The sequence below is a fragment of the Somniosus microcephalus genome, chromosome 8, assembly GCF_052327205.1.
Source record: "Somniosus microcephalus isolate GS21.2 chromosome 8, FLI_Smic_1.0, whole genome shotgun sequence".
In the NCBI taxonomy this organism is placed as follows: Eukaryota; Metazoa; Chordata; class Chondrichthyes; order Squaliformes; family Somniosidae; genus Somniosus; species Somniosus microcephalus.
In genome coordinates, this window is record NC_140994.1 from 172170684 (window position 1) to 172242772 (window position 72089).

Consider the following 72089-nt stretch of genomic DNA (forward strand, 5'->3'; position numbering starts at 1 on the left):
CCTCAGAGGGCTGGCGCAGTGCAGGTGCTGTCAGTTAGCGATTGAACACAGACACACTGGCGCCGGTCAGTTCTTAAAGGGAAGGGTTGATCTTTCTCTGCAGCCACACCCTGCTCACTGGAGCCTTGAATCTCGGCCTGGGCAGACCTGTGGCTAAATCTAGCAGCCAGACACTATGGAAAGGGCCAGGAAGTGAGCACAGCGCTTCTGCGAGCGGGCTTTGGAGGCTCTGCTTCGCGGGGTGGAGCGCAGAAGATCCATTCTGTACCCAAAGAGTGGCAGGAGGCCTTTACCACGCGAGTACAGAAGAGTGTGGCGGGAGGTGGCTCAAAGTATTTCCTCAAGCAGCATGGTGCCTAGGACCCAGGTGCAATGTAGGAAAAAGTTCAACGACCTCACTCGGGCTGTCAGGGTGAGTGCCTTTTTTTCAAAACCTCTTCATCCCTCCATCGCAACCTCACTTTATGGCCAGAGGGTCTTGAAAGCCCCAATGCCCAACACTCATCCAACACCTATGGCCCTTTCATCAAACACACACGCGCATTCCACACTTTGCATATAGTAAGTGTTGTGTATGTGCCTTTAAGAGAAGAACTGATTCTATACTGCAGTACCGGCAGTGACCACCCCTGTATATAAAGCCATAGCAGGCTTCTGTATTTAAGTCTTGAATTACTCCCTGTTCAGTAAATACCTGTTTTATTGTTCTCCTGCAGTCTGAGTATTATTGATCCTTGGACACTACACTGGCGATGGGCAGGTTTGAACTGACCTGCAGTACTGCATCACCTCACGGGGATCTTTTCCCTGAAGAGAAGCTTCTTGGAGGTCGAAGTCAGAACGGCGGGCGTCGACCGCGGGCAACCGCCCAGGGATCCATCGGAGAGTTGCAGGGGAGGCTGTGGCGAGCTAGACCTGGCTCCCCAGTTGAGGTGTTCCAGTAAGTCGTGCTGGTAGCAGGTAGTGCGCTGACCCTTCCGGACTGCGGCGGGCTCGGGCTCGATCGAGCGGCTCTGCAAAGGGGCTGTGCAGCGTTGTCGGGAGGAAGAGAGAGAGAGAGGGTGGAGTGCACAGGGTGCTCAAGAACAGGGCAGCGTGGAGAGGATAGAACGCGGGGAAGGAAAAGTGAGATGCGCCGAAGCCGCGGGTCACCGCCATTACCCTGTAGAACGCTAGGAGCAGCGTGGCAGCAAGGGGAAGAAGGAAAAGCGCGGGAGGTGCCATTTTATTCCATTGGGGAAGAAGGAAAAGCGCGGAGGTGCCATTTTAATTCATTGGTGAAGAAGAAAAAGCGCGGGAGGCGCCATTTTAAATCACCCAACATGCCGAAAAGTGGCAGTATCACTGCTTTCGACAACGAAGTAGAAGACTGGACCACGTATGTGGAAAGAATTGAAGTGTACTGCGAGGCAAATGAGGTGGCCGATGGAAAGAAGGCGTCAGTATTATTAAATTAGATGAGCGCGAGAACGTACGGCCTATTGCGGAATTTAATTACCCCAGCTAAACCAATGGAGAAAAGTTTTGAGGAGATTGTTAATATCTTACAGGAACACCTAAACCCTACACCGCTGCTGATAGCAGAAATATTCAAGTTCCATAAAAGAAACCAGCACAAAGATGAGAACAATGCTGACTATCTTACGGAACTACGCAAGTTATCGAAGCACTGCCAGTTCGGAGCAGGACTGGCAGACACCTTGCGGGATAAGTTTGTCTGCGGGCTCCAGAGTGAAGGAACCCAGAAATGACTACTTTCGGAAAAGGACCTGATGCCAGAACAGGCTTTCAGCGTGGCAGTATCCTATGAAGCAGCAGCATGGGGAGCTGCGGAAATACAACAGAAACCACAGGAATACAGCGCTAACGAAATGGCGTATGGAGCAGAAAAGTGCTATCGCTGCGGCAGAACAACCCATGATCAGAAGGACTGCTGGGTTAAGGACAAAGTATGCAGGCAATGTGGGAAAATGGGACACATAGCAAGAGTCTGCAGGTTGGGAAAGAAAACCAACACTACAAGAACTACTAAGGAAAAGTACAAGAAAGTAAAGAAATTGACAGACAGTAGTTCGGAAGATCAGGAGAGTGATAAGGACTCCGGGAGCAGGAGACTAAGTTGTCTAAAGTTATACAACGTGATCGCAAAGGAGGATCACCGAACCATTTGGGTCACCCTCATGATAGCAGGGTCCCCAGTAAAGATGGAATTGGATACAGGATCAGCCCTAACTGTCATGAATCGACGAGACTATGAGCGGCTATTCTCACACATACCCTTGAAGGACATGTCCATTGTATTGAAGACATACACGGGGCAAAAAGTCTACCCCAGAGGAAAAATAAGGGTGCCAGTTGAATACAACGGCAAGGAAACACAGAAACTGTATCTAAATATATTACCAGATGGAGGACCACCATTATTGGGACATGAATGGATCCGAAAAATACAATTGGATTGGCATTCCATTCAGGCGCTAACTGTGACTGATAAAAAGGATGATGACATCACACCTGGACGACTGTCAAAAATTCTAACTGACGCGAAAGAGGTGTTCCAACAAGGACTTGGGACTCTAAAAGGAGTAACGGCAACAATAAAAATCAAAGATAACGCAAACCCAAAATTTTTTAAGGCCAGACCGGTACCGTACGCGATCCGCCCAGCCGTTGAAGCAGAGCTGGAGAGTCTGGAGCATTCGGGTGTGCTGTCCAAGGTGGACTGGAGCGAGTGGGCCACACCCATCGTTCCTGTAATGAAGAAATCATTGAGCAGCACGCCTGGGGAACCGAAGAAGGTTCACATCTGTGGGGACTTCAAGGTAACTGTGAACCCAGTCCTGCACACAGTGCAATATCCACTTCCACGGATGGAAGATATTTTCGCCTCACTATCTGGAGGGAAATGCTTTACAAAGATTGATCTGGCCCAAGCGTGGAAGAAGCGTCTAGGGAATACCTCACGATAAACACTCACAAAGGCCTTTACCAGTACAATCGACTGGTATTTGGGGTAGCATCAGCCCCGGCTATTTGGCAGAGGGCGATGGAAGAAGTCCTGCAAGGGATCCCGCGGACCCAGTGTTATTTGGACGACATCCTGGTTACGGGCGAAAATGACAGTGAACACCTTGCCAACCTGGAGCAGGTGCTCACAAGATTACAGGAATATGGGCTACGAGCCAACCGCCCCCAATGCGAGTTCTTCAGGAGACAAATCTCATATTGTGGCCACATGATTGATGAGGAAGGGTTGCATAAGTCGCCGGACAAGATTGAGGCCATAGTCAAGGCTCCAGCACCGGAAAATGTGTCGCAACTGAGGTCGTTCCTCGGGTTGGTGAACTACTACCATAAGTTCTTGCCGAATTTATCTACAATTCTGCACCCACTGAACGCCCTCCTGCAAACTGGAGTAACATGGAAATGGAGTGATGAGTGTGAGCGTGCCTTTCAGAAATGTAAATGCCTAATCACTTCAAAAGAAGTATTGGACCACTACAACACAAGGTGGATAATTTCTTGTTTGCTTACCAGAATGCGACACATGCAGTCACCAACCAAGCTCCAGCCATAATGTTCTTCAACCAAAGGCTAAGATGTCGCCTGGATATGCTCAAACCAAACATAATACGAGATGTTGAGGATAAGCAATTCCAGCACATAAATGAGAAGCCAACCGGGAGCTTCAAGATAGGGCAACCAGTCTTGGCCTGCGACTACCGAACAGAAAAATGGCAGCCAGGAACGATATGCACACAGCAGGGACCACTAATGTACACAGTGGATGTTGGAGAGAGCATCGTGAGACGCCATGCTGACCAGATTCTAGAGTCAGAGGAACAAGCCAAACCCATACCACGAGCAGGTGCACCTGGTAATCAACCCGAAGTACAGATTGCGTCTACCTCAGAAGCAGTGGTATTGGAAGCTGACGAACCAACCAATGACAATGAGCCAGAATCAACTCCGCTGCAAGAACAGGATACTCGAGAAAGGCGCTATCCAGTCAGGATCAGGAAGCCTCCTCAAAGATTGAACATATAAATGATTATTTCAGTTGATGTATATAGTACAGAGAAAATTGTAATTGTAATTAGTAAGTATTTAGTTGTTAAATGAATGTTATGTACTGTTTATCTAAAAGGGGAGGAATTGTTGTGTATGTGCCTTTAAGAGAAGAACTGATTCTATACTGCAGTACCGGCAGTGACCACCCCTGTATATAAAGCCATAGCAGGCTTCTGTATTTCAGTCTTGAATTACTCCCTGTTCAGTAAATACCTGTTTTATTGTTCTCCTGCAGTCTGAGTATTATTGATCCTCGGACACTACAGTAAGGGCTATTAAACTATGGGAGGCACATCAGGCAAGGCCATGGCTGCATACAGTAAGAGCTATTTAACGATGGGAGGCACATCAGGCAAGACCATGGCTGTATATTTACTCAGACGCCGTCCTTTTTCTTGCAGGCCAAGCTATCTCATAATAGGAGACAGCAGCAACGGACCGGTGGAGGGTGGCCTCAGCTTCAACCCCTCAGCGATCTTGAGGAGCGCGTCCACAGGATTTTGGCAAGCCGGGTGATTGGTCCCGTCGCCACTGGAGACGCCGACCCCATTCTGGACAGCAATGGTAAGGTCATCACCTTTTTGTCCTCTCTCCTTCCACTTGTTCCTCACAACAGCAGCCTTTGACACTTTCAATCCAAATCACTAAATCGCTGCACTCATGCCTCCCTTGCTGCCACCCTGTCCTCACGCTAAAGCCACTCTTGTACCTCCCTGCTTTCAGATGGTGATTTACCAGGTGAGGAGACGGGCCCTCAAGCTGCCAGTGAGAGTGAAGCTGAAGGCGAGGAGGACGAGGAAGCCGGACCATCAGCGCCACCTTCTACTGAGGCAGCCCATGCCCATACTGGGGACACGCCTTCCCTGGAGGGGAGCAGGGGGGAATTGTCTGATGAGGGTGAAGCTCCAGGACCCAGTGGGCTGCAGCAACGCGATGGGGGTAGGGAAGCTCGGGGGCCTTCTCCCCGGTGGGAGAGTATGGCCTCGAGTCCTGCTGCACTGGACGCAGAGGAGGAGCGGGTCCTCGCTGAAATGAGCGCCCAGGCAGAGCAAAGGCACACTGAGCTCATGGCTGCAGTGGCAAGGTTGCCCGAATCCATTGAATCACTGGCAAGGAGTGTGGAGCACTTCGCTGTAGCACAGGCGGCTGCCACGCAAATGCTAAGTGCTGCAATGCAGTCAGTGGCTGGTCTCATGCAGACGCAGATTGAGGCCATGCGAGTACTGACTGCTGCCACCCTCGCTGGATCGGGCACATTTCCCCGGGGCTCTCACCGCGCCGCAGCAGGCCAGCAATCTGTGCTCCATCAGATTGCTCCGGATGCTGAAGTGCTGCCCCGTGGGAGTGCCAGTGTGTTGGCCAAGCAGGGAGTTGTTGTCCTCTCTCAAGATGACAGCGTTCCTGCTGCCACCACTGGCGCTTCTCCACTGCAGTTGCCACCACCTGTAGGGCAGTCTGCTGCCGCCCATGCAGAGTTGGTGCAGTCAGCAGCCGGGCCCTCCAGGCCCAGAGCTGGTCCAGGCTGTCCCTCAAGGGCATCTGCAGTCTCAGTTTCTGACACTCAGCAGCCTTCCCCCAGCCTTGCTCCAGCCACTGGGATCCCATTACGGTGGAGCAGAAGGGTGGGAAGGGGGGAATTTTGCAAGGGAAGCAGATCACCCTCAAAGGGCAAAAAGTAGGAGGTGTGGCAAAATGTTTTTCATTGTTTTATTGAAGGCCGAGTTTTGTGGTCAAATTTTTGTTACTGTTTTGGACATTGTCTCCAGGTTGTGAGAGCCAGTTATGTGAATGACTGCTTTTTTTTGTGTTTCTTTCTATTACTTTGCCATGCGGAAATGAGACACACAGAATTTGTGAAATAAAGAAGTGTCTGTATTCAAAATGTACATGTTTGGTCTTTGCACTCATTGTTGCCTTGACCGGCTTAGGGGTTGCGGGATGGTTTCATTCAGGTTGTTTGAATGGCAGAAGCCATTCCCTCAGAGGGGGCCTAGAAGCAACTTGCTATGAGCCTTTGATGGACGGCCCTTCCACTTTGTGCCTCCCTCCCGTCTTGGTGCTGCTGAAGATCATCCTCCTCATCTTCCTCCTCCTCCTCCTCCTCTACTGGTGCTCCAATGCCTGGTGGCATTGGCTGGGTCCTGAGGATTGCAAGGTTATGCAGCATGCAGCACACAACGACGAAGTGGGAGACTCGCTCAGGCGAGTACTGCAGGGCTCCTCCAGAATGGTCCAGACAGCAGCACCGTTGCTCAACGATGTTCCTGGTAGCTTGATGGCTCTCGTTGTATTGTAGCTCAGCAGGTGTGCTGGGCGAACGGAGCGGTGTCATCAGCCAGGTGCACAGAGCATATCCCTTGTCCCCGAGAAGCCAACCTCCTGGGTGATGCGGTGCCTGGAAAAGGTCTGCCACAGAAGTCTGGCGCAGGATGAAGGCAGCGTGGCTGCTGCCTGGAAAGTGGGCATTGACAGCGAGTATCAGCTGTCTGTGGTCACAGACCAACTGGACGTTTAAGTAACGGAAGACCTTTCGGTTACGGAAATCCTCGGCATTCTCTTGCAGCACCCGCAAAGCCACATGCGTGCAGTCAATGGCGCCCTGCACCATGGGGAAGCCCGTTATCCTAGCAAAGCCCGCTGCGCGTTCTTGTTGCTTGTCCGGGATCATGGGGAAAGAGATGTTCTCCCGTCTCCTTTTAAAGAGGGCATTTGTTACCTGATGGATGCAGCAATGCACCGCGAACTGGGAGATATTGGTGATGTCCCCAGTAGCTGATTGAAATGAGAGGGTTGCATAAAAGTTGCCACTGATGGAGACGTCCTGCTCCTCAGTTGAGGCTGCAGATCTGGCTAAAGCAGGTGGCAGAGCTCAGTGACCACCTCCTTGCTGAATCGCAGCATTCGCAAACAGTGCTCCTCAGACATATTAATGTAGGAGAACTGTTGGCGAAAAACCCTGGGAGGGTAAGGTCTCCTGTACCGAGGCCTGTTGGCACTCCTCCGTCTGGCCATGATTGCCACTCTCTCTCTGCGTCTCTGTTCCCTCCGAATGTGATGGAGAAGGACGACGTTCCCATCCCTTGCAGCCCCCATAGTATCTGGGCAATCAAAGTTATGAAGGTCAAAAAGCAAAGTAGCTGCAAAGTTATGGTCAGAAGCCAAAACTACCTCAGACAGCGTTGACTCAATGCAGAAGTCTTTCTTTCTCTCTTTGTCTCTCTCCAAATCTCTCTCTCTCAGAGCGAGTGGTGCAAAAATGGCTACCACACAAAAGCCAGGAAGAGGCCCCCTTTAAATAGCGCCCCCCCAGCCCCAAAGCGACTGGGATGCGTTCCAGTCAACCTGTCGTTAGTAGCGCCAAGCGGAAAGGAGGGGGGAGCCACTCAATTTCCAGTCCGGGGCGCCCCAAGGGCGTTGCACTCTCGAATGATGTCAAGATCTGCGTGCGCAGGAGATCGGGCAGTATTGTTCAGCGCAGCTGCAAAATATCCGGTCAATTTCGCGAGAGGCGCAGATATCGCCGCGCCCGGACGCTAGTTGGTTTGTGCCCCACTTAGCGCCCTCTTAAGGTGCTACCGGGTGGCGCTACCAACTGAATTTTCCCCCCATTATCCTTGTGATTAAACTGATTTTTTTTACAGCTTTGTTGATTCTGTATAAGGGAATCCTCCACAATTTTCAAACATTTCTTGTGACTTTTGATACTAAATATTACAAGGTACATAATTATGCTTCAGTTCTCAATTTAGAAACTTCTCTGAATAAAGGACTTTTGCATTAAAAAAAGACAGCGTTGGTTATATTTTCATTTCGGATGCGGTTTTCATTTTTGCAGCATTAATTTAATATTAATGACTGTTGCAGATAATATCTTAACAAGTAATTAAATTCAGTTTTACGAAATGCCAAAAATAAGACTGCAAATGTACAGAAGCTTATTGTAGTTCTACTTTTGATGCAAATTCTGATTGTTTAAACAGTAACCACAAACATAAAGATGCTTAATGCCAATGTTTGTCCTCAAGGTAAGTTAGCTGCTATATAATTTGATTTGTAAAAGGAAAGTCATGTCTAACTAGCTTAGTTGAATTTTTTGAGGAGGTCACTAACATGGTGGATATGGAAGTGTCTATGGGAATTACTTATATGGACTTCCAGAAGGCATCCAATAAGGTTCCACACAAGAGACTGTTAGCAAAAATGAAAGCATATAGAATTAGGGGCAACCTTGTAACATGGGTTGGAAATGAGTTAGGAGGTAGGAGACAGAGAGTATGGATAATGGGTATGTATTCCAATTGGCAGGATGTAATCAAGCTGTGGGATTGTGCATTTTTAAGAGGTTTGTAAAGGGTTCATGAATGCAAGTAATAGTCAAATACTTGATTCACAGAACCCTTGAGATTTCCTGACAGCTTTGGAGAAGCCACTGACCTAGGGCACTTGCTGCTTCAGCTCCGACAGCAATGTAAGGTTGGTGACTCCTCCCCCAGTCGTAGTCCTCTCCCTCATGATGTGCACTGTCTTGCCCCGCAGAGAGGGAAACATAGAAACATAGAAGATAGAAACATAGAAACATAGAAGATAGGAGCAGGAGTAGGCCATTCGGCCCCTCGAGCCAACTCCGTCATTCAATGCGATCATGGCGGATCATCCAAATTCAGTACCCGGTCCCTGCTTTCTCCCCATACCCCTTGATCCCTTTAGCCTTGAGAAATATATCCAACTCCTTCTTGAATATATTTAATGAATTGGCCCCTACTGACTTCTGTGGTAGAGAATTCCACAGGTTCACCACTCTCTGGGTGAAGAAATTCCTCCTCATCTCTGTCGTAAATGGCTTACCCCTTATCCTTAGATTGTGACCTCTGGTTCTGGACTCCCCAACCATCGGGAACATCCTTCCAGCATCCAGTCTGTCTAGTCCTGTTAGAATTTTATATGTTTCGAAGAGATCCCCTCTCATTCTTCTAAACTCCAGCGAGTACAAGCCCAATCGATCCAATCTCTCCTCATACGTCATTCCTGCCATCCCAGGTATCAGCCTGGTGAATCTTCACTGAACTCCTTCCATGGCAAGAACATCCTTCCTCAGATAAGGCGAACAAAACTGCACACAATACTCAAGATGTGGTCTCACCAAGGCCCTGTACAACTGCAGCAAGACATCCTTGTTCCTGTACTCAAACCCTCTCGCTACGAAGGCCAACATACCATTTGCCTTCTTAACTGCCTGCTGCACCTGCATGCTTACCTTCAGCGACTGGTGCACAAGGACACCCAGGTCTCATTGCACTTCCCCTTCTCCCAATCTATTGCCATTCAGGTAATAATCTGCCTTCCTGTTTTTGTTACCAAAGTGGATAACCTCACATTTATCCACATTATATTGCGTCTGCCATGCTTCTGCCCAATCACCCAACCTGTCCAAATCATCCTGGAATTTCTCGGCATCCTCCTCAGAGCACACACGCCCACCCAGCTTTGTGTCATCTGCAAATTTGGAGATATTACATCTAGTTCCCTTGTCTAGATCATTAATATATATTGTGAATAGCTGGGGTCCTAGGACCGATCCTTGCGGTACCCCACTAGTCACTGCCTGCCACTCGGAAAAAGACCCATTTATTCCAACTCTTTGCTTTCTGTCTGCCAACCAGTTCTCTATCCAAGTCAATAGCTTGCCCCGAATCCCATGTGCCTTAACTTTACACGCTAATCTCTTATGCGGGACCTTATAGAAAGTCTTCTGAAAGTCCAAATACACCACATCCACTGGTTCTCCCTTATCTATTTTACCAGTTACATCCTCAAAAAATTCCAGTAGATTAGTCAAGCACGATTTACCCTGTGTAAATCCATGATGACTTTGTCCGATCCTGTCACTGTTTTCCAGGTGCTCTGCTATTACATCTTTTATAATGGACTCTAGCATTTTCCCCACTACCGATGTCAGGCTTACCTGTAATTCCCTGTTTTCTCTCTACCACCTTTTTTGAATAGTGGGGTAACATTAGCTACCCTCCAATCCATGGGTACTGTTCCAGATTCCATCAAATGTTGGAAGATGATCAGCAATGCATCTACTCTTTCTAGGGCCACTTCCTTAAGTGCCCTAGGATGTAGATTATCAGGCCCTGGGGATTTATCGGCCTTCAATCTCATCAATTTCCTTAACACCATTTCCCTACAAATACTGATTTCTTTCAGTTCCTCCCTTTCATCAGACCCTATGCTCCCGACATCTCTGGGAGGTTATTTGTGTCCTCCTTTGTGAAGACAGAACCAAAATATATATTTAATTGGTCTGCCATTTCTTTGTTCCCCATTATAAATTCCCCTGATTCTGACTGCAGGGGACCTACGCTTGACTTCACCAATCTTTTTCTCTTCACATATCTATAAAAGCTTTTACAATCAGTTTTTATGTTCCCTACAAGCTTACTCTCATATTCTATTTTCCCCTTCTTAATTAATCCCTTTGTCCTCCTTTTTTGAATCCTAAACTGCTCCCAATCCTCAGGTTTACTGCTTTTTCTGGCCAATTTATATGTCCTCTCCTTGGATCTTATGCTATCCCTAATTTCCCTTGTTAGCCACGGTTGAGTCACCTTTTTTGTTTTATTTTTATGCCAAACTGGGATGAACAAATTCTGTAGTTCATCCATGCGGTCTTTGAATGTTTGCCATTGCCTATTCACCGTCAACCCTTTGAGTGACATTCCCCAATCAACCCTTCACAACGCGTGCCTCAGACCATCATAGTTTCCTTTATTTAAATTCAGGACCCTAGTCTCTGAGTCAACAGCTTCATTCTCCATCTTAATGAAGAATTCTATCATATTATGATCGCTCCGACCCAAGGGGCCTCATACAACAAGATTGTTAATTAATCCTTTCTCGTTACATAATACCCAGTCTAAGATGGCCTGATCGCTGGTTGGTTCCTCGACATATTGTTCCAGGAAATCATCCCGTAAACACTCCAGGAATTCCTCCTCCACAATATTGTTACTAATTTGGTTAGCCCAATTTATATGTAGATTAAAGTCACCCATGATGACTACTGTGCCCTTATTGCACGCTTCTCTAATTTCCCTTTTAATGCCATCCCCAACCTCCGCATTACTGTTTGGAGGTCTATATATCACTCCCACTAACGTTTTCTGCCCCATGGTATTTCTCAGTTCTACCCATACAGATTTCACATCATCAGAGCTAATATCCTTCCTTACAATTGTGTTAATCCCTTCTTTAGCCAGCAATGCTACCCCACCTCCCTTTCCTTTTTGCCTGTCTTTCCTGAATATTGAATACCCCTGGATGTTGAGTTCCCAGCCTTGGCCACCCTGGAGCCATGTTTCCGTAATCCCAATCAAATCATAATCGTTTACCTCTATTTGTGTAGCTAAATCATCCAGCTTATTACGAATGCTCCTCGCATTAAGACACAAAGCCTTCAGGCTTGTTTTTTTAACACTCTTAGACCTATTAGAATTATTATTTACTGTGGCCATGTTTGATTTAAACTGTTGATTTCTCTGACTGCCACTTTTGTTTTTCTCCTTCCTATCTTTTTCTTTTATCCTTGTTTCCCTTTCCTCTGTCCCTCTGCTCAGGTTCCCAACCCCCTGCCATTTTAGTTTAAACCCTCCCCCAGAGCACTAGCAAACGCTCCCCCTAGGACATCAGTCCCGGCCCTGCCCAGGTGCAAACCGTTCAGTTTGAACTGGTCCCACCTCCCCCAGAACCGGTTCCAATGTCCCAGGAATTTGAATCCCTCCTCCTCACACCATTCCTCTAGCCACGTATTCATCTGAAATATCCTTCTATTTCTACTCTGACTAGCACGTGGCACTGGTAGCAATCCTGAGATTACTACCACTGAGGGCCTATTTTTAAATTTACCTCCTAACTCCCAATATTCAGCTTTTAGGACCTCATCCCAGTTTTTACTTATATCGTTGGTACCTATATGCACCACGGCAACTGGCTGTTCACCCTCCCCTTCCAAAATGTTCCGCAGCCGCTCTGAGATATCCTTGACCCTTGCACCAGGGAGGCAACACACCATCTTCGAGTCTCGTTTGCAGCTGCAGAAACGCCTATCTATTCCCCTTACAATAGAATCCCCTATTACTATAGCTCTACCCCTCTTTTTCCTCCCGTCCTGTGCAGCAGAACCACCCCTGGTGCCAGGAAGTTGGCTGCTGCTGCTTTCCTCTGATAAGCCATCCCCCCCAACAGTATTCAAAGTGGTGTATCTGTTTGAGAGGGGGATGTCCACAAGTGACCTCTGCACTACCTGCCTGTGCCTAGTACTCTGTCTGTTGGTCACCCATTCCCTTTCTGCCTGTCCAACCTTTGCCTGTGGTGTGACCAACTGATCAAACGTGTTATTCACGATGTCCTCAGCATTGCGAATGGTCCAGTATGAATCCAATTGCAGCTCCAGCGCCGCAATGCGATCTGCCAGTAGCTGCAGCTGGACACACTTCCTGCACACATGGTTGTCAGGGACACAGGAAGTGTCCTTGAGTTCCCACATATTGCAGGAGGAGCATACCATGGGGCCGGGCTGTCCTGCCATGACTTACCCTTTAGTTAATTGCAATTAAATTAAATCAAATCAATCCCACCAATTTCACTACAGTTAAATGATATATTTAAGCGTCCTGGTTTACAAACAGTCCCCGCTACACCACAGAGAGCTTAGAAACTATAAACCACAGAGTTAAAGTTTAAAAAGAGAGAAATACTCACCAACCAATCACTTACCTGCTTTCTGGTGATGTCACACTTCGATTACTTTTTACTTCTCTCCCTCTCTGTGAGATTGGAGATTAGTAAACCTACCTGGTCTCTTGGAGCCTTTTATAGCCCCACTGCCGCCGCTGAAATTCCTGCCGACGCTGTGAGGCCTACCTGGTCTCTTGGAGCCTTTTATAGCCCCGCTGCCGCCGCTGAAATTCCCGCTGACGCTGTGAGGACTACCTGGTCTCTTGGAGCCTTTTATAGCCCCGCTGCCGCCGCTGAAATTCCCGCCGAAGCTGTGAGCAGGAGTAGGCAATTCGGCCCCTCAAGCCTGTTCCGCCATTTAATGAGATCATGGCTGATCCTCCAAGTTCAGTACCTTGTCCCTGCTTTCTCCCCATATCCCTTGATCCCTTTAGCCTTAGGAAATATATCTAACTCCTTCTTGAATATATTTAATGAATTGGCCTCAACTGCCTTCTGTGGTACAGATTTCCACAGGTTCACCACTCTCTGGGTGAAGAAATTCCTCCTCATCTCAGTCTAAATGGCTTACCTCTTATCCTTAGAATGTGACCCCTGGTTCTGGACTCCCCCGCCATCAGGAACATCCTTCTTGCATCTAGTCTGTCTAGTCCTGTTAGAATTTTATAAGTTTCAATGAGATCCCCTCTCATTCTTCTAAACTCTAGCAAATATAAGCCTAATCGACCCAATCTCTCCTCATATGTCATTCCTGCCATCCCAGGTATCAGCCTGGTGAATCTTCGCTGCACTCTCTCCATGGCAAGGACATCCTTCCTCAGATAAGGCGACCAAAACTGCACACAATACTCAAGGTGTGGTCTCACCAAGGCCCTGTACAACTGCAGCAAGACATCCTTGCTCCTGTACTCGAATCCGCTTGCTATGAAGGCCAACATACCATTTGCATTCCTAACCGCCTGCTGCACCTGCATGCTTACCTTCAGCGACTGGTGCACAAGGACACCCAGGTCTCGTTGCACTTCCCTTTTTCCCAATCTATTGCCGTTCAGATAATAATCTGTCTTCCTGTTTTTGCCACTGATGTGGATAACCTTGCATTTATCTACATTACACTGCATTTGCCATGCATCTGCCCAATCAGCCAAACTGCCCAAATAATACTGGAGTTTCTCTGCATCCTCCTCACAGCACACACGCCCAGCCAGCTCTGTGTCTTCTGCAAACTTGGAGATATTACATCTAGTTCCCTCGTCTAGATCATTTATATATATTGTGAATAGCTGGGGTCCTAGCACCGATCCCTGCGATACCCCACTAGTCACTGCCTGCCACTCGGAAAGAGATCTGTTTATTCGAACTCTTTACTTCCTGTCTGCCAAACAGTTCTCTATCCAAGACGGTACCTTACCCCCAATCCCATGTGTTTTAACTTTGCATGCTAATCTCTTATGCGGGCCCTTATCGAAAGCCTCCTTAAAGTCCAAATGCACCAAATCCACTGGTTCTCCCTTATCTATTCTACCAGTTACTTCCTCAAAAAATTCCAGTAGATTAGTCAAGCATGATTTACGTTTTGTAAATCCATGTTGACTTTGTCCGATCCTGTCACTGTTTTCCAAGTGCTCTGTTATTATATCTTTTATAATGGACTCTAGCATTTTCCCCACTACCGATGTCAGGCTTACCGGTCTATAATTCCCTGTTTTCTCTCTACCACCTTTTTTAAATAGTGGGTTGTGGCGGTACCACTGGTTGTCCCTTACATTGAGATACATAATTCCCTTTAACTTACCTTACTGTATGTGTCTATTACTATACTCAGGCTTCTCTCCTGTACTCTGACGTCATGACATCAGAGCTCGGAACCTTCCAACAGTAGAGCTCGGAACTTGCTGGCAGTTAAGCACGGAACCTGCTGGCAGTTGAGCTCGGAAACTTTTAGTTAGTCCTCGTGGACTCCCCACTGGGACAAGACCTATACCACGGTGCTCCTACAGTCAGCCATCTTACCTGATGTAATTAGTCTGTTCCTGTAAATAAACAACTTGTTAATAGTTTGTCGAAGTCAAACTCTCTTATTTAGTGGCGATCCACACGAACCGCTACAGGGTTTACATTAGCTACCCTCCAATCCATGGGAACTGTGCCAGTGTCTATAGAATTTTGGAAGATGACCAGCAATGCATTTACTATTTCTAGGGCCACTTCCTTAAGTACCCTAGGATGTAGATTATTTGGCACTGGGATTTATCGGCCTTCAATCCCGTCAATTTCCCTAACACCATTTCCCTACAAATACTGATTTCATTCAGTTCCTCCCTCTCATTAGACCATATGTTCCCTGACATCTCTGGGAGGTTATTTGTGTCGTCCTTTGTAAAGACAGAACCAAAGTATGTATTTAATTGGTCAGCCATTTCTTTGTTCCCCATTATAAACTCCCCTGATTCTGACTGCAAGGGACCTACACTTGACTTCACCAATCTCTTTCTCTTCACATATCTATCGAAGCTTTTACAGTCAGTTTTTATGTTCCCTGCAAGCTTACTCTCATACTCTATTTTCCCCCTCTTATTTATCCCTTTGTCCTCCTTTGCTGAATCCTAAACTGCTACCAATCCTCAGGTTTGCTGCTTTTTCTGGCCAAGTTATATGTCCTCTCCTTGGATCTTATGCTATTCCTAATTTCCCTTGTTAGCCACGGTTGAGTCATCTTTTTTGTTTTATTTTTATGCCATACAGTGATGAACAAATTCTGTAGTTCATCCATGTGATCTTTAAATGTTTGCCATTGCCTATCCGCCATCAACTCTTTAAGTAACATTCCCCAATCCATCCTAGCCAACTCGTGCCTCATACCATCATAGTTTTCTTTATTTAAATTCAGGATCCTAGCCTCTGAGTCAACTACTTCACTCTCCATTTTAAATGATGAATTCTATCATATTATGATCGCTCCTCCCCAAGGGGCCTCACACAACAAGATTGCTAATTCATCCTTTCTCATTACATAATACCCAGTCTAAGATGGCCTGATCTCTAGTTGGTTCCTCAACATATTGGTCCAGGAAACCATCCCGTATACACTCTAGGAATTCCTCCTCCACAGTACTGTTACTATCCACGGTATTGTTACTAATTTGGTTAGCCCAATCTATATATAGTTTAAAGTCACCCATGATAACTGCTGTGCCCTTATTGACATGTCTCTAATTTCCCGTTTAATGCTATCCCCAACCTCAGCATTACTGTTTGCGGGTCTGTATACAACTTCCACTAACGTTTTCTGCCCCTTGGTATTTCTCAGCTCAGCACATACAGATTCCACATCATCAGAGCTAATATCCTTCCTTACTATTGTGTTAGTCTCCTCTTTAACCAGCAATGCTACCCCACCTCCTTTTCCTTTTGTCCTGTCCTTCCTGAATATTGAATACTCCTGGATGTTGAATTCCCAGTCTTGGTCACCCTGGAGCCATGTCTCCATAATCCCAATGATATCATATCCATTTACATCTATTTGCGCAGCTAATTCATCCACCTTATTATGAATGCTGCTAGCATTAAGACACAAAGCCTTCAGGCTTGATTTTTTAACACTCTCAGTCCTTTTAGAATTATTATTTACTGTGGCCCTGTTTGGTTTACACCCTTGATTTCTCTGCCTTCCACTTTTGCTGTTCTCCTTCCTGTCTTTTGTTTCTATCCTTGCTTCTCTTTCCTCTGTCTCCCTGCACAGGTTCCCAACCCCCTGCCATTTTAGTTTAAACCCTCCCCAACAGCACTAGCAAACACTCCCCCTAGGACATCAGTTCCGGTCCCGCCCAGGTGCAAACCGTCCCGTTTGTACTGGTCCCACCTCCCCCAGAACCGGTTCCAATGTCCCAGGAATTTGAATCCCTCCCCCTTGCACCATTCCTCTAGCCATGTATTCATCTGAAATATCCTTCTATTTCTACTCTGACTAGCATGTGGCACCGGTAGCAATCCTGAGATTACTACCTTTGAGGTCCTATTTTTTAATTTACCTCCTAACTCCCAATATTCAGCTTTTAGGACCTCATTCCATTTTCTACCTATATCGTTGGTACCTATATGCACCATGACAACTGGATGTTCACCCTCCCCCTGCAGAATGCCCTGCAGCCATCCCGAGACATTCTTGACCCTTGCACCAGGGAGGCAACATACCGTCCTAGAGTCTCGTTTGCGGCCGCAGAAACGCCTATCTATTCCCCTTACAATAGAATCCCATATCACTATAGCTCTCCCGCTCTTTTTCCTCCCGTCCCGTGCAGCAGGACCACCCATGGTGCCAGGAAGTTGGCTGCTGCTGCCTTCCCCCGATAAGCCATCTCCCTCAACAATATCCAAAGTGGTATATCTGTTTGAAAGGGGGATGGCCACAGGGTGCCCCCTGCACTTCCTGCCTGCGCCTACTACTCTGCCTGGTGGTCACCCACTTCCTTCCTGCCTGTGCAGCCTTTACCTGCAGTGTGACCAACTCCCTAAATGTGCTATGCACAATATCCTCAGCATCATGAATGCTCCAGTATGCATCCATTCGCAGCTCCAGTGCCGCAGTGCGGTCTGTCAGTAGCTGCAGCTGGATACACTTCCCGCACACATGGTCATCAGGGACACAGGAAGGTGAGAGTTAGCGAGCATCTCCTACAAAGGAGAGTGCAGTTATGTGGAGAGGCTGCTTGTTGTGCAGATGCTGAGCGCGAGAAGAAGTAAGAGGCAGTCAGGATGCGGAGGTGTTGAATTGAAAGCAGATGTGTGGAATATGATGTGAGGAAGGAGGCATGAGAGAAATTGGTGATTGTGCAAAGGCTAGCAAGTGAAAAGAGAATGGTGCTAGTGGCTGTTGTGAAGGGAGTAAGGAAGAGGTTTGTGTATGCTTGTAATGAGAGTGAGAAGTGGTATAGTCCACCCATATGTTGGGTGGTGAAGGATGTGATAGAGGGGAGAGAATTTTTTAGAGTGGTGAGGGTGGGGTTGTTATTGAATGCTATAGAGACAGGCTTGGAGCTGTTGTCTCTGTGCCCAGGAATGAGAGTTCTAGTTGCAGGGTTTTTGCTTACAAATTTATTGGAGGAAATTATACTCACAGACAACATATGTGATGATGTGAAGGCTGTGGGCGACCTCACATTGCAGTTACTGAGCTCAGTGGCAAGGTGGCCAACCCTTAATTTTCTTAATTTCCCATGACAATGGTACGGCAATTATATCCTCAGCTAAAGGCCATTACTTCATTACTCTTCCATGACCTTTGCCTGCAGTTTACATTAACTATCATTAGCACAGCATTTGAAAGACTTGCTGCCTCTGTGGTACCAGGGGATGAAAGCTCCACAGTGAGCTTCAAGGCACTGGATAAGCTGCCTGTCTCTTTACATGCACAGAATAGGTAAGCATATAATTGTCAAACAGATAGGTTTATCTACCTGAAGGTCAGAACTACACAAATAATTAGAAAACTCTCTTATATGACGCCACCTGGTTGCAACTTCGCAAGGGGCCTTGGCACTCCAAGCTTATTTTTTAACATTTTCTAGATACTGCTTGTTTCAACAGATTCTGTAAAAACTGTCTTTAACCACAAAATGGAGTTTTTAACATAAAATGGGTCCTTTAATACAACCTTTCCTGACAATATTCCGAACAGGGGTAAAGGACTATTCCCATGTGTTGTTGAGAGAGATGGAGTAATCAAGAGCTGTACTCACCCGTGCTACTCTTGTGAGGTCACTGAAGCACTTCCTGCACTGGATCCAAGTCCTGGGTGTAATGCTTGTGGAGCTGACGATTTCTGCAATGTGTCTCCATGCCTGGTGGACTTGGTAATTAGGGATCCTGCTGCCACTGGCTAAAAGTGAACTTCTCTCCTCACCCTGACCTGTAGGGAAGTATCAGAGAACATGGGGGCTTGTTTTCTTAACATATTATGATGTTCTCCTCTGCAGAGAAAAATTTACTTAGGAACCCAAAGAGAGTGTAACCTCACTTTCAAAGGTACATTGCTGTTTTAAATAGGCCCTTGGCTGACCTCCCGGAAATTGCGCCCCGGAAGTGGGCGGGTTTCCCAGTGTGTCAGCAGATCAGGTGGGAAGCCTGCCTTTGAGATTCTAATGAGGTGTGGGAGTTAAAAATAACCTGGGCCTGCTTTCTGAGGCTGGGGGTGAATTTCAAATGCACTTCAATAGCCACCCACCGAAAACCCGCCAGGAGTTAAAATCGGGGCCCAAGTCCCAAGCCCCACAGGACAGGATTGTTGGAGGGAAGTGTTTCAGAGGCGTCCAACGCAGAGGTGACGATAGGAAGTTTTGTTGTGAATGATTTAATTTTCATGAGTTTATTATGCTAGAATTTTAGCTGCAGCTCTGTATTTTACATTACCTGAAAAATTAAATTGCCTACTGAATGCAATTTGCAAAAACAATGTCGCAAGCCGTTTGCTTGGTTTAGTGCTACTTGGAGTTTGTTCATTGGTAGCATTTTGGTGCTTGATAGTTACTTATCATTAGGTCTTTGGTGCTTGCTGGGATAACTTATTAGTAGCTTTATTCTGTTTGCTGGTGTTTTGTTGATGATTTCCTACTCATATTTGATACAATGATCATTTTTTACATTAACTATGATTTAGTGCTTTTTATTTGAAAAAATTATATTTGAGGCAATTTGGTGTGGATGTGTGACACTTTGATGAGTAGTGACTACATTGCCATGTCCTATGGGAGTGTGGTGGTTGAAAAAACCTCTAATATATATGTAAATGAGGTTTTTCAGTACTTAATGTGATTATATTATAACAAGTCTAAATTCTGCATCATTGTTTAATACTCATCAGTGGAATAAACAAAGCCGCACATTATTTGGCTGATTTCCCATGGTGAATGTTAGTGATGCTACAAGCTCACTTGTGCAATGATGAAGCATCCCTCGGGATTGTGAACACATGCTGTTTTGAAAGATTTTACATTTAATAAGTAAATGCTGTGCAAGAAGTTAAACAAGGAATTGCAATGCAAGGCTTCCATTATTCTGCCTTACTGTTGTCACTGAAAGTGAAGGTGGCATTGTATTTACCCCTGCTGCAGAGCTGTTTCAGATTGGACCTGCAGTAACAGCGGGGTAAACTCTCCTCTTCACCACTTGGGAAGTAAACTGGCAGAGCCGATTACCCGCCGCTTGTAGAACCCGCCCAATTTTCATTCCATTGATGCCCGGATGCTGCTTCTTTAACTGTGCTCTCTTGTAATCAGTATCTAATAACTCTCATGTTGTTCATTAAAACTCTTGTACCCTTAGCTAAATATCTTGTATGTCTCATGCTATATCCAACCTCAAGTAATTGGACAGTAAAGATCTTTATTCAGTTCTAACGCATTCTCCCTAATTAATCTTACCATTTATATATACATTTATGTGACATCTTTATTTGCAGCTCCCTTTTAAAGGCATCTACACAACTCTTTTTTTCATCCATATTGTTCCATGCTGAACCAGACTGTGTGCAAACTCCGGATCCTATTCGACCCCAAGCTGAGCTTCTGACATCATATCCTCTCCTTCATAATATTACCTGCACTGCCCCTACCTCAGCTCCTCTGTTGCTGAAACTCTCATCCATGCCTTTGTCATCTCCAGACTTGACAATTACAATGCTCTCCTGGCTAGCCTCCTGTAGTGTATGTGCCTTTAAGTCAGAACTACTTTTACAGCTCCTGTATACTGTAGTACCGGCAGTGCCCACACCAGTATATAAGCTTTGCACATGCCTCTGTACCCCCAGTCTAGAGATTACCCTCCTCCAGTAAAGACCTGTTATTTGTTAATGTACAGCATCCGTGTGATTCTTTATCCACTGAACCACGGATCTAACAGTGGCGACGAGTGCCGATTTGAATCTACCTGCAACATAAAAAAAAAATTAAAAAAATAGTCGAGGCCAGGAACACGGGCGTCGACCATGAGCAACCGCCCAGCAGTCAGGCAGAGATCCAACTTCACAGGGGAGGCTGTGGAGAGCCAGGCTTGGTTCCCCAGCCAAAACAAGCAGTAAGAGACCGACGACAGGTCCAGCGCAGACACTTCCCGAGCAGCGGCGGCTGGAGCCGACCGACGGCGGAGAGAGAGCCGAGCAGCGTCGATGGGGTAAGACAGAGGGTGAAGAGCACAGGGCGCAGCCGGGGGTTGAACACCGAGCGGCATCGAGGAAAATAAAACAAACCGGAGAGAGAGAGGGTAAGAAACAGCCGGGTTCTAGACTGAGCGGCATCGAAAAATATCAAAAGAAGAACGCGCAGAGCACAGCCAGTGCTCACGGGCTGAACAGGATCCGCGGGGCGAAGCAAGGGGAGATGCCATTGAGCAGCGGACAAGCAGGGAGAGCGCGGGAGATGCCATTGAGCCGCGGAGAAGCAGGGAGAGTGCGGGAGATGCCATTGAGCCGTGGAGAAGAAGGAAGAGCGCGGGAGACGTCATTTTGAGAAGCCGCAGCGGAGAAGAAGGGTGAGCGCGGGAAGGAAAGAAAGCGCAGGAGACGCCATTTTGTGCCAGCGGAGAAGAAGGGGAAGCACGGGAGGCGCCATTGGTGATAGTTAACGCACACCCAAGGATGCCGAAGAGTGGCAGTATCTCTATGTTCGACAATGAAGTCGAAGATTGGGCGACATATGTGGAACGTATTGAGGTGTACTGCAGGGCGAATGAAGTGCCAGATGCTAATAAAGCACTGGTTCTGTTAAATTCCATGGGTGCAAAAACTTATGGGTTACTGCAAAATCTAATAACCCCAGAGAAGCCGGTAAACAAGAATTTTGAAAGCATAGTAGAAATCCTACAGGACCACTTAAACCCCACACCGCTGCTGATAGCAGAACGAAGGAACCAACACAAAGACGAAAGCAATGCTGAGTACCTAACGGAACTGCACAAGCTATCGAAACACTGCCAGTTTGGAGCGGGACTAGCAGACACGTTAAGGGACAAGTTTGTGTGTGGGCTACAAAGTGAAGGAACCCAGAAATGGCTTCTATCAGAAAAGGACCTTACGCTGGACAAAGCTTTCAGTATGGCAGTATCACATGAAGCAGCCACAAGGGGCGCTGCAGAGATACAACGGAGACCGCAAGAATATGGCACCAATGAAATGTCCTATGGAACAGGGAAGTGCTATCGCTGCGGCAGAACAACACATGACCAGAAAGATTGTTGGTTCAAGGGCCAAGTGTGCAGACAGTGTGGGAAAGCAGGACACATAGCAAGAGTCTGCAGGTCTGGGAAGAAAACCAACAGTAAGAAATCTCCACAGGAGAAGTACAAAAAGGTACACCAGGTGATGGACAGTGGTTCAGACGAACAGAAAAGTGACACAGACTCCGGAAGCAAGGAGCTGGGTTGTCTGAAACTACATAATGTAACCGAAATGGAGGATCACCAGACTATCTGGGTTACACTCAAGATAGACGGAGTCCAAGTGGAAATGGAATTGGACACAGGGTCAGCTCTAACAGTCATAAATCAAAGAGACTACAAGCGGCTATTTTCACACATACCCTTGAAAGCTACAGAGATTGTCTTGAAGACGTATACGGGGCAAAAAGTCTACCCCAAAGGGAAAATAAGGGTGAAAGTGACATATAAAGGCCAGGAAATACCTAAAATGGATATATATGTATTGCCAAATGGAGGACCACCACTGCCAGGACTTGAATGGATCCGGAAGATACAATTAGATTGGCATTCCATACAGGCACTGAAGGTTGAGGCCAAAAAGGATGACGACGTCACACCTGGACGATTGTCAAAAATGCTAACTGACACAAAAGAAGTGTTCCAGGAGGGACTAGGAACACTAAAAGGAATAACAGCAACGATTAAAATAGAGGAAAATGCAAGCCCAAAGTTTCTGAAGGCCAGACCAGTGCCTTATGCGATCAGACCAGCTACTGAAGCAGAGCTGGAAGGGTTGGAACGTTCAGGAGTGCTGTCCAAAGTGGACTGGAGAGAGTGGGCTACACCCATCATTCCTGTAATGAAGAGGTCGTTGAGTAATACGCCTGGGGAACCAAAGAAGGTCCGCATCTGCAGGGATTTTAAGGTGACAGTGAACCCAGTCCTTCCCACGGTGCAATATCCGCTTCCACGAATTAAGGATATTTTCGCCTCGCTATCTGGAGGTAAACGCTTCACCAAAATTGATCTAGCCCAGGCGTACTTGCAAATGGAGATAGAAGAAGCTTCGAAACATTACCTTACGATCAACACTCATAAAGGTCTCTATCAATAGAACCGGCTGGTGTTTGGAGTAGCCTCACTCCGGCTATCTGGCAAAGGGCGATGGATCAGGTCCTGCAAGAGATTCCAGGGACCCAGTGTTATTTGGACGACATCTTGGTCACGGGCGAAAATGACGTTGATCACCTCGCCAACTTGGAGAAGGTGCTCACCAGATTAAAGGAGTATGGGCTATGAGCTAATCGCCACAAGTGCGAGTTCTTCCAGAAACAGATCTCGTATTGTGGCCTCGTCATCGATGAAGAGGGGTTACATAAGTCCCCTGAAAAGATTGAGGCAGTAGTCAAGGCTCCAGCACCGGAAAATGTGTCACAACTGAGGTCGTTCCTCGGGCTGGTAAACTATTACCACAAGTTCTTACCAAATTTGTCTACGGTATTACACCCGCTGAACACCCTACTGCAAACAGGGGTACCATGGAAGTGGGATGACGAACGTAGACGAGCTTTCCAGAAGTGTAAAGAATTGATCACATCAAAAGAGGTGTTGGCCCATTTCAACCCAGCACTACCAATTCGTTTGGCATGTGATGCATCACCCTACGGTATTGGAGCGGTGCTGTCGCACAAATTCCCAGACGGGTTGGAGAGGCCAGCAGCCTTTGCGTCTCGGTCACTAACCTCAGCCGAGCGCAACTACACCCAGATTGACAGGGAGGCCCTCAGCCTAGTATGGGGAGTAAAAAAATTCAACCACTATCTGCACGGGCAGAAGTTCACCTTGCTGACTGACCACCAACCACTTGTCTCCATCTTTAATCCTAAGAAGGGCATTCCAGTGATGACTGCACAGCGGTTACAAAGATGGTCCCTGTTTCTAGGGGCGAATCAATATGAAATAGACTATAAAGGCATGAAACAGCATGGGAACGCTGATGGGCTATCGCGCCTGCCACTGCCTACTGTGGAGGAAGCACCAGCAGTGGACCCTATCGAGATATTTTATTCGTCGATAATTGAACGATTGCCAGTAACAAACGCGGATATCGAGAAGGAGACCCGCAATGATCCGACGCTGTCACGGGTATATGATTTGACGGTGAAGGGATGGCCAACACATGGCGACTCACTGTTGCCAGCATTCTCATCCAGAAGAGAACAGCTGTCAGTATGCCAGGGGACAGTGATGTGTGGATCCAGAGTGGTGATTCCACCCAAGTTAAGGGACAGAGTGCTAAATGAGCTACATGAAGGTCATCTGGGGGGAGTGAAAATGAAAAGCCTTGCTAGGGCTTATGTGTGGTGGCTGGGAATCGATCAACAAATCGAAGACCTAACTAAGAGCTGCTTAGGATGCCAGAAGGTCCAAAATGCACCACCACATGCCCCTCTACACCCATGGGAGTGGCCTTCCTCTCCATGGCAACGGGTGCATATTGATTTCACTGGTCCATTCATGGACTCAATGTTCTTAATAGCAGTGGATGCTCATTCAAAGTGGCCTGAGGTGATAAAAATGTCTTCAACCACTACAGAGAAAACGATTGCAGTCCTACGGACCATATTTGCCAGAAACGGTTTGCCAGAGCAGATTTGCTCTGATAATGGACCACAGTTTGTGTCCGACGAGTTCCAAAAATTCATGAAAAGGAATGGGGTAAGGCATTACACATCCGCCCCGTATCATCCAGCCACAAATGGATTGGCTGAGAGGTTCGTACAAACCTTTAAGGAGGCGATAAAGGCCATGTGCAACGATAAAATTCCACTACAGCATAAGATGGACAATTTCTTATTAGCCTACCGAAACGCGACACATGCAGTTACCAACCAGACCCCGGCCATGATGTTCTTTAACCGAAGGTTGAGATCTCGTCAGGACTTGCTCAGACCAAATGTGCGAAAAAATGTTGAGGACAAACAATTCCAGCACATCAATGAGAAGCCGACAAGGAGCTTCAATGTAGGGCAACCAGTCTTGGCCCGTGACTATCGAACAGAGACTTGGCAACCCGGAACGATATGTACAAGGCAGGGGCCATTAATGTACACAGTGGATGTTGGGGAGAACATTGTGAGACGCCACGTCGATCAGATCTTAGCGTCACAGGAACGCGTCAACCCCATGTCTCGAGTACCTGGGGATGAACCCGACATACCGGTAGCATCTACTTCAGACCCAGTAGCAGTGGAACCCGATGAACTACCCGATGAAAAGGGGTCAGAATCGCCTCTGCACCAAGAACAAGAACCTCTGGAAAGGCGCTATCCCGAAAGGGTCAGGAAGCCGCCCCAAAGACTGAATCTATAAATGGACTTTTGTTGTTTAATGTACATGTAAAAATGTTAATTGTTATTTGAATATTAAGGGGTATTATTAATCTAAAAGGGGAGGAATTGTAGTGTATGTGCCTTTAAGTTAGAACTACTTTTACAGCTCCTGTATACTGTAGTACCGGCAGTGACCACACCGGTATATAAGCTTTGCGCATGCCTCTGTACCCCCAGTCTAGAGATTACCCTCCTCCAGTAAAGACCTGTTATTTGTTAATGTACAGCATCCGTGTGATTATTTATCCACTGAACCATGGATCTAACACCTCCCATCCTCCACACTCTGTAAACATAAAGTCATCCAAAACCCTGCTGCCTTCATCCTATTCTGCAGCAATTCCTGCTCACCCATCACTCCTCTCCTTGCCAATCAACATTGGCTCCTGGTCCCCAATGGTGCCAAATTAAAATTCTGATCCTCATGTTTAAAACCTTTCCTGGCCTTGTCCCTCTCTATTCCTGTAACTCCTCCAACCATACAACCCCCCCTGAGAGCTCTCCATATTTCTGCCTCTGACATCTTGTGCATGTCCTCCCACCGCCCCCCCACCACACCCCGCTCCGCTCCCTTTGCCCACAATGGGTAGTTGTGCCTTCAGCCTTCTAGACTTCACACTCTGGAATTCTCACCCTAAACCCTTCCTCTCTGTACCCCCCTCTCCCTCTTTGAGACCCTTCTTAAAACCTACCCTTTTGACCAAGGTTTTGTCATCCCTTCTAATATCGTCTTCTCTGGCTCGATATCCAGTTTTGTTTCATTACATCTTTATGAAGTGCCTTGGGATGTTTTTCTATTTTAAAGGCACTATATAAATACATGGTGCTGTTGTTGTTCGCTGACAAATAGAAATCTAGGACCCTAGGGATTATAAACTGAAGGATATAAACTACTGAAACTGAAGAGAATTCAAGCCTGAATATTTGTGAACTGCATTGTAAATTTTTTTTAATGCACTCATCTAATTGCAATAGTTCCTGTGTAGTTTTTGTAAAGTCTGTGGGTTGTTTAGTTAATTAATACACAGACTACCAGAGTAACTTAAAACAGGACTTTACTATTCGAAGGCCAGGGCGAATCTGCCCAATAAGTCCTGACACAGCACTTATATACCGGTGTGGTCACCGTCGGTATTACAGTATACAGAAGCCAACAAAGCAGTGCAACACCTAAAGTAGTTCTCTTAAAGGTGGACAGTTACATACAATAGTTCTCTTAAAGGTAGACGGGTACATACACTACAATCCTCCCTTTTTAGCTTACAACATACTGATTCCCCATTAAACATACATTATAACATATATACAACTTTATGCAAGACAGTTCACAGATTCAGTCTCTCTGGAGGTTTCCGGACTCTGTCCGGATAACGCCTCGGTGGTGTCGTAACTCCCGGCGGGGTAGTAGGTGCTTCTGGCAAGGTCGATTCGGCTTGAAGGACAGTGTCAGGTTCATCTGATTCCAGTATTACCAGATCGGAGGTAGGTGTTCTGGGTATCTCTGTCTCAACATTAACCGTGTAAGGTGGTGGAGTAGGTTGGCCATTTGTGGCTGACACTATGATCTGGTCAACATGGCGCCTTATTATACTGTCCCCAATGTCCACCGTATACATCAACGGCCCTAGCCTTTCTCCAATAGTTCCAGGCTGCCATTTCTCAGTACGGTAGTCCCGGGCCAAAACTTGTTGACCTATCTGAAAAGATCTAGTTGGCCTTTCATTCATGCCCTGGAATTGCCGGTTCTCTACGTCCCTTCTGACGTTTGGCTTAAGCAAATCCAGCTGACATCTTAGTCGTCTATTAAAAAACATCATGGCGGGAGTTTGATTTGTGACCGCATGTGTTGCATTCCTGTACGCCAACAAGAAGCTATCCACCTTATGTTGTAAGTTAATGGCTTCATTACCCATGGCCTTTATGGCCTTCTTGAAGGTCTGGACAAACCTTTCAGCCAATCCATTGGAGGCGGGATGGTATGGGGCTGACGTGTAGTGCTTAACACCATTGCTCTTTAAGAATTTCTTGAATTCTTCGGACACAAATTGCGGTCCATTATCAGAACAGATCTGTTCCGGCAGGCCATTCCTAGCAAACATGGTCCTTAACACTGTGATGGTTTTTTCCGTGGTGGTGGTGGACATCTTTATTACCTCCGGCCACTTGGAGTGTGCATCCACCGCTATTAGAAACATTGAGTCCATAAATGGACCAGCAAAGTCGATGTGTACCCTTTGCCAAGGAGATGAGGGCCACTCCCATGGATGCAGAGGAGCCTGTGGTGGCGCGTTTTGGACCTTCTGGCATCCTAGACAGCTCTTAGTGATTTCTTCGATGTCCCCATCAATGCCTGGCCACCACACAAACGCTCTTGCTAGGTTCTTCATTTTCACTCCACCCAGATGTCCCTCGTGCAGCTCCTTTAACACCTTCTGTTGAAGTTTGGGTGGAATCACCACTCTAGATCCACACATCAGTGTTCCTCGACACACTGACAGCTGTTCTTTTCTCTGCGAAAATGCTGGCAGCGTTGGTTCGCCCTGTGCTGGCCATCCCTCCACCGTTAAATCATAGACTCGTGAGAAAGTCGGGTCATTTCTTGTTTTGTTTTCGATCATCGAATTTGTTACTGGTAGACATTCCACTATGGATGAGTGGAACATCTCTACCGGGTCCACTGTAGTCGCTTCTTCTACTATCGGCAATGGCAATCACGATAACCCATCAGCATTTCCATGCTGTTTGGACCTTTTGTATTCGATGTCATATTGGTGTGCCCCAAGTAACACGGACCACCTCTGTAACCTTTGCGCTGTCATGGTGGAAACGGCCTTGTTAGGGTTGAATATGGACACCAACGGCTGGTGGTCTGTCAGTAATGTGAACTTCTTGCCCTGCAGGTAATGATTGAATTTCTTTATGCCCCACACAAGGCTGAGGGCCTCCCTATCTATTTGAGCATAATTTCGCTCCGCGGAGGTCAATGATCGGGACGCGAATGCCACTGGCCTTTCCGAGCCATTTGGTAACTTGTGTGAAAGTACTGCTGCAATTCCATAGGGGGAAGCATCACAAGCTAGACGAAGAGGTAACGTTGGGTTGAAATGAGCCAACACTTCTTCAGAGGTAATCAACGCCTTGCTTCTGCGAAAGGCCTTTTTACATTCCTCACTCCACTTCCATGGTACTTCTTTCCGCAACAGAGCATTCAGCGGATGCAGCAGTGTGGATAGATTCGGCAGAAACTTGTGATAATAATTAATCAACCCCAAGAATGAACTTAACTGTGATACGTTTTCCGGAGCGGGGGCCTTCACGACAGCTTCTATCTTGTCAGGTGACTTGTGCAGCCCCTCTCGGTCAATGACATGACCGCAGTACGAGATCCGTTTTTGGAAGAACTCACATTTCTTGCGATTAACTCGAAGGCCATATTCCTTCAACCTAGTGAGCACCAGTTTCAAATTTGTGAGGTGTTCTTCCTCGTCTTCTCCCGTAATCAGGATATCGTCTAAGTAACACTGCGTGCTTGGAATTCCTTGTAATACCTGCTCCATGGCCCTCTGCCAAATTGCTGGAGCCGAAGCTACCCCAAAAACCAGTCTATTATAACGATACAAGCCTCTGTGTGTGTTGATGGTGAGGTACTGACGCGACTCTTCCTCGACTTCCATTTGTAAGTATGCCTGTGCCAGGTCTATCTTGGTGAAGTGTTTCCCTCCAGCCAACGAAGCAAAGATATCTTCAATCCGCGGGAGCGGGTATTGTACCGTATGAAGCACCGGATTCACTGTGATCTTGAAGTCTCCGCAGATGCGGACCTTCCCCGGTCCCCCTGGCTTGTTACTTGGTGAAGACTTCATGACGGGAACAATGGGCGTGGCCCACTCACTCCAGTCCACTTTTGACAGTACCCCTGATCGTTCAAGTTCTTCCAGTTCTGCCTCCACAGCAGGTCGTATCGCGTAAGGTACCGATCTGGCTTTGAAAAATTTTGGGCTTGCATGTTCTGCAATCTTAACCTTTGCTTTAATTCCTCGCAGTGTTCCCAGTCCTTGCTGGAATACCTCTTTAGCTTCGTCCAATATTCTGGACAACCGTTCAGGTTTGACATCTTCCTTTCCGGAATCTACCGTCATGGTGTTTAGTGAATGCCAGTCTATCTTTATTTTCCTGATCCACTCCCGTCCCAGAAGTGGTGGACCTCCCTCAGGCAACACATACAGGTCCATCCTTTGGTGATCTTTGTCCTTGTATCTCACCTTGACTTCTATCTTTCCGATGGGGTATACTTTGTGCCCCGTGTATGTCTGCAATACTAGTTCCGTATCCCGTAGGGGAATATGCTTGAATAACTTTTTATAATCATGCTTATTCATGACCGTCAACGCCGATCCGGTGTCCACTTCCATTTTCACTTGGACTTTTGCAATCTGTAGTGTGATCCAGATAGCTTGTCGGTCAGCTTCATTACTCACATTGTGAATTCTCAGACTATCCAGTTCCTTGCAGTTGGAGTGTGAGTCCGAATTCTGTTCTTCCGGACTCTTCCTAGTCACCTCATGTACCTTTCTGTACCTCTTTTGTGGTGACTCATTATTGTTGGTCTTCTTTCCTGACCGGCATACCTTAGCTATGTGACCGAGCTTGCCACATTTCCAACATTCCTGGTTTTTAAACCAGCATTGGTTCTGGTCGTGTGTTGTCTTCCCACAATGATAGCATTTCGTTGTACCCGAAGTAATTTGCTGCACACTGAGTGCCGCTGCCTTTAGCTGCATTTCCGCCGTTCCTTTCGCTGCGGCTTCGTTCGATGCAGCAATGAGGACAGCCTTATCAAGTGTAAGATCGTTCTCTTCGAGCAGTCGTTTTTGTGTTTCTTCCTTCGACATTCCGCACACGAATTTGTCTCTGAGTGCCTCTGCCAGATTTTCCCTAAACTGACAGTGTTTCGCTAGCCTACGCAGTTCAATCAGGTACTCCGCGTTGCTTTCCTCTTTCCGTTGCATTCTCGCGTAAAATTTGGATCGTTCCACTAACATCAGTAGTGCGGGGTTGAAATGATCCTTCAGGACAGCAACAATATCATCGAAAGTCTGATCCGCCGGTTTAGCTGGTGCTAGTAGATGCTTCAAGAGCCCGTATGTCTTCGCGCCCATCGAGTTTAGCAAGGTTATAGCTTTGTCATCTTCTTCTATTTTATTGGCCTCACCATAGATCTCAATGCGTTCCACATACGTGGCCCAGTCTTCTACCTCGGAATTAAAATCGTTGATGTTACCACGCTTAGGCATCTTCCTCTCTTCCTGATAACACCACGGATTATTTCTTTCAATTTTCTTTTTTTTTCAAGATGGCGGTTCCCGCGAAAATGGCGGTTTCCCGCGCTTATCTTCTCTCCCCGCCCACTTCAATGGCGGTTCCCCGCTTCTGTCTTCTTCTCTGCCTAATGGCGGCTTCCCGCGTTTCTTCCCCTGGCGGGAGGGGTACGCTTTCCCCACGGGCGACGGCCGCTGGCTTTCAGGTTCACAGCCTGCGCGTCGGCTTCAGTGCTTTCCCTTTTCTCGGCAGGGCAACCGGCGCTGGGTACACCCCGTTGACGGCGAACAGTTTCAGCCGCTGGGCTGGCTCTCGCTCAGTTCCCCTTGCTCGGGCTCTGTCTCTCTCCCGCTCGCTCGGCTCTACCGGCGCTGGGTACACCCCGTTGACGGCGAACAGTTTCAGCCGCTGGACTGGCTCTCGCTCAGTCTCCCTTGGTCGGCTCTGCCTCTCCCGCTCGCTCGGCTCCCAATCGCGCCTCCCAGCCCTCTCGCAGTCCGGTGCTTCCCTCCCCGGCTGCGGCTGAGTTTTTGTATCTTCCCGCGCCTACGCTCCCGGTCGCAGCGCTTCGTGGCTTCGGTCGCTGCCCGGCCTTTTTCGCCGGTCGTGGTCTAGCTGTCTCACGATGCCGTTGCGTCCCCAGCCTGTCTGTACCGCGGCTTCCTTGCTCCACGCTGCCCCAGTCTCAGCGCCTCTGGGCCCGACTTCTGTCCGGCTCCTTTCCCCCTCGACCGTGGTCGAGTGCACCGCCCTTATCCTCCGGTTATTCTTTTTACTTTTCCCTTACTCACAGTCACCATGGCCGGCTTGCTTCTCGTGCTGATCGGCTCACTCCTCACCGTGGCAGAAGGGACAGTCAGTGCCTGTTGCTGATGGAAGTCTTTGTCTCTGAATTCTTCCTCCTTTCCAGCTCTGCAGACTCGAGTTTTCTCCCAGCAGAATGACGAGGGCGGTTGCCTCTTCTCGACGCTCGTTAACTGCTTCGGAAGTATTGTTGCCGCAGGGTACGATCGGACTCGTCGCCACTGTAAAGTCTGTGGGTTGTTTAGTTAATTAATACACAGACTACCAGAGTAACTTAAAACAGGACTTTACTATTCGAAGGTCAGGGCGAATCTGCCCAATAAATCCTGACACAGCACTTATATACCGGTGTGGTCACCGTCGGTATTACAGTATACAGAAGCCAACAAAGTAGTGCAACACCTAAAGTAGTTCTCGTAAAGGTGGACGGTTACATACAATAGTTCTCTTAAAGGTAGACGGGTACATACACTACAGTTTTGGTAGCAAAATGACTTCTCTCTGATAGTTGTATGGAGTCTTGTTCTTATGCACTGGTTGTAGGCATTTCCTGCTGCAGCCCTATTATCCTTCTTCTGACCTTATTAAGCTGTTCTGCTGGGCTGGCATTATTGTTCTTTTGTACTTCAGGTCGATTCTTCATTCACCCACATTACATTTTAGAGTTCACATTTACTTCTGCCTTTATACATGAAGTTTCAGATAATTTAAATTTTGCACTTTTGCCACAATAAACTCTCTTGTTTGACAATGATGTTCCTGTCAATAGAATAAAATCTGTGTCACCTTCAAATTGAAGCGAATAGAAATATTCATAACAACACCAAGATATTTTAATTCAAATCCCATAACCATCAAGCAAATTCCAAAACTAAAGGTCACCTTTGAGCAAAGCCCTAATGCCTGACTTACATGCTCTTTTGTATAGCTTAGTGCTCCTACAAGATGCTATCCCAGTGGCTACAACACAGGAGATGAAAAGCTGCTGTTCATTCACTGAGGGCACTTGAGATGATTGTGACAGGTGACCTCGACGAGCTCTGGGCCTGGCTGCAGACTGTAGCGTTTTGGCTATGGCCAAACCAGTCTGGTCAACTGGCCTTATGGCACCAACACGGGCACTGGTTGAGGGGCTGGTGGGAGAGCAAGCATGCTGTCATCATGAGAGAGGACAGCAAGTGCCTCTCCCATGACGCTACTGCATAGGCATGGGGCTGCGCCTCAGCACTCCCACTGCTCTGTGTGAGAACAGAGTGTTGGAGTGATGAAATAGTTTGGAAGTCCCAATCCATGCTTTCTTTCACGCTTAGAAAGCTGGACAACACCATGCAAGTTGGTGATTTTGGAACTCTGAGCCTGAATGCCAGCAGTTTGAGCTTCCATCAGAGATGACCACACATTCCATGGTTGACTGCATTGATACAATGCCATGAACCATGGCCCTACACAATTTGGAAGTGGACTGTTCCACAATGTCCAAAATTATGTACAGGCTCCCTGGCAGACAGTCAAGCAGTTTGTGGAGCACAGCCATCAGTCTTCTTTTATAGGCTAGGTACTGTAGGTCTTCACCTGTGCTTTCTGCTTTAGGGCTAGGACAGCTTGCAGCTTGAAGGTACCTGGTACCTGAGCCATCCTTTCGCCCTGCTCTTAATGCTGCGCATTTGTGCTCTGTGAATCTCCCAGTGGCGAGCCCTTTAACTGACTCTTTAAAGTACACGGGGAGTTGATTTCTGACCTGGTGCTAGCGAGGGTAAAATCAAATGATGGTGCATCGTCAAAACGACAATACCCTGCTTCTTCTGTTTTGATTGGGCCTGTGATTTGTGAAAGACCTGGAAGAGAACCGAACAAGAATTCATAATTAATAGCAAGGGTTAGTAGAAACAAATCTGAAAAGGGTTCATGCCTCTTGCCCATGTCATCAGGTTGGCGGCATGATAGCCTTGTCCACTTTGCACTCATTTTGGTGCAGGTTGTAAATCTTTCCTGCCACCAACCCCCCCCCCTCCACACTCCGCTGCCCCCCACCCATAGGTTTTGGCAGGCATGACAAATGAAAACATCCACATTAATGTAGTGCAGTAAGATGGCGACTTTTATGAGATTGAGGTTAAAGCTGTGCTAGCAGAGAACTGAAGGCCTAGAAATTTGTCTTGGGCAGTGGCTCAAAATGGGCAGTATTTTATTGGCCACCCGTTATACGCAGCACCTGATATTCAGTTCTGTTGACTGCAATGGAATTGAGTATCAGGCGCTGCGTAAAACGGGCGGCCGATCCTGTTGTGTATGTACCTTTAAGAGAATAACTGGTCTCAGACTGCAGTACCGGCAGTGACCACCCCTGTATAAAAGGCGCTAGAGAGCCTCTGTTGGTTAGTTTCATTTATGCCTTTCACCAGTAAAGGCTTGTTTGTTTCTCTCCTGCTAGTCCGTGTCTCAATCATTCACGGACTTAACACTGGCGACGAGTTAGAAACGAACTTACCTGCAACTCAGCAGCAGCTCCGACGACGTGTTGAAGGTCGGAGCCAGAAGAAAGAAGAAAAAAAAAAAATAGGCCATTGAAACTCGAGAAACGGGCGTTGACCGTCAATCATCGATTTCAAAACTTGCAGGAGAGACTGTCCAGAGCCAGGCTGGGTTCCTCGGTCCGTGGTTTCCCAGCTAATCAGGCTGGTGGCAGGTAGTGCTCTGATCCTTCCTGGGCTGCAACGGGGCCGGGCAGCGAGTCGGGAAGCAAGGAGAGAGAGAGAGGGTGGAGCATACAGGGCGCGGCCGGTGTTTCGAAGCTGGGCAGCGTTCGGACCTCAGAAGAGGGAGGGGAGTGTTCCAGAGGGTCCGCTCCACGACGGGAAAATAATAAACGAAAAAGAATACGCGCAAGAAACCGTGGAAAGCAGCGCTAACAACAGCGGGGAAGAAGGAAAAACGCGGGAGGCGCCATTTTGTTAAATCGGAGAAGAAGGCAAAGCGCGGGAGGCGCCATTTTGTTAAATCGGAGAAGAAGGCAAAGCGCGGGAGGCGCCATTTTAGATTTGCAAGATGCCGAAGACTGGCTGTATCACTGCTTTTGATAATACATTAGAGGACTGGACCACGTATGTGGAAAGAGTCGAGGTATATTTCGAGGCAAATGAAATAGCGGAGGGGAAAAAGGCATCAATATTGCTAAACGTAATGGGCGCTAGAACGTATGGCCTATTGTGGGATCTGATTACTCCAGCCAAACCGAAGGCGAAGAGTTTTAACGAAATTGTTGCTGTTCTACAGGAGCACTTAAACCCTGCACCGCTGTTGATAGCAGAAAGATTTAAATTCCACAGGAGAACTCAGCACAAAGATGAGAGCAATGCTGAGTATCTTACGGAACTACGCAAGCTATCAAAGCACTGCCAGTTCGGAGCAGGACTGGCAGATACCCTACGGGACAAATTTGTCTGTGGACTCCTGAGTGAAGGAACACAGAAGAAGTTACTCGCAGAAAAAGAGCTGACGCTAGATAAGGCTTTCAGCGTGGCAGTATCGTATGAAGCAGCAGCCAGGGGAGCTGCAGAAATTCAACAAAAACCACAGGAATACGGCACCCACGAAATGACACGGGGATTTGCAAAATGTTATCGCTGCGGCAGAACTAACCATGACCAGAAGGACTGCTGGTCCTAAGACAAAATATGCAGACAATGCTGGACGATTGGACACATTGCACGAGTTTGTAGGTCTGGGAAGAAGACCAGCGACAACAAAAAGGCTACTAAGGAACCGTACAAGAAAGTACAAAAGATGACGGACAGTAGTTCCGAAGACCAGATGAGCGATAGTGAATCCGAGAACAGGAGAATAAGCTGTCTCAAACTTCACAATGTAATCGCAAAAGAGGATCACCGAACCATTTGGGTCACCTTCACGATAGCAGGGTCCCAAGTTAAAATGGAATTGGATACAGGATCAGCGCTAACCGTCATGAATCGACGAGACTATGAGCGGCTATTTTCACACATACCCTTGAGAGAGACATCCATCGTCTTGACGACGTATACGGGGCAAAAAGTATACCCCAGAGGAAAAATAAGGGTGCCTGTCGAATACAATGGCAAGAAAATACGGAAATTGTATCTCTACATACTGCCAAATGGTGGACCACCGTTACTGGGATGGGAATGGATCAGGAAGATAAACTTAGATTGGCATTCCATTCATGCAATGACGGTGGACGGTAAAAAAGATGAAGACGTCACTCCTGGACGATTGTCAACAATCTTAGCTAACGCCAAAGAGGTATTTCAACAAGAACTGGGCACGCTTAAAGGCGTAACCGCCTCATTAAAAATAGAAGAGAATGCAGTTCCCAAGTTTTTCAAAGCGAGACCGGTACCATATGCAATTCGTCCAGCCGTCGAGGCAGAGCTGGAGAATCTGGAGAAGGCGGGCGTGTTGTCTAAGGTCGACTGGAGCGAGTGGGCGACACCCATCATTCCTGTCATGAAGAAAACGTTAAGCAATAAGTCCGGAGAGCCAAGGAAGATTCGCATCTGTGGGGATTTCAAGGTGACGGTGAACCCTGTCCTTCAAACAGTACAATATCCTCTTCCAAGGATAGAAGACATCTTCGCCTCACTGTCTGGAGGGAAGCGTTTTACAAAAATTGACCTAGCACAAGCATATTTGCAGATGGAGGTTGAAGAGTCCTCTAGGAAGTATCTCACGATAAACACTCACAAAGGTCTTTACCAGTATCATCGATTGGTATTCGGAGTAGCATCGGCTCCGGCGATATGGCAAAGAGCGATGGAACAAGTCCTGCAAGGGATTCCGGGGACTCAGTGTTACTTGGACGACATCCTTGTAACAGGTGAAGATGACAGTGAACACCTTAACAACCTAGAACAGGTGCTCACTAGACTACGGGAACATGGGCTGCGAGCCAACCGCCCCAAGTGCGAATTTTTTAAGAAACAGATATCGTATTGTGGCCACGTGATTGATGAAGAGGGGCTACATAAGTCCCCTGACAAAATTGAAGCGGTTGTTAAGGCCCCAGCGCCTGAAAATGTGTCGCAACTGAGGTCATTCCTCGGGTTGGTGAATTACTATCATAAGTTTTTGCCGAATTTGTCGACAATTCTGCATCCACTGAACGCCCTGCTACGAACGGGGGTAGCATGGAAATGGAGCGATGATTGTAAACGTGCTTTTCAGAAGAGTAAGGACTTAATCACTTCAAAGGAAGTATTGGCTCACTACAACCCAGCACTGCCAATCAGGCTGGCGTGTGATGCGTCTCCCTACGGCATTGGGGCGGTACTGTCACATAAATTCCTTGATGGTTTGGAGAGGCCGATAGCTTTTGTGTCACGCTCGTTAACTTCTGCCGAGCGTAACTACGCCCAGATTGACAGAGAGGCCCTCAGCCTAGTGTGGGGGGTGAAGAAGTTCAATCACTATCTGCACGGTCAAAAATTTACTCTACTAACCGATCATCAACCTCTTGTCTCCATTTTCAACCCTCAGAAGGGCGTACCGATAATGACAGCACAACGGCTGCAGAGATGGTCCCTTTTCCTAGGGGCACACCAATATGACATCGAGTACAAAGGAACTAAACAGCATGGAAATGCTGATGGATTGTCACGTCTACCATTGCCGACGGTGGAAGAAGAAGACCTTGCAGTGGATCCAATGGAGTTATTCCACTCGACCATAGTCGAATGTCTCCCTGTGACGAATGCAAACATAGAAATTGGGATAGTCAGAGTGTGAAAGGCTTAGAGGGTGCAGAATTCTTAAAGTGCATCCAGGAGAGCTTTTTGAGCCAACATGTAGAAAGTCCTACAAGAGAGGGGGCGGTATTGGACCTAATTCTGGGGAATGTAGCCGGGCAAGTGGTGGAAGTGTCAGTAGGAGAGCATTTTGGCGACAGTGACCACAATTCGGTGAGATTTAAGGTGGTCATGGAAAAAGAAAAAGACGGCCCGGAAATAAGGGTTCTAAATTGGGGGAAGGCCGATTTTAATATGACAAGGCAGGATCTGGCCAAATTGGACTGGGAGCAGCTACTTATAGGAAAATCCGCATCAAAACAGTGGGAGACTTTCAGAAGGGAAATAGAGAGAGTACAACGCCAACATGTTCCTGTAAAGGTCAAGGGTGGGACCAACAAGCAAAGGGATCCTTGGATGACAAGGGATATACAAAAATGCATTAGAAATAAAAGGGGGGCTTTTGGCAGTTACAAAAGACTAAAGACGGAAGAAGCCCTAGAGGAGTATAAAAAATGCAGGGGCATACTTAAAAAAGAAATTAGGAGGGCGAGGAGGGGCCATGAAATAACACTGGCGAGCAAAATAAAGGAAAATCCTAAGATGTTTTATAAGTATATTAAGGGCAAGAGGATAACCAGGGAAAGGGTAGGGCCCATTAGGGACCAAAGTGGCAATCTGTGTGTAGAGCCAGATGATGTAGGCGGGGTTTTAAATGAATTTTTTGCATCTGTGTTCACTATGGAGAAAGACGATGCAGACATAGAAATCGGGCAAGGGGGCTGTGACATACTTGAACATATTAGCATCGAGAGGGAGGAGGTGCTAGCGGTTTTAGCAGGCCAAAAAGTGGATAAATCCCCAGGCCCAGACGAGATGTATCCCAGGCTGCTGTGGGAGGCAAAGGAGGAGATTGCAGGGGCTCTGACACAAATTTTCAGAACCTCTCTGGCCACAGGGGATGTACCAGAGGACTGGAGAACAGCTAACGTAGTACCATTATTCAAGAAGGGTAACAGGGATAAACCAGGGAATTACAGGCCAGTGAGCCTAACATCTGTGGTAGGGAAATTATTGGAAAAAATTCTGAGGGACAAAATTAGTCTCCACTTGGAGAGGCAAGGATTAATCGGGGATAGTCAGCATGGCTTTGTCAAGGGTAAATCATGTCTGACAAATCTGATTGAATTTTTCGAGGGGGTGACTAGGGGGGTGGATGAGGGAAATGCTGTGGATGTGGTTTACATGGACTTCAGTAAAGCTTTTGACAAAGTCCCGCATAGGAGACTGGTCAAGAAGGTAAGAGCCCATGGGATCCAGGGTGCCTTGGCGCGTTGGATCCTAAACTGGCTGAGTGGCAGGAGGCAGAGGGTGATGGTCGAAGGTTGCTTTTGTGACTGGAAGCCTGTGTCCAGTGGGGTACCTCAGGGATCGGTGCTGGGTCCCTTGTTGTTTGTGATCTACATAAATGATTTGGATGAGAATGTAAAAGGTATGATCAGTAAGTTCGCAGATGACACGAAAATTGGTGGGGTGGTAAATTGTGAGGAGGAAAGCCTCAGGCTACAGGACGATATAAATGGGTTGGTCAGATGGGCGGAAAAGTGGCAAATGGAATTTAACCCTGAAAAGTGCGAGGTGATGCATTTTGGACGGACAAATAAGGCAAGGGAATACACAATGAGTGGTAGGACCCTAGGAAGTACAGAGGGTCAGAGGGACCTTGGTGTACATGTACATAGATCCCTGAAGGCAGCGGAACAGGTAGATAAGGTGGTTAAAAAGGCATATGGGATACTTGCCTTCATTAGCCGAGGCATAGAATATAAGAGCAGGGAGGTTATGATGGAGCTGTACAAAACGCTGGTGAGGCCACAGCTGGAGTACTGTGTGCAGTTCTGGTCGCCTCACTATAGGAAGGATGTGATTGCTTTGGAGAGGGTGCAGAGAAGATTCACCAGGATGTTACCTGGGATGGAGCACCTCAGCTATGAAGAGAGGCTGGACAGGCTGGGGTTGTTTTCCTTGGAGCAAAGAAGGCTGAGGGGGGACCTGATTGAGGTGTACAAAATGATGAGGGGCATAGATAGGGTAGACAAAGAGGAACTTTTCCCCTTAGTAGGGGGGTCAATAACAAGGGGGCATAGATTCAGGGTAAGGGGCAGGAGATTTAGAGGGGATTTGAGGAGGAACTTTTTCACCCAGAGGGTGGTTGGAATGTGGAACTCAATGCCTGAAAGGGTGGTAGAGGCAGGAACCCTCACAACATTCAAGAAGCATTTGGATGAGCACTTGAAATGCCATTGCATACAAGGCTATGGACCAAATGCTGGAAAATGGGATTAGACTGGACAGGGATGGATGGGCGGCGCAGACACGATGGGCCGAAGGGCCTCTTTCTGTGCTGTAAAACTCTATGACTATGAGAAAAGGAAACACGGAATGACCCGACACTATCACGGGTCTATGATTTAACGGTGAAGGGATGGCCAGCACATGGCGAACCACTGCTGCCAGCATTTTCGTCAAGAAGAGAACAGCTGTCAGTGTGCAGAGGAACCTTGATGTGTGGATCCAGAGTAGTAATTCCACCTAAGTTGACGGATAGAGTGCTCAATGAGCTTCATGAGGGTCATCTGGGTGGGGTAAAAATGAAGAGCTTAGCCAGAGCGTTTGTGTGGTGGCCGGGAATCGATAGAGAAATCGAAGAGATGACCAAGAGCTGTGCAGGATGCCAGAAGGTCCAAAACGCCCCACCACAAGCTCCTCTGCATCCATGGGAGTGGCCCTCATCTCCATGGCAAAGGGTGCACATTGATTTTGCTGGTCCCTTCATGGACTCGATGTTTTTAATTGCGGTGGATGCACATTCAAAGTGGCCAGAGGTAATAAAAATGTCCTCAACCACCACGGAAAAAACTATCGCAGTTTTACGAACCATATTCTCCAGGAATGGGCTGCCTGAACAGATTTGCTCTGACAATGGACCACAGTTTGTGTCTGAAGAGTTCCTGAGGTTCTTAAAGAACAATGGTGTTAAGCATTACACATCTGCCCCATATCATCCAGCCACTAATGGATTGGCCGAGAGGTTTGTCCAAACATTCAAGAAGGCTATCAAGGCAATGTGTAATGAAGATATACCCCTACAACACAAGGTGGACAACTTCTTGTTTGCCTACCGGAATGCGACACATGCGGTTACCAACCAAACTCCAGCCATGATGTTCTTCAATCGAAGACTACGATGCCGCTTGGATTTGGTTAAGCCAAACGTCAGAAGAGATGTGGGGAACAGGCAGTTTCAGAATATGAATGAAAGGCCGACCAGGAGTTTTAAGATAGGTCAACCAGTTTTGGCCCGGGACTACCGCACTGAGAAATGGCAGCCAGGAACGATTTGTACACGACAAGGACCTCTCATGTATACCGTGGACGTTGGGGAGAGCATTGTAAGACGCCATGCTGACCAGATTCTAGAGTCACTGGAAAACGTCAACTCCACACCACGATCTGATACACCTGGTAATGAAATCGACGTTCCAATTGCAGCTACCGCAGAACCGGTAATATTGGAAGCAGATGAACTAAACAACGACATTGATTCCGACTCAACATTGCCAGAAGAACCTGATACTCCAAAGAGGCGTTATCCAGACAGAATCAGGAAGCCTCCTCAAAGACTGAACTTATAATTGCTTAAACATAACCAATGTATCTAGCAACAGTAATTGTGATTGTAATTCGTTATCATTAGTTGTTAAATGAATGTTATGTACTGTTTATCTAAAAGGGGAGGAATTGTTGTGTATGTACCTTTAAGAGAATAACTGGTCTCAGACTGCAGTACCGGCAGTGACCACCCCTGTATAAAGGGCGCTAGAGAGCCTCTGTTGGTTAGTTTCGTTTATGCCTTTCACCAGTAAAGACCTGTTTGTTTCTCTCCTGCTAGTCCGTGTCTCAATCATTCACGGACTTAACAGATCCGATACCGCCCGTTTTGCACCACTGCCCAAGACAAATTTCTAGGCTGAAAGCTTTGCTGCGGACCATGTATGGAAAAAATGTATAAAGGTGTTCTGCTTCCTACCACTGATATCCTTCACCTTAGAATCCTAGAATGGTTACAGCTTGGAAGAAGGCCATTCTGCTCATCGAGCCCATGCTGGCTCTCTGCAAGAGCACCTCAGCTAGTCCCATTCCCCGCCCTTTCCCCTAGCCCTGCAAATGTTTTTCTTCCAGTACAGCTATTACACTGGCATCTAACCGACAATGTAGAAAACTGCCCAGGTATGTCCTGTCAACAAAAAGCAAGACAAATCCAATCCGACCAATTACCGCCCCATCAGTCTACTCTCAATCATCAGCAAAGTGATGAAAGGTGTCATCAACAGTGCTAGCAAGCAGCACTTACTCACCAATAACCTGCTCACTGATGCCCAGTTTGGGTTCTGCCAGGACCACTTGGCTCCCGACCTCATTACAGCCTTGGTCCAAACATGGACAAAAGAACTGAATTCCAGGGGTGAGGTGAGAGTGACTGCCCTTTACATCAAGGCAGCATTTGACCAAGTGTGGCATCAAGGAGCCCTAGTAAAACTAAAGTCAATGGGAATCGGGGGGGAAAACTCTCCACTGGCTGAAGTCATACCTAGTACAAAGGAAGATGGTTGTGGTGGTTGGAGGTCAATCATCACAGCCCCAGGACATCGCTGCAGGAGTTCCCTCAGGACAGTGTCCTAGGCCCAACCATCTTCAGCTGCTTCGTCAATGACCACCCCTCCATCATAAGGTCAGAAGTGGGGATGTTCGCTGATGACTGCACAGTGTTCAGCGCCATTCGCAACTCCTCAGATAATGAAGCCGTCCATGCCCGCATGCAGCAAGACCTGGATGACATTCAGGCTTGGGCTGATAAGTGGCAGGTAACATTCGCGCCACACAAGTGCCAGGCAATGACTATCTCCAAAAAGCGAGCGTCTAACCACCGCCCCTTCATATTCAATGGCATGACCATCGCCAAAACCCCCACCATCAATATCCTGGGGGGGTTACCATTGACCAGAAACTTAACTGGACATGTCACATAAATACTGTGACAACAAGAGCAGGTCAGAGGCTAGGTATTCTGTGGCATATGTCTCACCTCCTGACTCCCCAAAGCCTTTCCATCATCTACAAGGCACAAATCAGCAGTGTGGTGGAATACTCTCCACTTGCCTGGATGAGTGCAGCTCCAACAACACTCAAGAAGCTTGACACCATTCAAGAAAAAGCAACCCACTTGATTGGCACCCCATCCACCACCTTAAACATTCACTTCCTCCACCACCGGCTGCAATGTGTACCATCTGCAAGATGCACTGCAGCAAGGCTTCTTCAGCAGCACCTCCCAAACCTGCGACCTCTTCCACCTAGAAGGACAAGGGCAGCAGGCACATGGGAACACCATCACCTGCAGTTTCCCCTCCAAGTCACACACCATCCTGACTTGGAAGTATATTGCCATTCCTTCATCGTTGCTGGGTCAAATTCCTGGAACACCCTCTCTAACAGCACTGTGGGAGTACCTTCACCACACGGACTGCAGCGGTTCAAGAAGGTGGCTCACCACCACCTTCTCAAGGGCAACTAGGGATGGGCAAGAAATGCCGGCCTTGCCAGCGAGGCCCACATCCCACGAACGAATGAAAGCCATGATTGAGTCGGTCTCCACTACTCTATCAGGCAGTGCATTCCAGATCCTAACCACTCGCTGAGTAAAAAAGTTTTTTCTTATGTTGCCTTTGGTTCTTTTGCTAATCATCTTAAATCTGTGTCCGCTGGTTCTCAACTCTTCTGCCAATGGGAACAGTTCCTCTCTATCTACTCTCTCTAGACCCCTCATGATTTGAACACCTCTATCAAATCTCCTCTCAATCTTCTCTGCTCTAAGGAGAACAACCCCAGCTTCTCCAATCTATCCAAGTAACTGAAGTCCCTCATCCCTGAAATCATTCTCGTAAATGTTTTCTGTACCCTCTCTAAGGTCTTCACATCCTTCCTAAAGTGCAGTGCCCAGAATTGGACACAATACTCCAGTTGAGGCCGCTGTTGTACTCTATACCTCTATTCATGAAGCTCAGGATCCCATAAGCTTTTTTAACTGCTTTCTCAACGTGCCCTGCCACCTTCAACGATTTGTGAACACATACCCCCTTTAGGATTGTACCCTTTAGTTTATATTTCGTCTCCTCATTTTTTTCTACCAAAATGTATCACTTCGCATTTTTCTGCATTAAATTTCATCTGCCACGTGTCCACCCATTCCACCAGCCTGTGTATGTCCTCTTGAAGTCTATCTCTATCTTCCTCACTGTTCACTATACTTCCAAGTTTTGCGTCATCTGCAAATTTTGACATTGTGCCCTGTACACCCACCTCCAAGTCATTAACATATATCAAGAAAAGTAATGGCCCTAGTACGCTGGGGAACACCACTGTATGCCTTCCTCCAGTCTGAAAAACAACCATTCACAACTACTCTCTGTTTCTTGTCACTTAGCCAATTTCATATCCATGCTGCCACTGTCCCCTTTATTCCATGGGCTTCAACTTTGCTGGCAAGCTGATTATGTGGCACTTTGTTGAATGCCTTTTGGAAATCCATGTACACCATGTCAAACACGTTGCCCTCATTACCCTCATCAACCCTCTCTGTTACCTTGAAGAGGACAAAAGGTTCCTCGAAGTAAAAATTAAAGGTTTGTTTTATTGCATGGTGTAGCATATTAAGGAAAGTAATATTGAATCAGGGACAGGGACAAAATAAAATTAACGTAAGTAAAATAACAGCAATGAAGAAAATAATGGCACTAAAGAGTGACAAATCCCCAGGACCAGATCGTTTCCAACTCAGAGTTTTAAAGGAGGTAGGTGAGCACATTGCAGATGCCCTAACTATAATCGTCCAAAGTTCACTTGATTCAGGAACCGTTCCTTTAGATTGGAAAATTGCGCATGTCACTCCGCTATTTAGGAATGGCGAGAGATAGAAACCAGGGAATTATAGACCAGTTAGCCTTACATCTAAATGGCCTCCTTCTGTGCTGTAAATTTCTATGATTCTATCTGTTGTTGGGAAATGACTAAAGTCTATAATTAAGGATAGGGTGACTGAACACCTTGAAAATTTTCAGTTGATCAGAGAGAGTCAGCATAGATTTGTGAAAGGTAGGTGATGCCTGACAAACCTGATTGAATTTTTTGATGAGGTGCCTAAAGTATTGGACAGGGGAATGTCTATGCTTGTTAGTTATATGGACTTCCAGAAGGAATGTGATTAAAGTCCCTCAAAAGAGACTGTTGACTAAGGTTGTTGCCCATGGAATTGAAGGCAAATTATTGACCTGATTAGGAAATTGGCTGAGCGGCAGGAGACAGAGAGTAGGGATAATGGGCAGGTAGTCTAATTGGCAGGATGTGACTCGTGGTGTTCCGCAGGGATCTGTGTTGGGGCCGCAACTATTCGCTGTATTTATTAACGACTTCGTTGATGTCATAGAAAGCCATATATCCAAATTTGCCAATGACACAAAGATAGGCGGCACTGTAGGCAGTGTCAATGAAAGCATAAAATTACAAAGGGATATTGATAGATTAAGTGAATGGGCAAAACTGTGGCAAATGGATTTCAATGTAAGCAAATTTTAGGTCATCCACTTTGGATCTAAAAAGGATAGAACAGGGTACTTTCTAAATGGTGAAAAGCTAAAAACAGTGGAGATCCAAAGGGACTTGGGGGTTCAGGTACTGTTCTGGACTTATTACATACAGATAGCACCCTCTAGTGGTAGTTATTGTATAGCAGTGTTAGTATATAGCAGTATGTTATTTAACCTTCCTGTTTGACCCGGAAGTAGTATTCCAGGAAGAACCTGCTGAGTTATGAAGAAGCTCACATGAGAGATTCTCAATCCTGTTGCATCCTTCTCATACGCTAGGCATGTAGGATTCGCAAAATTGAACTTTATATTATAAAGGGTCAACTGGCAGAAGAGGCCATGATTTTTAAAGACTGTTTTAAAAGAAGCCCAGCAAAAGGGGCATACAAAATGGCCGCCATACCACGTGACCGGCTTATTGGGACATTTTAAAATGGTTCCTGCGAATCCTCAGATAGCTTTGTGGATTCAACCCACAGTAAGTTCTGGAAGCTGTTTCTGAGAGAACGAAACCAGACCCCCACATATACATATGGATTAGATGCAGATCCAGTCAAGATCGGCCTGGAGACAGAGGCCATCTAAATGTTGACCCAGACAAAAGGGGACAATTTCATATTCATGAGAACAGCACCAAGGACTAGATAACGAGATCAGCAGGACATTAAAAACAATGAAGGTCATTCCAGACCAGAGATGGGCCTTTACCGGCCATCTAAAATACTTTAAAATATAATAACTACCCCGCTGTGCTCCCAGCCCGCCAAAAGTTAAACAAAGACTAACCTGATTTTGGGCGGGAAGTGGAAGCTTCTGAAGGAAAAGTATAATTGGAAGAGGAGTGGTAGTTGAGGTTGAGCAGAGTTGAATTTGGCGGTTGTTGAGTTGAGTTGGAGTGGAGTCGGAGCTTCTTCAGAGCGGTGGGGTGAGCCTCAGCTTTTCGAGCTCAGCCCTGGAGCGTTGGCAGCCGGTCCAGCTTTTGAGCTGGGTAAAGAGGAGCTGGTTTGGGAGAAGATCAGCGAACTCCTCTCCACTATCGGAGGAAGAAGAAGAAGACTAAGCCGCCATCAAGAAGACCGTTCGAGCCGGTGTCCCGCCCCGGGGTCAAACATCGGGAGATCATCGACCAACCCCGGGCCGTTGACGAAAACGAGAGGCCCTCTCCCGGCTCGGGAGAAGAGACAAAATAAAACGACAGAACCAGCCGGTGTCCAGCCGCCCCCGACCCCCACCTCAGGAGAGAGGTGTGGCGCAGCTCGCTGGGGCTCCACGATCCACGTGGAGACGGGATGCCTGAAAGGATCAAACGCAGACTGGTTCAAAACCTTGCACTTCCTAGTTGGATTGGTGAGCATGTTTCTGGCCCTTCACAATCAGATCTAGATAGGTTTAGGGGGGTGGATTTAAGGGTACAATTAACATGAGTTGTTGTCCCTCGATGTTCCGTGTGTTTCCTTATTTCATGATGATTTTTTGTAGAGTATAAGATGCCTGCATTTGCCTTAGTTAGTATTGTGTCGTTATGACTTGTTTGTGTTTTTCCCTCCCATGTACTCTCTTATCTGCTTGCATTTGATTTATTTTTCCATATGCAATAAAATTTCATTTCGTTTCATCAAACTTGGTCTACAAGAGTTTTCTCTACATTGTAGTTCCTGCCCCAAAGTCCAGAGTATAGAATCTAAGGGGCGAGTGGGTCGAACCACTCAAGGTTTTACTGTGCAAGAGAGAGAGGCCTCTAGAGAGAGAAACCTCTGCGATCTAAAACCCCTTACAGGCAAGACGCAATGTCTGTGAGTATCCTTGTTTAGTAACATGATAACAACCTTGTCAGTGTAGTATTTTGACAATACTTTGTCTATAAGAAGTTATTAGCTGTTAGTTACCGAGGTTTAGCTTCAGTGCTATTTAGTTATATAATTAGTTTATTCTGTTGTCATAGACATGTTTATATCTTATGTAACATCTAATGTATAGTACTCAGTTCTATGCACAAAACATACTTTGTCTTTGTTTACAGTTTCAAAAATAAATTCAAGTAAAGCTTCAAAACAGCTACCTGCTTAACGAGGAATTATTTGAATGAGCGTTTAGCTGGCTGGATAACTAAATAGGAGTACGTCTAGCAAGACCAGTACAGGTACATAGATCATTAACAGGTGCAGAAAATAATCATAAAGGCTATTGGAATGCTGGCCTTTATATCTAGATGACTAGAATACAAGGGGGTGGAAGTTATGCTGCAGCTAGACAAGGCCCTGGTTAGACCACAATTGGAGTACTGTGAGCAGTTCTGGGCACCATACCTTAGGAAGGATATATTGGCCTTGGAGGGAGTGCAGTGTAGGCTTACCAGAATGATACCCGGACTTCAAGGGTTAAATTACGAGGAAAGGTTACACAAATTAGGGTTGTACTTCCTAGAATTTAGAAGGTTAAAGTGTGATCTGATCGAAGTTTTCAAGATATTAAGGGGAACAGATAGGGTAGATAGAGAGAAACTATTTCTACTGGTTGGGAGTTTAGGACTGGGGGTATAGTCTAAAAATTAGAGCAGACCTTTCAGGAGTGAAATTAGGAAACACTTCTACACACAAAGGGTGGTAGATGTTTGGAACTCTCTTCCACAAACGGCAATTGATACTCAATCAATTGTTAATTTTAAATCTGAGGTTGATAGGTTTTTTTAACTAAAGGTATTAAGGGATATGGGCCAAAGGCGGGTATATGGAGTTAGGTCACAGATCACCCATGACCTCATTGAATGGCGGAACAGGCTCGAGGGGCTCAATGTGCTACTCCTATTCCTATGTTTCTATGTTCCTAGCTGGAGCTCGGGCAAGAAGATGAGATTGAACAACATGGTCTGAGCTTAAGATAGGGTGACATGGAGTCCAGAAATGATGATGAACATGTTATTGCATTTTATTAGAACTGGCAGTCATGTCGACATTTTAGGATTTTGCAGATGTGTGTGGGAAGGGAATAAAGCACACCAACATTGTTTTATCTGTTTGGGATTGCCCAATTAAGCCGTTTAAACCATTAAACTGAACTTCTGTTGGCTTGCTCACCTATAATTAACTGCCCCCACCACACAGTACTGCCCCCCAATTATCAAAATCCATGACAAGGCCTAGGACAACGTGGACCTCTTTCCATACCTCATCAACAAGGGCAGACGTCGATGTCCAACACCACCTTCAGTGTGCCAGTGCAGCCTTCGGTCGCCTGAGGAAGAGAGTTTTTGAAGACCAGGACCTCAAACCCAGCACTAAGCTCATGGTCTACAGAGCAGCAGTGATACCCGCCCTGCTGTATGCGTCAGAGACATGGACCATGTACAGCAGGCACCTCAAAGCACTGGAGAGGTACCACCAACGCTGTCTCTGCAAGATCCTGCAAATCCATTGGCAGGATAGGTGCACCAACATCAGTGTCCTCGCTCAGGCCAACATCCCCAGCATCGAAGCTTTGACCACGCTCGATCAGCTCCGATGGGCGGGTCACATCGTCCGCATGCCCGATACGAGATTCCCAAAACAAGCGCTCTGCTTGGAGCTCCGACATGGCAAGAGAGCCCCAGGTGGGCAGAGGAAATGCTTCAAGGACACCCTCAAAGACTCCTTGAAAAAGTGCAACATCCCCACTGACACCTGGGAATCCCTGGCCCAAGACCGCACAAAGTGGAGGAGAAGCATCCAGGAAGGCGGCGAACACCTCAAGTCTCTTCGCCGGGAGCAAGCAGAAGCCAAGTGCAAGCAGCCCAAGGAGCGCACGTCAACCCAAGAACACCACCCACCTGCCCCTTCAACCACCATCTGCCCCACCTGTGACAGAGACTGTAGGTCCCGCATTGGACTCATCAGTCACCCGAGAACTCATTTTTAATGTGGAAGCAAGTCATCCTCGGTTCCGAGAGACTGCCTAAGAATTAACTGTAGACATTTTGTTTGACATCTGTATTTTCATGTTCAGCTTATACTGAAGCATTGTGATTTAAGAACAGGACTCATGCCTTTACAATATTCCTTTGCACTTCAACCAAATGTCGGTTGTATTTGACATTTAAGAATGTAGACAAGATATTTAATTGTAAAGTTCTGCAGGAAATCTAATAAAAAACCTACACAGAATCAATTCTTGAGCTGGAATTTTCATGAGGATAGTTACAATCAATTTTTATGTTTTGCATTTTAAAATTTCAGGCCTGTGCTAATATATTTAAATCAGATGCATGTATTATTTCAAAAATGTTTAGTAAATGAATTGATGAGCAGCTCAGTTGGTTGATTACTGATTTTCAATGTGGAGTTTGTGGGAGATCAAGTTCCAACGCTGCCTGCCACACAATGTAATTTACTCATTTAAGTGATTTTGGTCATTTTCAGCAGGGAATCTCAGTGAAAGGTAAAAGTAACATTGTCAAACTTACCTCAACCTTGTCAATCCCATAGCACAATTGATAGTAGCTATCGGAAACTTCGCAACCAGTATTTTTCATCTTGGATTAGATGACTGAGTTCTTCACTTAATTTTGTTTAAAACGTTTCCTTTCATAGAAGAAAATAATGAGGTAAATTTAACAATTTAGCGCTCCTGTTACAGAGCTTTGAATGACAAGGGCACATTTTGCAAGTTCTGACACAGATCTCAGTGTACTGAATTCATGACCATTAAAACTAATTGGATGTGCTGATCGCCATGCCTGAATTTCCAATACGTGCTCTTTCATGCAAAGCTCTGTTTCAGAAACACTGAACTATAAAATTTACAATACATAAATTCCTTTGATGCCATAGTAAAAAAGACAGAAAGCCAGAGATAGAATTTGCACTGAGGTTCCCTGATCTCCAGCCGTAACAGTGGAGGATTGGTGGAAACTCTCAAGAAATGGCGTATATGGCTGTTTACGCTGTCTGCACAGAACGGGATTAAACGGAGTGGACTTGAACAGAATGCTTTGTTTGGAAATTTGGAGGAGAGGGAAGGAGTTGTTGCTACACTACTTGTGGTGCTTTGTGTTACAGGTAGATATTTAATTGCAATACCCTTAACTTAATCTAGATCAAGTAAGTAGTCAGGAAACTACAATGTAAGCTAAGTTATCTAATTACAAATTTAATTGCATTTAATTAACTAAATCAAGTTCATATAGGGATGACAGTGCAGGCGGTGTGTCGCAACTGCAGCACGTGAGAGTTTGTGGAGAGCATTGTGATCCCGTACAGTCACTTTTGCAGTAAGTGCCTGCATCTTGAGGAACTTCAGCTCAGAGTTTTTGAGCTGGAGTCTGAGGTGCAGACATTGTGGGGCATCAGGGAGGGGGAGAGTTACCTGGACACTTTGATCCAGGAGGCAGTCGCACCCCTTAGGTCTGGTTAGTGGTCAGTGACAGGAGGGTGTGACTGCAACTCAGGCAGGTAAGGGGACCCCAGGTGCAATGCTGGAGGAGCCTCAGCCTTTGCCCTTGTCCGACAGGCATGAGGTTCTTGCTGCCTGTGTGGATGAGGGAAAAGCCTACAGCATGGATGAGCAGGCTGATCATGGCTCCATTGTGCAGGAGGCCATTCAAGTGGTAGAAGTGAAAGGGAAGGTAGTTGTGATAGGGGACAGTATAGTCAGGGGGATAGATACTGTTCTCTGCAGCCGTGTCCGAGAGTTCCGAAGGTTGTGTTGCTTGCCCGGTGCCAGGGTTACAAACATCTCCTTGCGGCTGGAGAAGGACTTGGAGTGGGAGGGGGAGGATCCAGTTGTCGTGGTCCACGTAGGAACCAATGACATAGGTAGAACTAGAAATGTAGTTCTGGTGAGGGAGTTTGAGGAGCTTGGATCCAAATTAAAAAACAGAACCTCAAAAGTAATAATCTCTGGATTATTACCTGAGCCACGCACAAATTGGCATAGGGACAAACAGATTAGAGGTTTAAAGGCGTGGTTCAAAGAGTGGTGTGGGAGGAAGGGGCTTTGGTTCAATGGGACACTGGCACCAGTACTGGGGAAAGAAGGAGCTGTTCCGTTGGGACGAGCTTCATTTAAACTGGGCTGGGACCAGTGTCCTGGTGAACCAAATAACGAGGGCAGTAGACAAGACTTTAAACTAATGAAGGGGAGGGCGGGAGAATTCAGGAAAGTAAATTTAAAAGCAGCAAGAGAAAAGTCAAGGCTATAGTGTAGAGTTTTGGGTAAATATAAACAGAGTGGGTTAGGAAGGAACAGAGAGAGTAACAAAGGTAATAAGGCATCAGTGGCACAGGTGACATCAGGAAAAAAGAGAAATAAGTCAAAGCTAAAGGCACTATATCTGAATGCATGAAGCATTCGTAACAAAATAGATGAATTAATAGTACAGATAGAAATTAACAGGTTTCTTCTAATAACCATAACGGAGACATGGTTGCAAAGTGGCCAAGGTTGGGAACTAAATATTCCAGGATACATAACTTTTAGAAGGGATAGGCAAAGTGGAAAAGGAGGAGGGGTAGCTCTGATAATAAAGGGATGGGATAAAGACAGTAGAGAGAAAGGATTTTAGCTCTGAAAATCAAGAAGTAGAATCAGTTTGGGTGGAGCTAAGAAACAGCAAGGGGCAGAAAACATTGGTGGGAGTTGTTTATAGACCCCCAAACAGTAGTTGTAATGTAGGGCAGAGAATAAATCAGGAAATTAGAGGTGCATGTAACAAGGGTAATACAGTAATCATGGGGGACCTTAACCTACAATAGACTGGACAAACCAAATTTGCAGTAAAAGTGTGGAGGACGAATTCATGGAATGTATGCTAGATAGTTTTCTAGATCAGTATGTTGAGGAACCAACTAGGGAACAGGCTATTTTAGATCTAGCATTGTGCAACGAGAAAGGGTTAATTAATAACCTTGTAGTAAAGGGGCCTTTAGGGAAGAGTGACCATAATATGTTAGAATTTTATATTGCGTTTGAAAGTGACTTATGTAGTGTATGTACCTTTAAGAGGAACTATGTTTTTGAAGCCCTTGTATACTGTAGTACCAGTAGTGACCACTCGGGTATATAAGCCTGTGTAGTGTCTTGTGTTGTTAGTTCACCTCCAGGCTTTGTTCAGTAAACACTTGTTAAATCAACTCCTGCATTCCGTGTCTCCATTATCACATGGATCTAACAGTGGCGACGAGTTAGAAATGAACTTACCTGCAATTCGGCAGCACCTCAAGGGGATCGATTCCTCAGACAAAGGTCGAAGCCAGAAGCAAGAAAAAAGTAAATAAATAACTCGAAGAAACTCGAAAACGAGGGCCAGGCTTGGTCTCCAGTCTGTGGTTTCCCCAGCTAAACGGGCTGGTGGCAGGTAGTGCACTGATCCTTCCTGGGCTGCGGCGGGCTAGAGCTCGATCGGGTGGCTCTGCAACAGGGCCGGGCAGCGAGTCAGGAAGCAGAAGCAAAGAGAGAGAGAGGGTGGAGCACTCAGGGCGCGGCCGGTGCTGCAAAGCAGGTCGGCGTTCGGACCGAGCAGAGGGAGGGGAAAGTCCCAGAGGGTCCGCTCCACGACGGGAATGGTTCTCCAAGTAACGGAGAAACTATTGAAGCGATATATAAAAAAAAATAGAAATACCGCGAAAAGCTGCAGGTCGCAACGGGAACCGTGGAGAACAGCGTTGGCAGCAGCGGCAGCGGTGGGAAAGCGCGGGAGGCGCCATCTTAACTCAGCGGGGAAGAAAGAAAAGCATGGGAAGCGCCATTTTAGATTTTCAAGATGCCAAAGACTGGCAATATTACTGCTTTTGATAGTGATATAGAAGATTGGACCACATATGTGGAAAGAGTGGAGGTATATTGCAAGGCGAATGAAGTAGCGGATGATAAAAAGGCATCGGTACTTCTAAATCTGATGGGCGCAAGGACATACGGGCTGTTACGAAACTTGATCACTCCAGCCAAACAGATGGACAAGAATTTTAAGGAGATTGTTGATACCTTACAGGAGCACTTAAACCCAACACCGCTGCTGATAGCGGAACGATTCAAATTCTTCAAGAGGAATCAACACAAGAATGAAAGTAACGCTGATTACCTCACCGAATTACGAAAGCTGTCAAAGCACTGCCAATTCGGGGCAGGACTGGCAGATTCTCTACGAGACAAATTCGTCTGCGGCCTCCTAAGCGAAGGAACACAGAAAAGACTACTTTCTGAGAAAGATTTGACACTGGACAAGGCTTTCAGTGTGGCTGTATCATACGAAGCAGCAGCAAGAGGAGCTGCAGAGATACAGCAAAAGCCACAGGACTTCGGCACCCATGAAATGACACGGGGTTTCGAGAGATGTTATCGCTGTGGCAGATCCACCCATGACCAGAAGGACTGCTGGTTCAAGGACAAAGCATGCAGGCAATGCGGAAAGATGGGACACATTGCACGTGTATGCAGATCTGAAAAGAAATCCGCTGAAAGTAAAAAGGTCAATAAGGAAAAGTACAGAAAGGTACAAATGATGACGGACAGTAGCTCCGAAGACCAGAAGAGCGATAGCGACTCCGGAAACAAGAGACTAAGCTGTCTCAAATTACGTAATGTAATTGCCAAAGAAGATTACCAGACCATTTGGGTTACCCTCACGATAGCGGGATCCCCAGTCAAAATGGAGCTAGATACAGGATCAGCTCTGACCGTCATGAGTTGACGGGATTACGAGCGGCTATTTCCGCATATACCTTTGAAAGACACATCCATTGTCTTGAAGACATATATGGGACAGAAAGTATACCCCAGAGGGAAAATAAGGGTGCCTGTTTTATACAACGGCAAGGAAATACAGAAGTTGTATTTATACATTCTGCAAGATGGTGGTCCACCATTGTTGGGACGTGAATGGATCAGAAAGATACTTTTAGACTGGCACTCCATTCAGGCACTGACGGTGACTAGTAAGAAAAAAAACGATGATGACGTCATACCTGGATGATTAAAAGAAATCTTGGCTAACGCCAAAGAAGTGTTTCAACAGGAACTAGGAACCATAAAAGGCGCCACCGCCTCAATAAAAGTGGAAGATGCGGCAATTCCCAAGTTTTTTAAGGCAAGGCCGGTGCCATACGCAATTCGTCCAGCCGTCGAGGCAGAGCTGGAGAATTTGGAAAAAGCAGGCGTGTTATCCAAGGTAGATTGGAGCGAGTGGGCAACACCCATCGTCCTGGTCATGAAGAAAACGTTGAATAATGATAAATCTGAAGAACAGAGAAAAGTTCGCATCTGTGGGGACTTCAAGGTGACTGTAAACCCGGTTCTTCACACAGTACAGTATCCTCTTCCGAGGATAGAAGATATTTTCGCCTCACTATCCGGAGGGAAACGTTTCACCAAAATTGACTTAGCACAGGCATATCTGCGGATGGAGGTTGAGGAGGCCTCTAAAAAGTATCTCACAATAAATACACACAAAGGCCTGTACCAGTACAATCGACTGGTTTTCGGAGTGGCATCAGCTCTGGCTATCTGGCAAAGAGCTATGGAGCAAGTCCTGCAAGGGATTCCGGGGACTCAATGCTACCTAGACGACATCCTTGTAACAGGAGAAAATGACAACGAGCACCTTGCCAACTTGGAGCAGGTGCTCACGAGCAAATCGCCCCAAATGCGAATTTTTCCAGAAACAAATATCATATTGTGGCCATGTCATTAACGAAGAAGGGTTGCATAAGTCACCTGAAAAAATTGAAGCGGTCGTAAAGGTCCCAGCGCCTGAAAATGTCTCACAATTGAGGTCGTTCCTGGGATTAGTAAATTACTATCATAAATTTTTACCAAACTTGTCGACGGTTCTGCACCCGCTTAACGCACTGCTACAAACGGGAGTAGTTTGGAAATGGAGCGAAGACTGTAAACGTGCCTTCCATAAATGCAAAGGCTTGATCACGTCCAGAGAAGTGTTGGCTCATTACAACCTATCACTGCCAATCAGACTGGCGTGCGATGCATCCCCTTACAGCGTGGGAGCGGTATTATCGCATAGATTCCCTGATGGCTCGGAGCGGCCAATAGCTTTTGCGTCATGCTCATTGAACTCAGCTGAGCGTAACTATGCCCAGATCGACAGGGAGGCACTCAGCCTGGTGTGGGGGGTGAAGAAATTCAACCATTACCTACACGGACAAAAGTTTACCTTGTTGACTGACCATCAACCCCTCGTCTCCATATTCAACCCTAAAAAGGGCGTTCCCATTATGACAGCGCAAAGGCGACAGAGGTGGTCCCTTTTCCTAGGGGCACACCAATATGACAGAGTACAAAGGAACAAAACAGCATGGGAATGCTGACGGGTTATCGCGCCTACCGTTGCCAACGGTGGAAGAGGCGCCTACAGTGGACCCAGTGGAGATATTCCACTCGACCATAGTGGAATGTCTACCGGTGACAAATTCTACCATTGAAAAGGAAACGCGAAATGACCCGACTCTCTCACGAGTCTACGATTTAACGGTGAAGGGATGGCCAGCACATGGCGAACCACTGTTGCCAGCATTCTCGCAAAGAAGAGAACAACTGTCAGTGTGCCGAGGAACCTTGATGTGTGGATCCAGAGTGGTGATTCCACCCAAACTCAAGGATAAAGTGCTAAAGGAGCTTCACGAGGGGCATCTGGGTGGAGTGAAAATGAAGAACTTAGCCAGAGCGTTTGTGTGGTGGCCAGGTATGGATGGAGACATCGAAGAAATGACCAAGAGCTGTCTAGGATGCCAGAAGGTCCAAAACGCCCCACCACAAGCCCCTTTACATCCATGGGAGTGGCCCTCATCTCCATGGCAAAGGGTACATATCGACTTTGCTGGTCCATTTATGAACTCAATGTTCTTAATCGCGGTGGATGCACACTCCAAGTGGCCGGAGGTAATAAAGATGTTCTCCACCACCACGGAAAAAACCATCACAGTATTAAGGACCATATTTGCCAGGAATGGGCTGCCTGAACAGATCTGTTCTGATAATGGACCGCAACTTGTATCCGAAGAATTCAGGAAGTTCTTAAAAAACAATGGGGTAAAGCACTACACGTCCGCCCCATACCATCCCGCCACCAATGGATTGGCTGAAAGGTTTGTCCAGACCTTCAAGAAGGCCATAAAGGCCATGGGTAATGAAGACATAAATCTACAACATAAGGTAGATAACTTCTTGTTTGCGTACAGGAATGCAACACATGTGGTTACAAACCAAACCCCCGCCATGATGTTTTTCAATAGAAGACTAAGATGCCGGCTGGATTTGGTCAAGCCAAACGTCAGAAGGGACGTAGAGAACCGGCAATTTCAAAGCATGAATGAAAGGCCAACTAGAACCTTCCAGATAGGTCACCCAGTTTTGGCCCGGGACTACCGTACCGAGAAATGGCAGCCTGGAACTATTTGCACACGGCTAAGACCACTGATGTATACCGTGGACATTGGAGAAAGCATAATAAGGCGCCATGCTGACCAGATCATAGAGTCATCCGAAAAAGGACAACCTACACCACAACTCTATACGCCTAGTGATGAAGCAGAGATACCCATAGTATCTACCTCCGATCCGGTGATACTGGAACCAAATGAACCCGACACTAGCATTGAAGCCGAATCGACCTTGCCAAAAGAACCTACTACACCACTGAGGCGTTATCCGGACCGAGTCAGGAAGCCTCCAGAGAGACTGAATTTGTAATTGATTAACTTCAGCAAATGTGTATATTATTATTCTTGTAAAAATGTTATTTAATGATTACTTAAAATGTTATGTACTATTTATCTAAAAGGGGAGGAATTGTAGTGTATGTACCTTTAAGAGGAACTATGTTTTTGAAGCCCTTGTATACTGTAGTACCAGTAGTGACCACTCGGGTATATAAGCCTGTGTAGCATCTTGTGTTGTTAGTTCACCTCCAGACTTTGTTCAGTAAACACTTGTTAAATCAACTCCTGCATTCCGTGTCTTCATTAACACACGGATCTAACAACTTAGTTAAATCCAAAACAAGGGTCTTAAATCTAAGCAAAGCAAACTATGTAGGTATGAGGGGTGAGTTCGCTAAGGTAGATTGGGAAACTACATTAAAAGGTATGACAGTGGATGAGCAATGGCTAGCATTTAAAGAATTAATACATCATTTACAACAAATATACATTCCTTTTAAGGTACAAAAACCCCACGGGAAAATTGTTCCAACCGTGGCTAACAAGAGAAGTTAAAGATAGTATTAGATCAAAGGAAGAGGCTAACGATGCTGCCAAAAAGAGTAGTAAGTCTGATGATTGGGAAGATTTTAGAATTCAGCAAAGAAGGACCAAGAAATTGATAAAGAAAGAGAAAATAGAATATGAGAGTAAACTAGCGAGAAACATAAAAACAGACTATAAAAGCTTCTATAGGTATGTAAAATCGAAAGGATTAGCGAAAGTAAATGTGGGTCCCTTACAGGCTGTGACAGGAGAAATTATAATGGGGAATAAGGAAATAGCAGAGAAATTAAACAAATACTTTGTGTTTGTCTTCACGGAAGAAGACGCAAAAAACTTCCCGGAAATAGTGGAGAACCAAGGTTCTAGCGAGAATGAGGAACTGAAAGAAATTAGTATTAATATAAAAGTAGTACTGGAGAAATTAATGGGACTGAAAGCCAATAAATCTCCTGGACCTAATGGCCTAATTCCTAGGGTTTTGAAAGAGTTGGCTATAGAGATAGTACATGCATTGGTTGTCATTTTTGAAAATTCCATATATTCTAGAATGGTTCCCACGGATTGGAAGGTAGCAAATGTAACCTCACTATTTAAGAAAGGAGGGAAAGAGAATACGGGGAACGACAGACCAGTTAGCCTGACATCAGTAGTAGGGAAAATGCTAGAATCTATTATTAAGGATGTGGTAACAGGGCACTTCGAACATAATAATAGGATTGGGCAGAGTCAACATGGATTTATGAAAGGGAAATTGTGTTTGACAAATCTGTTAGAATTTTTTAAGGTTGTAACTAGAAGAATAGATAAGGGGGAACCAGTGGATGTGGTGTATTTGGATTTTCAGAAGGCTTTCAATAAAGTGCCACACAAGAGGTTATTAAACAAAATTAGGGCTCATGGGATTGGAAAATTCCAATCCTGTGCCTCTCCACAGTCAAAATGCGCAGGGCCCACATATCCCAGGGGCGCATGTGGTTCGCAAGTGTCCCTGGGATCACATGGGCCAGGCGAGCCAATGAAAGAAGGGAATCCCCCTTCATAGTTTTGACAGATAGACCTGTCAAAAGTATGAATGGGGATCACTTAAAAAGACACTAAAACATTAAATAAATTAAAAAGAAACATTACGGTTTTAAAATGCGTTAAAATTACACTAAATTAAAAATTTTAAACAAAAGTATAATTTTTTGAAAAAAATAATTAAAGTTTTTTATGGGGCTAAAAATAAACTTATCTTTTTTAAAAGCATTTTTAAATTATAAATGAGTAAATTTTTTAAAAAACTTTTTAAAACTCTTCTGCTGGTAAAAGCAGGCCTTGCGACTGCTTTTACCAGGCGTGAGATTTTTAAGTGATATCAGCAGGCGGAGATTCTGCAGAACGTGGAATTCTCCACCCTCAGAGGCCCTTCTCCAGGACAGGTGTCCAATCTGTCAAGAGGATTCTTGACAGATCGGAAATGCTGGTTTTCAGCGCATGCACTTCCCATGCCTGAAACTGGCATTTCCGATGTCCCTACGGGTGTGTATACAGTACGTACACACCCGCAGGCATTGGAAAATACGGGCCACAAAATTCTTACTGGGCTTGTCAGGGTAGATGCAGGGAGGATATTTCCCCTGGCTGGGGAGTCTAGAACCAGGGTCACAGTCTCAAAATAAGGGGTCGGCCATTTAGGACTGAGATGAGGAGAAATTTCTTCACTCAGTGGGTGGTGAATCTTTCGAATTCTGTACCCCAGAGAGCTATAGAGGCTCAATCATTGAGTATATTCAAGATAGAGATTGATAGATTTTTGAATATTAAAGGGAATCAAGGGATATGAGGATAGTGCCGGAAAGTGGAGATCAGGTAGAAGATCAGCCATGATCTTATTGAATGGCGGAGCAGGCTCGAAGGGCCAAATGGCCTACTCCTGCTTCTATTTCTTATGTTGTTATGTTCTTCTGTTCTCCGAGGTTTCTGCTGAAGTTACGCTGGAAATCGGAAGAACCCCTGTGGAAATTCCGATCATTTCCTGCTGTTTATCTGATCCTAATAACCTGGCCTTTTTTGAGGCAGGAGCCAATCTGCCGAAACTGCCTTCAATAATGATCCACAAATTGACCTCAGGTTGTACCTATTTGGACATGAAATACCTGAGAAATGGTCTTAAAGGGATAGACCAGGTTAAATGCAATCCAGCTTAGCAGCTGAACTTCACAACCATGCCCCAGATCCCACGCTACCCATGAGCGAATCTATGAGGGATCAACGAGTGTGTTTTTAGTTTACTAATTCTTCAGTGAAAGTTGAAGGTTCTGTATCTTGATGTGTAAAGTTTGCTGTGGTGGTAGTGAAATCCAATGATGTTTGTATAACAAATTGTTATTTAACATTTAAAACTAACAGCACCCTCTTCATTGAATCAAAGGTGTCAAGTCCATTGCATCTTGCAAATCTGATGAAAATTTCACTGATTGAAGTTTCGGCCAAGAATCAGTCGCATATTTTATGGAATTAGCGACTCATTCATCTTAGAGAGCTCAGGGATTCTAAAATTTAGCAATGCTGTAGCACTTTTAATAATTTTTCAAATAATTTGATAAACACATTGATGATGATATATGACCTTCTAACAGTGGCCATGCAGTTCCACTGAATGATAAATATGAAGTGTAACAGCTCAGATATTCATTGGATCTTTTAACCTTTTACTTGAACAAAGCTATATTTTTGCTGCCCAAGCCTGCTATCTTGTAACTTTTCCATTCTTGGTGAAACATTTCTGTTTGAAGTTTAATAAAAAGCAGATTCGCATGACATGAAACAATCGCATGCACTGTTTAACTCAAACAGTAACCACTAATTGGTGAACAAGTGTAAAGTCCAAAGAGCTATAGTGCCAACTTTTCACATTACATATTTGGAAACCTATGATTTTTCTTCCAATGTGTATGACCTTGAATTTCCAGGGTGGCACATGCAGAAAATTACACCAGTTTCGGCGCCAATCTTGCTGATGGTTAGTTATGCCAAAATTTTCCGAGGAACTCATTTGCTTAATGTCAGAACATATAAACCAGTGTAAAACAAGTGCAACTGCAGTGCAATCAATAAAGGTAATAACGAGTGGGCTGCTATATTTTGCCATGGAGCCTCCTGTCTCTGCTACTCCTCTGCCATTATTATGCAGAATAGGGGTATGCCCATTGGCAAGACCATTCCAGCTGCTTAGTCCTTCTGAACATATGGGGCAGGGCAGCAAGTGGTCATTGGGGTGTGGGGTTGGGGGGGGGGCAGACGGTAGCGGTCAGGGTCCAAAAAATTTCAGGTGCACTGAAAGTTTGGTTAAGTATAGTTCAGGTCTTAGTAAAAAAAAATCATAAAAATTGAGAAGAAATCCAATATCAAACTTCAGAAATCTGAGTTGCTCCATTGTCAGGTGACTTCAGGCTGTGCTGTGCTAAATGTTTGACCGTAGTTCTATGCCAGGGGATTATTCACATAAATCCAAGAAACTCGCATGAGCTGGTATTTTTTCATGGGGATGGGGCTATGTAATGATGGGCAGATGATTTTAGCTGATGTATCTCGGAAGTGGTGCAAACAATCGAGGAAATGTGTGCAAAAAATGAGCCTTAAATCAGTTACGCATGATTTTCCTTGGGGAAAAAAATTGGCAGAAAATCAGTTATGCCAAACTTTCCAAGAAATTCTGGTCTATATTGTTTAGTATTTCTAATCACATTCCTAGGGTGATTAAATCCAAATGCCATGTCAATGATACAAAGGCCATAAAAGCTCAGCACCAACATATTTAAACACCATGCAGACAGGGAACCAATTGGAAGAGGAGGGTAAATTATAGAAGTTCCAAATTGCCAATCTGAAGAAAGCCAGATGTCATGATCTGTTCGATAGCAAAATACTGCAGATGTTGGAAATCCGAAATAACAACAGAAAATGCTGGAAAAACTCAGCAAGTCAGGCAACATCCGTGGAGAGAAATTTGAGTTGACGTCAACTCAAATTTCTCTCCACGGATGTTGCTTGCTGAGTTTTTCCAGCATTTTCTGTCATTTGGGATAAGTCGCTCCCTTAAGTGGTCAGATTGCCTGTTTTCTTATGGCAGGTGACTTCCAATGCCCTGTATCAGCTATCACAGTATAACAACAAAACTCCCTTATGCTTGGACCGGATCTTCGTGTCTTACGCATGTGTACTCCTTCAATCTCTCTGAACGTGGACCAAATTAACACTATAGGCAAGACATTCAGTTTGATTTGTAAACTGCTTGATTCCACAGTAGGAAAAACAAACAGAAGACTATGATGATAAACACTGGATTGACACTTGGTACAATGTAGGGGGTGGCGTGTGCCCAGTCAGCTTCACCTCTGACTGCCTTTGAGCGGTTCGAATCGCTCCCACGCCCCTGGGTTCTGGACACTGGACTTAGGTACAGGCGGCGATACAGAAAATCAAGTAGACAAGTGGTTTGGTGCAAGAAAACCAAAATTTTATTAAAAGCAGAATTAAACACAATCTTATGAAAATTACTGGTATGAATACAGGCGTAAACAATTACACTTGTATGGGAATGGGGAACACACGGCACATCGAGGTACATTAACAACCCCCTTATCCTTATCCCACCCCCTATACCTAACTAGATTAAGCTATGAGGGGCCAGGAATTCATGCTCACCAATCCAAAACCTGTTGCTTTAACTGGGTTGGTTTTGAGGTCCACTCTTTCTGTCCTTTGGGGTATCCCATCGCCACGTGGCCTCAGGGCGCGGCGCTGAAGTTGTTTATGCGAAGCACCCTCCTTTTCCTCAGCTAATGTCGTCACTGAGTCGCGTCTTCATCTTCTTCTTCTTCCTTGGGCGGTTTAGTCACTGACGGGGTTTTAAAACGGTTGGGGCTCGGTTGGCGGTTTACACTGTCAAACTGATTTTACTACCCATCCTTCGAACGCCAGTTTATTCGTCATGGACGCTGCTATCCATGCTTCGAACGCCAGTTTATTCGTCAAACGCCAGCTTATAACTAGGCGTTTGGCCCCCAACGCGTCTTTCCACCGCCCTTCTCTGCCTTTATCGGTTTACCATATTCTTCATCTCGTCTCGTCTCGTCTGCCCATTTGTGTCCTGTGTGTCCTGTGTGTTCTCGAAATCGGGTCTGTTCTCCTTCTGCATTTGGCCCCGGTGTAATGGGCGTCCTTGGTGTTGAGCGGCACGGGGAGCGAGAAGAGAGCCCGCCACGAGGCCAGGGCATGAGAACGAGAGACAGCAGGCCAAGGCCAAAGATGAGGGCAGAAGCAAGAGAGCGATCACCACTGATGGGCCTACAATTATACCCGTTCTTCATTCCTTATCTGTGCGCCAAATCTGGTCAGTCCTTTGTCTAACTTTTGGCGGGCTCGTTTAGAATGATTACAGCCATTTATTTTAACGACTTCTGGAGTGGTTGTCTCCGGGTCTAATGGCTTCGATGTCCTGGTTGTTTGTCATGGATAAAACTTAATTGTCCCCATCCTGACTTGATGGCTACTGTGAGCTGTTACCAATTAAATAGGCAGAAACCTAATAGCCTCGATTTTAGGCCCATTCTAGCCTGATCTGTTTCAGGGCGAATGAATGCATATTCTGTGTTTGCTTTAGCTGTCTGTCTCCACAAATCCTTCTCACAGATTCCTGCATTTTAAGTTTCGTTTCGGGGCCTGCCTGTCTGCAGGACCTTGTTTTTTAAAAAGAATCCTGTCGGTTTTGGTCACGAGGTTACAGAAGCCATTTTGATTACCCTGTTTTTTAATAACTTGTCCAAACAGGGTCCTTGATCCATAGTTTTGGAGAGTGTGGGAATTTTGAGAACCCTACACAATCAGTATAACTATTTTTCGGGTGCAATTACAAAAATAAAGAGCGTGCTTATACTGGCTCACGTTGATAGGGCCTTAAATTAAGCTAAAATACAATCTCATTCTGACCAGGACAGGTGTTCCCCACTTGCAGCCTGCTGTTGCTTGACTCCCTTCTGGCATCTGCGTTGATTCTTAAAAAACCTGTCTTCAAAGACTAGCAGAGGACAAAGAAATTTCTCAGCACTAAGGTGCTCAATATCTTTAGAATAAACAGGCAATGCTGACAAATGAACCATTGTTTGGGAACTTAGCACACTTAAACACCTCTTGACCACTGTCTTCTCTTAGGCAGTCCCTCGGAACCGAGGATGACTTGCTTCCACATTAAAAATGCATCCTCAGGTGACTGATGAGTCCAATGCGGGACCTACAGCCTCTGTCACATGTGGGGCAGACGGTGGTTGAAGGGGCGGATGGGTGGGGTGCTTGGGTTGACGTGCACTCCTTCTGCTGTTTGCGCTTAGCTTCTGCTTACTCCCGGCCAAGAGACTCGAGGTGTCCGGCGCCTTCCCGGATGCTTCTCCTCCACTTTGTCTTGGGCCAGGGATTCCCAGGTGTCGGTGGGGATGTTGCACTTTTTCAAGGAGGCTTTGAGGGTGTCCTTGAAGCGTTTCCTCTGCTCATCTGGGGCTCTCTTGCCGTGTCAAAGCTCCGAGTAGAGCTGTAAGGATCGCAAAATTATACAGATTCCCCCAAAGTAAGAAAGAAGAGATATTGGACTGTTTGAAAGAATATTGGGCCAAAAGGGGCTTAAAATCAAAACCCAGGATTTTGGCTACTTTAAAAGGCATGTTCAGGCCTGTGGAAAACCTGTGACAAAAGGAGGTGGGATGGGCCCCCGAAACACAGACAGTTTGAGTATTGGAAAGGCCAGATCATCTGGGAATGTTCTGGGCCACCCCAACCATTACAATAAACCCACTGAAAGACTGTTCCCGCCAAAACCCACAGGGCCATTAAGAACATGAATAATACAATACATGCCAACAGTCAACAAAGGAGAACCTGGTCCCAGCAGGAAAAGACAATCAAACAACAGTTTGAAACCAATCAGAAAGATTTCCAAAACATTTTGCACATTTTAAACTGATTTCAAGGCAATCCTGAAACCAGTTAAAAACCAATTAAAAATAGATAAGACCATCCCCGAAACTCGTTGAGAATTGAAACAGATTTAAAATAATGAGCCCGCCAAAGTTAACAAAAGAACCAGAGATTTGGCGGTCAGATAAGCCAGGCCTCAAAACAGTATAATTGAGGCCTGCTTGGTCAGTAAAACATCAACAGACGTTGGATCAGAGCATACAGTTGAGGACACAGCTCTAGAAGGTTCAAGTTCAGTACAGGAGAGAAAATACGGTTCAGAAAAGAGATCATCATTATCGTATTGAGTCGAAGGATCGGAGACTTGAACAAAGAAGAATGAAATGGAAGGAAAAGGAATTCGCGGCAACCAAAGGCCTCAAGAAACCAACAACTACCAATATTACCACCAACCAGGTAATATTGGGCCACCGCGACCAGCAAGAAACCAACCACCGAGAAATAGAAAATCACAGGCTAGTCTGACTTACCCCTGGGTAAGATTTGACACAAAAGATTCTAAAAACTATACCTAACCAAAGAAAATTGGCTACTCACCCGATAAATCCAACTACGCATCTAACCACATCAGCGGACAGGTGAAGACTGAAAACCCAACGCAGGTGCAGTCTTCCACCACATCCGGGGTACGGCAGGCCCCAACCGCCACAACTAAAGAGAACCCCGAAATCGTGAACCTCTACAATTTGTCAAGAAAGTCATCTGGTGAGCATTTCCTGGTCCTCTGGAATTCAACCTAGTTAGGATAGTGGGATTGGGAGGGTCAGGTATTTTTGTCTATTGTAATTCTCCCTCACATATTCCGAAGTGTTCCCCCTTTTAGAGTATAAGTTTTATTGTATTGTATATTTTCCTGTCTCAAAATAAAAATCTCGATTCTTTTGACCAACTCAGGTGTCTGTTGCAATTTCATTACAACCCCCAAATAAGTCCAAAGCCTAGAACCAAGGGAGTGGGAGCGATTCGAACCACTCAGGGAATCCAGAGGTAAAGCTGACCACACACACCACCCATTACAGAGCATTTGTTTTGGGGGTCTCGTATCGGGTATGTGGACGATTGACCACTACTGGATAAACAATTCAGCACGGAATTATCTGGAGCAGCTAACCATTTTTAGGCAAGCTTCTGCTCAAAACCTGATTTAGGACCCCTCATCTGGGTCCTATTCATGAAAACAAATGTCTACAGAATCTTGAACTGTGAAAGTAGATCAGGTGGGAAAGGAACATAAAAGCACATTGGGCTGGGATTCTCTGGAGAGGAAGTTTTTTTATTTTGCTTGATCAGTTACCTTTTAAGTGCTGATTTTTGTATATGACTTCATCTTGCTGCTGATTCATTTTTGCAAAATTATGGTGATGTGCATATTCCACTGATAACGGTAACCAATTTTGTGCTATATTCGGGTGACAGATTACACAGGAAGGCAGGATAAGAAAATAATTTGGCCGTTAAAATAGCACAAGATTGGTTGCATTCGTCTTGGAATCTGGGCACCTTGTGGCCCTGTTTTCCCAGTTTAAGATGGAGTCATGAAAATGGGTAAATTTAGAGTAAGAAAAGGGAGATTTAGAGGATTCATACACTCAAATCTAGAAAAAAAGGAACAGCTGTTACATTTTGAAAAAAAAAATGGATTCTTGACATCTCTTTTTTGACCTATCACTGTTTGTACAACCAACACAATCTTGAAACACATTCAGCATCACTTTGGGTGAAGAAATATTTTCTTCCAGCCTGGAATCAGGTGAAGATGTGAAAAGTGAGGAGCTGGCACCACCACATTATTTTGAGTTCTTCCAATTTTCTCCCCATACCTTATATTTTTATTTTACTTTTTAACGCGTAACAGCCTTTAGCTCCAGTGTAGGTGAGCCTTCACTCCCAGTGCACCAGAGAGTACTTTGACAACATAAATTAGTGGCTCAGCGATGGAACAAAGAACACTCTTCAGTTTATTTCAGCTTACTTTTTCTGTAGTTTTATTACATACCCTCTTGTCTTCCTTGATTTGGCAAAGCAGCAGAATAAACACTTTACTAGACTATGAATTAGATATTAACTGTCACACAAATTTATTTAACAGTAAAAGTGAACGGTAGCAGTGACACAACATAGTTAAGTTTAATTACTGTAAAATCTAGCTCATCAAGTAAGGAGATAACAGCAGTCGCAACTGCTGTGCTAATCTATGTATATTCTTATGTGTTGGTTCTTTTCCTTTTTACCATTTTTGTAGTAATTTGGCATGACTATTACTCCCCCAAAGACTTCAAAACAGAGTGTATAATTTTACCTAGTGAGGCTAAAAAATATTTTTCAGGAATTGACTGAGACCAGACAAATTGAAAGTAACAATTAATATATTTTTTTAAAGCTGGTAATCAAATACATATTTGAGCAAATCCCATATGAGGTTTATATTTAAGTTGTTAGCTTGGCTCCACCTTCAACAATTGACTGAGATAAAACAGCTACAATCTGTTGCATTTTGCATCAAAATAAACTGGGGGACCTTTGTGAGTGAATCGCCTGACCCAGCCATTGCCTCAGCTCATCTGCTGCTGAAACCCTCATCCATGCCTTTGTTACCTCTAGACTTGACTTTTCCAATGCAATCCTAGCCGGCCCCCCAACTTCCACCCTCCACCCTCCATAAACTTAAGCTCATCTAAATCTCTGCTGCCCGTATCCTAACTTGCACCAAGTCCTGTTCACCCATCATCCATGTGCTCACTGACCTACATTGGCTCCTGGTTGAGCAACGCCTCGATTTTAAAGTTCTCATCCTTGTTTTCAAATCCCTCCATGGCCTCGCCCCTCCCTATCTCTGTAACCTCCTCCATCCCTACAACCCTTCGAGATATCTGCACTCCTCCAATTCTGGCCTCTTGAGTATTCCTGATTTTAATTGCTCCACCATTGGCGGCCATGCCTTCAGCTGCCAAGGCCCTAAGCTCTGGAATGCCCGCACTAAACCTCTACACCTCTCCACCTCGCTTTCCTCTTTTTAAGATGCTCCTTAAAACCTACTTCTTTGACCAATCTGCCCTGATATCTCCTTATGTGGCTCAGTGTCAAATTTTGTTTGATAATTCTCCTGTGCAGCTCCTTGGGATGTTTTATTATGTTAAAGGCGATATGTAAATGTAAATTGTTGTTGTTGCTGTTGTGATAGTGTACAGTGACAGAACTGAAGAAGCCAACACATTGCTAAGTCTTAGACAAAAATTCTTAATTTTTGTCACACTCATCCTTACCTGAAGGTGGGCACCTGTACTGTGGCATGGCTACATGGGCTCTGGTAGCCCTCCAATTCCTTTCCCAAGTAGTCATTTTGATGTGCCAGCCTAGAGAGTGAATGTTGGTAGGCTACATAACTGTGAGGCATCTGGGGTTGATGGAATGAAGCTAAGTAATGGAAGAAATAGGTCAGGCTATAACAGTTATTTACCATAGCCCTTTACAGAAAGAAAATCTTGCTCATGCCAGTTATGATCCTGAGAGCAGAATTAAAAATTGAAAATGGATAACTAACTGAATAAAAGCAGCATAGAATGATGGGCACAATGTTGTTGGAAAGAGAACCATGTCAGCCAGATCAGTGCTAATGTATGATGCTACAACACACATTTTATGCAGCTTATTCTATGAATGCCTGTGATCCAGAAAACTTGAATAACTACAGCATAAAAAAACTGTCCATTGTGGCTGAGGCTGTCAAAGAAAGCTAACATGGTTTTAGAAATGAGAAATCATCATGACTCATAAATGTACTGACTTTCTTTGAGTCAGTGACTATGTTTGTAGATATCAAGTGGCTAATCAGACTTTAAAAATGGGTTTGATAACATGCCTTGCAGGAAAGTTTCAGGATGGTAAGGATTTGTGAATTAAAGGGAAGTAACCAATAATATTGTTATTTGGTGCACAGAAACAAACCAAAGATTCGCTCATGCTGGGAGCAGTGACTGCCGGAGCTCCACAAGGAGCTTTACATTATTCATTATCTTGAGGCTATTGTATGGTAGCTTTATCACATTTGTGGATGACACTAAACTATATGGAAAGTCATGTGCAGCTGAGGCTCTCTGTATTCAAAGGGATCTCGAGGAATTTAGCATATGACTAATAGTTTTAGACAAAATGTAGATGTTAATATTGTAAGAAATGTAATATTTCAGTTGTTAAAGATATGATCAGTAGCATCAAAACCAGTTGTTTTGTTGGTGGTGGCCCAAGGGTTGAGTCTGTGATAACAGACGTTAATTACTGTACTTTTCACAGGCACTGCTTGTCCTGTCTTGCAGAAAGATTGCTATTGAGCACAACATTAACCTAAGCAACAAGTAATTAAATTCCTAATAGTTAGTGTCTCAGAGCTGTCTTGGCCACTCACAGATATGGCTTTCTACTCACTCGTAATTATAAAGATGGGACTTTGTAAACTCTGCAGGCCAATTCTTCAGTGGGAGAAAAATACAATAAGGCTGTATTTTCTCCAAAGCCTTCTCTGATTCCAAGCTTCCTCCAACTTTGTTGGAGCTGAAGAATATGGGCTAGGTCACAAGATAGAGGGACCATAGGGCAGAGGAAAGGCTTCCTCCACCTGTGTGAGATCCAGGAACACTGAGATGGATTTGTGGCAAAATAAGGAAATGTTTGCAGGAAGCGCGTGTTCTGGCCTGAACTGTCCAGTCTGAGTACCCTGGATAGCGAGTTAGCCTGATAGCTTGTACATCTCTTTGTGTAAGCCTCTCACTGGATAAAGCAGTTGGTGATGAGTATACCTGGTTTATAACATTCAACTTGTTGTTTAGAAACATGTCAAAAGTTGCACTGCATAAGTCCTTCCACTATGCTGAAAGCAGATATTTCTAGTATAATTGCTGAGGATATTCAGACTTGGGACAACATCTCCTGAAAGGCATTAGCTAGACACTGGATATGAGAACATGCTCATATATTGGTGCCTACCATTACTGAGTTGTAAAAATTGGCTGGATTTTGTGGGGGATCAGCGGGTGCGATCGGTGGCGGGTCGGGTGGGAAAGTGTTTTTTTTCCCGGCGGGTCGGGACCCCACTGTGAACCTGCCACCATCTTCTGTTACCAAATGTTGGGTCTGTCAGCGCTAAGCAGACCCAACACGCAGCGGTGGGGGAGGCAATTGAAATCATTAGTGGCTTGTTTACAGCCACTTATCAATGGTTTTCCCCCAGCTTTTTGGATTTGACAGGTCGCCAAGCAGTTTCCTGCTGTGGCTAGATCTCATCTGTGAAGCTGAGGTGGGATGTCAGTGGCCATTGAATGAGCTGATGAGTTGACAGCTTCAAATGTCAAGTCAAAGCTCCCAGCTGATTGAGATATGTTCCCTTAAACACTAGGGCCTAGAAATTCAGTTGCGTGCGCCAGCCGTTAGCGCCTTAGGAGGAGTAGATCTCGAGCGCTAGGCACTTAGCAGCCGGGCGCAGTGTGATCTGCGCCTACGCCCAACTTCAGTAGACATTTAGCGCCGGCGCAAAGTGTTTGCGCGCGCTCAGCTGCGCGCGCAGATTATGACGTCATTTCCTCGTGCAACGCCCTTTGTGCGCCCCAATCCGGAACTTCAGTCGCGCCCGCCCAATGTGGGCGTGGCGGTCCTAAGAACTGTGAAATGGAACGCAGCAGAGGCCATGCGGGCCGCGGGGAGCGCAAATTAAAGGGCACTTACCCTGAACTATAAAGGCCAGCCATTTTGCAGCAATCACTCTTGTGCAACGGATTTATGGACAGAGACCAAGGAAGAGAGCTTACTGCTTTGGCCCAACATAGGAGAGGTATTTTTGGCTTCAGGCCAGAGCTTGACAATTCGCCTTCATTGTGAGGTCATTGTTTGCCAGTATATTATGGGGGCTGCATGGTGTGCCAACCCTCAGTTTCAGCATTATGTGCGAAGGGCTCGCAGACGCTGTGTGAGGGGGCAGCCCTGGCTAGACGCAGAGGGGGCAACAGGCGTCAGCAAAGTAGGCCTTACCCACTCAGGAAATACCGCCAGCAGGTGTCCTATCTCACCATGCCTGCCGCGCAGTGTGTTAGGAGGCTGCGCTTCAGAAGGGAGGTGGTTGCAGAGATCTTCCAGCTGCTTCACAGAGATCTGCGTCCACAGCTGAGGTGCAGGACGTCTCTGTCGGTGGAAGTGAAGGTCACGGTGGCTCTGAACTTCTATGCAAGCGGCTCCTTCCAAGCCGCTGCTGGGGACATTGCTAACATATCCCAGTTCGCCGTGCATTGCTGCATCCGCCAGGTGACCAATGCCCTTTTCAGAAGGAGACACCAATTCATCTCCTTCCCCATCACCCTGGAGAAGCAGCAGCAGCGTGCAGTGGGATTTGCAAGAATAGCGGGCTTCCCCATGGTGCAGGGCGCCATTGACTGCACGCATGTGGCTTTGCGGGCACCTATCGACAATGCCGAGGATTACTGCAACCAGAAGGGCTACCATTCCCTCAATGTACAGCTGGTGTGTGACCACAGGCAGCGCATCCTAGCTGTCAATGCCCGCTTTCCAGGCAGCAGCCACGATGCATTTATCCTGCGAAAGACTACTGTGGCTGACATTTTCCAGGCACAGCCTCCCCCAAGAGGATGGCTTATCGGGGACAAAGGCTATCCTTTGTGTACCTGGCTCATGACCCCGCTCCGCGCGCCCAGGACCCCTGCTGAGGAGGCATACAACGAAAGCCATCAAGCCACTAGGAACATCATAGAACAAACGATTGGCGTCCTCAAGCAACGGTTCCACTGCCTGGATCGTTCCGGCGGATCTCTGCAGTATTCGCCGGAGAGAGTCTCCCAGGTCGTGGTCGTTTGCTGCATGCTGCACAACCTGGCTATCCGCAGGACTCAGGCACTGCCACCTCACGCTGGAGCACCACCTCAGGAGGAGGAGCAGGAGGAGCATGAGGAGGAGGAGGAGGAGGAGGAGGAGTACCAGCCCAGGAGGGAGGCACAAGGTCCAAGGGCCGCCCGTCGGCGGCTTATTGAACGTCACTTCTAGGCCCCCTGTCAGGGAATGGCTTGTGGCAATGAAGGGACCTGAATGCAGCCGCTCCGCAAGCCCTCAGCCGGTTAAGGCAACAACCACTTCAAACATCAAACATGGACAAGCTGAATAAATAAAATGCTTTATTGAACAAACTCAGGGCCCTTCCCACATGAAACCCAAAAACAGACAAGACCCCCAAAAAACAGTCACACACATGACTCACTCCCACAACCTGGGGAGGAATAACAAAACATTTCCACAAAAATGGCCTTCATCCTCGGCCTTACAAAAACAACCATCCCCATAAACAAAACAACCATCCCCATATAAAAACAACCATCCCCATATAAAAACAACCATCCCCATATAAAAACAACCATCCCCATATAAACACACATTTGCCCACACCCTCTACTTTGTGGCCCGCGAGGGCGATTCCTTGTCCAGCCTTTTGCGGCCCCTGGCCGCCCTGCTGCTCCTCCTCAAAGTGTGCCCAGTGGCTGCTGCAAGGCTGGGGGAAGGCTCCTGAGGGGCACATGGCGTGACGGCAGATGCCCTTGGGGGTCGGCCTAGACGAGCTCTGGCCCTCGAGGGGCCGGCTGGTGACAGCTGCAGCTGTGGCTGGGCAGCAGCAGTCTCTCCAGCAGCTCATCGCAGCTCCACTGGGGGAGTGGCAGTGGCAGCTGCAGGAATGGGGGCAAGCTGGCTGATGGCAGGCGCTCGCTGCTCACCTGAGACACTGGCACTCGCCCGGGCCAGCACTGCAGCATGTGCAGCAATCTGCTGAAGGACAGACCGCTGTGCTGCTGCAGCGCGGCGGGTGCCCTGGCGATGCCTGGCTGACACAGCGAGTGTGGCAGCAGTGAATGCCCGTACTGCCCTGGT